Genomic DNA, 72,089 nt, shown 5'->3' with positions numbered 1-72,089 from the left:
TGGAGTATATTATAAAATAATAAATGGCATAGAAGTATATGTAATAACTAGAACTTTAGCAAAGAAAATATTGAAAAATTTACATAACGATTATATGCATATTGGTTCAAGAAAGCTATGGATGCTATTTAGGGACAATTATTTTGCAAAGAATGACATAAGTATAGCAAAAGAAATTACTACCCAATGCCCAATATGTCAACTAAACAAAGAAAAGAATTTCAAAAACCAGAACACATATAAATCTAATGTTGTATATGAAAAACTAAATACAGTTTCCATGGATTTTATTTCAAATTTAGTTCTCAGTCCAACAGGAAAAAAGCATATACTAGTGATAGTTGATTTATATACAAAATTTATTAAACTATATCCCTGCTCCAGAACAAATGTTAAAACATTAAAATTATATATTAATCAATTTTTCGAAGAAATAGGACCATTTAGAAATTGCATAATAGATAATGCTACATATTTTAACAACCAAAAATTTCGGACATTTTGTGAGAAAAAGGGAATCAACATTCATTTTACAAGTATCAGACATCCTCAGGCAAATCCTGCAGAAAGATATATTAAAGAAGTTATAAAATATTTAAGGATACTGTGCCAAAACCAACATGAAACTTGGCAGCAACATATACCACAAGTAGAATATTTTTTGAATAATACACATAATTTGAATACAGAGGAAGTACCAGAATATTTAATGTTTGGCCATATAGGAAACAGAAAGTGGATTAGTGAATATAATCAGGATATGTTAGAACAAGTAATGCAGAAAGTGAATAACCGAATTAGGAGGAAAGCTGAAAAATATATCAGAAGACAAAATCGAAATATAAAAAAACCAATCACATTTCAAAAAGGAGACCTAGTGTTAATTCGTTCACTTAGAAAAAGTAATGTTAAAGAAAACCGTTGTAAGAAATTACAACCAATGTTTGAAGGTCCATATACAATTGAAAATCAGAATGGACTAAATAGTTATGTGTTAATAGATGCAGAGAACAGACTAAGAGGCATATTTCATATCAACGACATTTTTCAATATCATGAAGAGATTGAATAATGATTTCTATACCTTTAACACAAATATAATAACACTAATAACTTACTGATAGATCCATTTCATAGATAGATGGTAGATTTCTTTGTTGTGAATCAATTTGACATCATACTTGTTGAAATTTGTATATATGGAAATTAATTTGTACCCTAAAAATCATAATTTGGGGTTAGACACAAAATTGATACTATAATTGCTATATAAATGTCTTTCTAATATAATAAAGTGGAAAAACTTACCAATTTATATTGATGAAAGTTATTTTGAATGGAAATACTTCCTAGATTTTGTCTATAAATAAACAGAACACAATATAGATTATATTTTTAATTAAGGTTATATTTTATTCTCTGATATCGCATCCATTGCTCCATTTGACATGACAGTTTGACCATAGAATAGACGAACTGTTCTCCGTTATTCTCTGTTTTGACATAGACAGCGAACAGGGATGTATTTAACACATTTTAAATAAATAAAAAAAAAATTGATTTATTAAATTTAATAAGGTATGAGAAAATTAATATTTAAAAAAATAATAAGTAAATTATTTATTTTAAATATTATTTTTGGGGTATTGTGACGATTAGGGTTTATAGAAAATAATTTATAAGTTATATACTACATAATATTAGATATTTGGTTGTTTTAAATAAGTTATATACTAGAGAATTTAATAAAAATATATTTATGTGAGGGCATTTTTAATAAATTAGCATAATAATTGTAAAAAGTTGTATTTTAATATTGTAAATATATATAAGTGAGCCATGTGCTTAGGCAACCAAAAATACTCTCGGAGATTGACAGATATTTATACTCTGAAGTGACGTTTAAAAATATTTACGAATATAAAGTGGGTTATAATAATATATTGTTTGAAATGTGTATTTTATTAAATTAGAATGTTAAGTTACTAATTTAATTATATATTCTGATCTGAAAAGCCTAAATGTAAACAAAATTATTAATAGAAAAGAATGGAATTCTCTGGATCTCCGGAGATGGCCATGTTTGCGAAATGGTTTGTTCCAGAAAATTCATACAAGTATGAAATAGAACAAATTGGAACATGATCTCTTACGAGATGGTTCTAGAATGTCCAAAAGATATAAATACCCGTGATTTGGATTCAAGATGGCAGTTTTTAGCAGTTTTAAGTTTTTATTCAGAAGTCGGGCAGTTTTTGGAAGTTTTTAGTTAGAAGTCAGGCAGTTTTTAAGTTTTTTAGTCAGAAGTCAAGCAGTTTATTATGAAAGTTAGTTAGAGTCAGTGAATCAAGTACAAATAGTCCAATAGTTTAATATAGTGAGTTAAATGAAGATTAAAAATTATGCATATAATTTAATGCACATTTATAATTATACACAAATAATTATTGAAGATAAAAAAAGGTATATTGGAAGAAATTAAATTATATTATGGTTGGAGATTAGTATAAATCAACTTATAATAATTGGATATTGGTATATTGAAAAGAAGAATAAATATAAATGCTGTTTGCTGGTTTGATTGGTGGTATATAAATGCTGGTGAAGAAAAATATATCTTAAATTAGTAGAAGCTGATAATTGGAAAAAGAAATTTCACAAAAACAAGGATAACCGAAGTACGAAGACTTTCAGTGGTGATTAGAATCTATATACTTAGTGGAAAACAGTTCATTTAGGCATTCAGTGAAAGAAAGGTACAAAATTTTGTTAATATAATTTAGTTAGTGTCATAACAATTTCAATTTTGAAGATAGTTTTGTTTAAATTTTAGATTGTCTATAGAATTTAATTAGTTTTATAAGAATATCAATTTAAAGATAGTTTATTTTAAATTTACATTGACTAGGTTAGATATATATGTGTGTTTCATAATAGTTATAATAAAGATAATTTAAAAAAGTACTTACAAGCTAATTCTTTGAGAACCGCGATAAAAACCCTATATATATATTATTAAAAATACTCATTGCTCATCATTCAAACAAAAAACACATCATAACAATATATATATATATATATATATATATATATATATATATATATATATATATATATATGTATACATTAATCAATATCAAGGAAACCGATTGGTTATTAGGATTATAAAACAAAGTTTTAGAATTGTATTTTAACAGTGTTTTTCAAGCCGGTTATATTCAAGTTTTTATTAAAATAAAATAATAATGATTTCCTTTTGTTAACAATTTAGTTTATAAAAAAAAACTCCCTAGTTATTCCAGAAATATATTTAAATAACTCACTGCTTATAAATAATTAATAAACTGCAGACAAAATCATGCCCTTTATAACCATGAATTGTTTAAATATTTCTACTTTATAATTAAGAAAATTTAATACACGTTTTTATACTTTCGCTTTTTGTCATTTCCAGAAACAGAGTAGGTACAATATATAAAGAATGTATAAAAAAACTTTTTGTCGATTTATTATTTTGAAATCATTGTGACAAGGAATAGGTTCATAGAACAGCTAAATATTTTCTTGATTATTTTCGTTTTACATTTACTGGTTTTAGCATTTTCTATATATTTAGACATAATATACTGTTTATAGATAGTTCATAGTTAATGAACTGTGTATAAACAATCGCTATTGATCTAATTATATTATGTTCTTGGTATACTTTGCAGAGCGACTCCTATGGTATTCAATAAGATTGATATCGAAACAACTCTTTATAAGTAAATAAATAAGAGTAAAAACGTGAAATTCTGAAAACGAATTTTATAATGTTTGATTGCTTAAATTATTTTATTTTTTTTTTACTACGTATGTAATTTTTTCTATTATATTAGCTTTATTGGATAAAGAATCTGTAGTTGTTTTATGTGTTGTCTTTATTACTTATAAGAAGATATATGGTAAATAACCTGAAAACTTAAATAGCTAACTTAATATATTAGAGGAAATATTTAAAAACCAAATATTATCTTACAAATACAAAGAATGGAAATAATGATTCGAGTAAAGCCTTAACAAATATATTTCGGACAGAATCGATAGTTCTAAAAACAATTAATATATATATATATATATATATATAAATATATATATATATATATATATATATATATATATATATATATATATATATATATATATATATATATATATATATATATATGTATATATATATATATAATATATGTATATACATGTATATATATATATATATATATATATATATATATATATATATATAAACAAAAAGAGAAATCAAACGATTTCTACTTAGCGAAACCGAATTCAAATCTTAACCACTGTGTTTCCTAAAATTTGCGAAACAAACAGCTGGATGAATTACTCGGCAAGGGAATCTAAAATTGCATTCCACAAGCCGTTCATCCTAGTCAAAATTCGTAGTGAATTCAGTTTCTCGTACTTCCAACGAAGTAAATAACAAAACAGAATGACTAATGCCGTCATTCTGTTGTGATATATATATATATATATATATATACTGATATGATTGGTGTTTAAAGAAAATAATTTATAAGTTATATACTAGATAATTTTAGATATAACAAGTATTTGGTTATTTTAAGAAGTTATATACTAGAGAATTTAATAAAAATATATTTATGTGAGGGCATTTTTAAGAAATTAGCATATAAAAAGTATTTTTTTAGTAATTATGATGTTGTAGATATATTTAAGTGAGCCATGTGACTAGGCAACCAGATATACATACTCTGAAGTGACGTTTAAGAATAATTACGAATATAAAGTGGGGTTATAATGATAATATGTTGTTTAAAATGTGTAATTTATTAAATTAAAATGTTTAATTTATATAAGTTACTGATTTAAATGTATACTCTGATCTGAAAAGTCTAAATGCCAACAAAATTCTCGATAGATAAGTAAGGAATTCTCTAGATCATCGGAGATGGCTTTGTTTGCGAAATGGTTTGTTCCAGAAAATTCAGACATGTATTTAATAGAACAAATGGAACATGATTTCTTACCAGATGGTTCTGGAACATCCAAAAAGATATAAATACCCGGTGATTTGGATTCAAAGCAGTCAGAAAGTTTAAGTCAAGCAGTCAGAAAGTTCAGTAAGAAAGTCGATTCAGTTAGTTATGAGTTTTTTTAGTATGAAAATTAGTTAGAGGCAGTCAATCAGTTACAATTGTTCAATATAGTGAGTTAAATCAATATTAAGAGACAGTATAAAGAAAATAATATTGAAGATTAAAAATTATGTTATGTATAAATGATGATAATGGAAGAAGTATTAATTGAATATTAAAATTAAATGATATTTTGGTGATTGGATATTGATATATTGAAAAGAAGAATAAAAATAAATGCTGTTGCTGGTTTGCTTGGTGGTTTATAAATGCTGTGAAGAAAAATATCTTAAATTGGTGGAAGCTGATAATTGGAAAAAGTAATTTCACAAAAACAGGGATAACCGAAGCTGAGAAGAAGACATTTGAGTGGTGATTATAATCTATATAGTGGAAAACAGTTCATTTAGGCATTCAGTGACAGAAAGGTACAAAATTTTGTTAATATAATTTAGTTAGTGTCATAACAATTTCAATTTTAAAGATATTTTGTTTAAATTTTACATTGTCTATAGAATTTAATTAGTTTCATAAGAATTTCAATTTAAAGATAGTTTATTTTAAATTTACATTGGCTAGGTTAGATATATATATGTGTGTTTCATAATAGATATAATAAAGATAATTTAAAAAAATACTTACAAACTAATTCTTTGAGAACCGCGATAAAAACCCTATATTTTCCAACATCCGGAACGGATAGGCACTTTAAGAAGAAGACCCTAAGGTGTTGGGTGTAAAGTCTCTTTTTAGGTTTCATATACAAACTTCCTCCAATTCTTCTTGTTGCTTGCCAATTTCTTCGCTTGTTCCTTGGTGACTCCACTCCTGTCTAGGATGGCGGCAATTTCATCGTCCCAGGTCTTCATGGGTCTGCCCCTCGGTCTTTTCAAGGTTCTTCTCGCTTCCCACACTTGTTTCACTTGGCTTCTTTTATCCATCCTTACCATGTAGCCGTACCATCTCAGTTGGGCTTCTTCGATTTTCTTCTCTATTGATTGGACTTTAAGGCGTTCTCTTATTTCATCGTTCCGTATCCTGTTAATTCTGGTCATCCCTAGTACTCTTCTTAGATACTTCATTGAAATACTTTGCAGTTTATTTTTTAGTCTGGTGGTGAGCGTCCAGCTTTCACATCCAAATGTTAAGATAGGTACAAAAACTGTATTGTAGATAGCTATCTTTGCTTTTTGGGATACTTCTTTTTTCGATAGGAATGTGCTCTTAATTGCGTGGTATATCTGGGAAGCGTTTGCTATTCGATTGTTTTTCTCTGCTTCTTGTGTACCCCTACTCTCTAGTTGCACTCCCAGGTATTTGAAGGTTTCGACTTGTTCTAAAGTATAGTTATTGATTTTAATGTTTGTATGTTGGTCTGTTTTTCCACATACCATGACCTTGGTTTTACTTTCATTAATTCTCAGGTTACGTTTTTCAAGTTTATCTCTCCATATCTGGAGGTTTCTCTTAAGTGCGTCCTCGTTTTTTCCAAATACGACGAGGTCATCTGCAAATGCGCACTCCGCTATCTGTATCATTTCCAGGTTTCTATGTCCAACAAATATTCTCGATGTTTCTTCTCTAGTTTCCTTCATTACATCATCTAGTACAATATTGAACAGGATGGGGCCTAGTACACCTCCTTGTCGTAAGCCATCATTGACTCTAAACTCTTCTGATTCCATAGTATCTGTTCTTACTCTATTTCTTGTGTTCTTGTATAGGCTCATAATAGCTTTTCTGAGTTTGCTGTCTACTTCTCTATTTCTTAGGCTTTTGTCTATTTCGGTTCGCGGGGTTTTATCAAATGCCTTTTCGAGGTCTATGGAGGCTTGGTCGTGCTTGTATTTTGTGCATTTTGTAATAGACGCTTGAGGGTAAAAACATGGTCATGGATGCTTCTTCCCTTTCTGAAACCGCTCTGTGAGACTGCTCCAGCTTATGGTCTACTTCTTGTAGTAGTCTTTTCTCCAGTACTCGTTCGTAAACTTTGGAAGGGATACTCAGGAGAGTTATACCTCTGTAGTTGCTGCATTGTCGTTTGTCACCTTTTTTGAAAATGGGTAGAATAACGCCTACTTCCTAGTCTTTTGGGATCTTGTTCTCATTCCATGCTTTATTGCAATCTTTTCTAAGCATTTGATTTCCATTTTCTCCCATATTTTTTAGAATTTACGCAGTTATCTTATCATAGCCAGCTGCCTTTCCTCTTTTGAGTCTGAGTATTATTTATCTTATTTCTTCTATTGTTATTTCGTTTTGGTTTGGGTTCTCATATGGGTTTTCTTTATTGTTGTCTATTTCATTATTATAGTCTTTTTGAGTCAGAAGGTCTTCGAAATATTCTCTCCACCTGTTCATAATATTTCGTTCTAGCAGAGAATGTAGCCATCTTTGTTTTTAATTTGTTTTGTTGTCTGTTCTCTGTTCTTAGGCTTCTCAGAGTTTTGTAAAATAGTTTTTGGTTAGTGTGGTAGTCTTTCTCCAGCTTATTTCCAAAATCCTCCCAGATCTTCTTTTTTGCTTTAATCACCATGTCTTTTACTTTTGCCCTCTGTTGCTTATATTTTTGATAGCTTTCTGCATTCTGGTTCCTTAGATATTTCTTCCACGCTAACTTCTTGAATTTGACCTCTTCTATTTCATTACTCCACCAATTCGTACATTGTCTGTTTTTATTGATTTTAGCTATTCCGCAGATTTGCTTGGCTCCATCTAGGAGAGATTCTTTAAGTTTTTGCCAAGTTTCTTCTAAGCCATATTTATGGTTTAAGTGCTTTTGTAGACTATTGTTCACATAGCTTTTATGTCTGTGCTATTTTATTATCTGCTAACTTGTATCTGCACCTAATAACTGCGTTGGTGGGGTTTCTTGGGGTTCTGTCTCTTTTTCTTCTCTGTTTCTTTTTCTTGGTTCCTTCTGCGTGCGTTTTTGTTCCACACCGATATTAGTTCGGGATACTACCAGATAATGGTCGCTATATATTTCTGCTCCCCTTCTGACTCTGACATCTTTAATACATTGTCTTAAGTGTCTGTTTACCAATACATAGTCAATAATGGACTTTTCTCCTCTACACTTGACTTCTCTGGTATATTTGTGCACATCTTTGTGTTGAAAAAATGAATTCATAATTATCAGGTCATTATCTCTACAAAAGTCTATAATTCGTTGACCATTATTGTTTCTTACTTGTTCTCCGTGTTGTCCTAGTACATCCGAGGATTCTTGGTCTTTTACGCCTACTCTACCATTGAGATCGCCAATTATTATTATGTTACCTTCTGAGCTATCTATGATCTCCGTCGCCTTTTCCCAAAAAATGTCCTTGGTATTCGCTCTTTCGGTATCGTTTGGTCCATATATAACAAAGATGTTGACTGGTTTCTTCTCTTCGGTTGTCATTCTAATTTTTAGGATCCTTTCAGTAATACATTCCCAATCTTTAATGCTACTAGTCAAGTTTCTATTGATGAGACAACTAACTTCTTCACGTGCTCTTTCTGACGGGGGTGCTCCACTGAGTATTAAAAAATGGTCATTTTCCAGAAAATGTTTGCTCTTACCTTTTCTTTTGGTCTCTGTGATTCCTAGTATGTCTATTTTAGCCTTATTGAATTCTTCTACAAGTTCGACTTCCTTGCCGTTGAGACCTCTTACGTTCCATGTTCCTATTGTCCATCCTTCAGGTATTCTGGTTTTTTGAGTTGCCGTTGTTTTCAAACTTTTAATCTCAATGATTGCAGTTGCTTTGTGTATTTGCAAGCGTTTCTCATCTTCCTTCTTTTTTATGTTTGCATACTGGTCTTTGTATAGTTCTTTACTACTACTCATGTCCTTGTTCATTGTCTGTTTCGTCATCGTTTTTCCATTGCCGTTTTTTATTAGTTTTTTGGTTTGTCTATTTTATTTTCTTTATTATTCCTTGTCCATTCTTCCTTATTTACCCACAATTTATTTGTGTTAATCTTTACGTCGTTGCCTTTATCTCTTTCGATAAATCGGGTTAATTACAGCCGAAACAACAAACGTATTTATCTAATCGCTACCACGTTGCCAATGTCTAAAAACAATTAATTATAAGACAAAATTAAATATTTGAGATCTTAAAAATCAGATCATAAAATATAATAAAAACTAATATTACCACGTATTGCAATCGGCTCTATGGCTCAGTGAGTTGGCACACACTTTACATAGTACGAAGTTTCCTAGTTTGATGTTTCAAGTCATATGCTAGTTAGACAAATTTCCAAGATAGGAGTATAAAGTCCAATAGGTCTGCGGCTTAAAATTAAAAGCCAAGAGTAAAATTAAGGAGGCCAATGGAAAAAACAGAAAGAGATGAGGAATACAGAATCTACGGCATAGTAAAAAGCAAGCCATACAGTGTCAGCTTAGGTAGTCAAATACTGTCCGTCAGGAGGAGTGTCCTCTCTTATTTAATCTGTCCATAGATGTGTTGATATAGTGTAACGATATAACGTTAACTCAGTAACGATAGACATGATATCCATGATAGACATGATATCATGGACTATACGGATAAGCTGGTCATTTAAGCTTACGGACAATTTACTGATACCCTTAATGATAAAATTCGATGTGCTCTGATTGTATAGAATAAATTCAAACTATAGTATTTTTCGGCCAATTAGGAACTGGGTAGCGCCACATTTTAAAACTACACTTAAGTTCTTTATACCGTTTTCTAACCAAATAATGCTCCTTACACATAGGCAAAGCTGATAAACCTTACTTTACTACAGATATACGAGCCAATTTCAAATAAAGAGGAAATGTCATAAATTCTGCAGAAGTATACCCAAAAGTTGATGATCCAACACATGTGTAACGTCCCATTATAGTTGTGTGGAAAATCGTTAGACTGTTCGAAGTTAAGCGTTGCGACAGAGACTGAAAATGCTATACTAGATATTAAAAGCGCTACAATGTTACTCTTAGGCTACAGGTAGAGAAATCTCCAAATACCAAAATGAGCAGAATTAATTTAGAACAAAAACGAAATAATACAAATACGGAGTAAAATTAAACAAGATAATCAGACAACGTGCACAGCGGTATTAAGAAATGATCGAGTAAAGAAAAAGAAATTCTTGCCCGAAAGGATCTTGGATATGTTGACAATGAAGAAAAAATAAGAACTAATCAAAATATCGAGTAATGCTTAGAAAGGATAAGATCAAGAATAAGAGAAGTTAAAGATATGTGGTTGTCTGAGAAATGTAACGAGAAGAAACATAATAATTATGTTTCTTCTCACATTGTCCAAAAAAATAGTGACAAATAAAAAAATAAAGGGATCGATCGATCAATAGTCTTACCAAAACAATACTTCGGATCGAACTAAATTATTTTATCGATGATTTTTTTTACTTTTGCCGATGTTCCAGTTACAGAGCACACCGATAGTAGTCGTAGGTTTTCGGTGGAAGTGAGGTCATACAGAGAGAGGGACAGCCGGCTGCAAGTGCTTACGGTGCAGTCGTTACACCCCCTTTCCGTTGTGAAAACGTCTTACAGCTATGACCCGATATTGACATGGCTAGCAACCCAGCTACTGTTTAAACTCTCCTATTGTCCTCTCACATAACTACGAGCCTATCCTAAGCACTGTCTGAGACTTCTAGTCGCTTAATCTGACATTAGAGAAATCAAAAAGCTTCCTTATAACTGTTTCTTCACTTAGCTTGTCTAGATGAACGCCGAACTTATATCTTTCCACCTCAGGCAAGCTAGCTTTGTGCGTCTACCTTGAAGTCAACTTCAGCTAGAGCCATCTGTTTACAGTGTTCAGTAAGCATAGTGACCGATGCAGATATCTCCTACGAATTATTGAGAAAAGTCGAGTTATTTCTTGGAGAGCCCGCTTTATGAAGCTTCTCTTGTATCATATCTAAAACACTAGCCTAACAGTCTACTGTTAGGCTGGTGTTTTAGATATGATATGAAATATTTGCGAGAAAAGCTACTGACCCTCACTTAAATCACAAGTTGGGGTCCCAGATATATAAGTAAACGAGCATAGTAAACGAACACGTTTAAACCTTATTATCTTGATACCCATATCAAATTCATCTTGTTGGTCAACGCAGCGGCAGATAGGTCCTTTTTGCATTCCAGAACCCGCTTTTAGCTAATCTTGGATACTTTCAGGGTCTTAAGAGCTACCTGAATGTTAGAGAATATAGATATGGTCTTGCCAAGGCAAGCGCTATCAACTATTTTCTGTGAAGATTTCATCCTGAAAGCTTAATGCATAGGAACTGAGAGACTCATTTAACTTAAATCCGATCTCATGTCCATATTCTTCAGTCCGCTCGGTTGTTCATGATAGACCTATCTGTAAATCAGATGAGCTCACTCCAATAGAGTACTGCTTGTTCCAGTTTTACCTACTTATCATGTTGATAAAAGCTAACACAATTAAGGGTGAGCTCAAAGTGGGAGGCCATGCTGTCCTTAATCATGTAAAGAATAGGTCAGTTCTCTGCCGCCTGTACCAATGTACCAATGACCAATCCGGCGTATCGCGCCCAATTACAGTTGAGCTGGTAGTCGACTGTGATGGCTTTATGATTTATAATAATATTCTAATGCTAGATAGACCCAGAAATACCTCAATAGTAGCTGTTGGGCGGCTCCTATGGCTCCTAAATACCAATACACGCCAGCAGCTTAAGGTCCTTTAACTGGATATTAGCCAAGACGTGTCTAAGCCTTGACTACAACACATTAGTATACATCAATATAAGCGTCACCACAGATAGATAAATCAAATATACGATTTTCGGCTACAGACTTATTTTGGCCGAAAAGCCCTTTTCATAGATAAAAGACTGCAGAAGCTTTTTTCATCCTAGCACCCAGGTGTTCTCCTTACAAGAGTTTAGAATAAAGGTTTACTTCTAGGTACTCTAGTAAAAAGTAAAGGTATATGAAACTTTTTTTAACGAAGACCATTTAAAAAGTAGACAGTGATTTTATGTGGATATGAAAAAGAGTAAAAGTAAAGTAAAAGTAAATAAATAATTTAAAGAGAATAAAATAAAATAAAATTATTTCAAAATTTTTAGTAAAATGTATAAATAAAACATCCAAACGGGCTATAACACAAATACAGAACGTTTTCGGAATGTAAATTCCATCATCAGTGTAACAAAGTGCACATGCTGTGAGCCACTAAAATATATGGGTAAAAACCCTTTAAATGATATAAATTTACAAATATGTTACATTATATACTAATGAAAATTAAGTTACCGTTGGAATTGGTAGCATTGCAACGTATGGCTCTACATCGGTTACTGGGTCCTGAGACAAAGTGTCTTCGAGGACCTGTTGATAACAACTTGATAGTTGATAGTTATATCATACCATAAATTTAATAATTTTTTTGTGATACATGGTATTCAGCCAGCTACAGGAACTTAGTTTCCCAGTGGAGAATAAAATCGTATTTGTAATATTGCGTAAACCAAGAGAAGTCATTAGCATAACATTAGCTAAGCTAATAGATCAGCTGATAGCTAAGAAGTAAACTAGTGGGACAAAAAGAAAAATACAAACAATACAACTACTAAAATTGTTTCCTCGCCTAACAGCAGCCACCAAAAAGAGAAAACTGTTTGGGCCGTGAAGACCTTTAACCAATACATCACATGAACATATGGACAAGGAAATACAATTACATTTTTTAGTGATTTTTTGACAATTATATTAACCATATCACCCATCCATTGCAAAACAATTCGGATACCGTATTATTTATTAATAATTTAAATTTATGCACTTACAAACGACTCTAACATTTTGTTAATATGGACCAAGAGTTTGGGCCGTCGCATTTTTTTATTATTACATAAAATATTTTAACGAGGAATAATTTTACTAAAACAATTTACTGCAAAATCATAAAAATTTAATATATGGTCAAATAATCCAAGAGGCAGCCATTTTTTATGAACTCAAGTAACGTCTATTAAGTGACTAGACGTCTCAGTTAGTAGGATAAGCTCACACTCTGGACTCCTGCAGATCCTAGTGGACAATAGACGGCTTTGAAAATCTAGATATTCCGAAGTATCAACACGGAGTCGGAAGCCCAGTCTAGATTATACGGGGCGTTACAATTGATCCTTCATAAGAGATCCAAGTGTGAAGGTATTAGACATGAACCTGACCTTCAGTCATGTATCTGTGAAGTGGATTTATATTGATATGATCCTAGGAGTATATAATTAGGAAATCTAACCCCGCAAAAAATAAACGTCCAGAGACTTAATTAAAATTAAAAATAAAATTAATTAAAAATATGTAATTCATCATCATCATCATAAGTGGCTCGACAATTCGTTGTAGATCTTGACCTGTTCACAAAGAAGTCGCCACTCCTGTCGATTACTGGCAACTACCCTCCATCTTGTGACCCTTAGAATCTGTAGGTCTTCTTTCACATCATCAATTGATCTTGTGCCCTCTGGTTTTGAAAATATTAATCTCTTCACGTATTCGTGATCTGACATCCTAGCAATGTGTCAATCCCATCTAAGTCTCTGCACTTTAACGAATTTTACAATATCTGGATCGGTGTATAACTGATAGTTCAAAGTTGTATCTTAGACGCTATAGCCCATTTTTATTTACGGCCCTAAAAATCTTTCTAAGAATTTTTCTCTCGAAAATACCAAAAATCATTTCATTATTTTGAGATAAGGTCCACATTTCAGCCCCATATATCAAAACCGGTCTTATTAACGTCTTGTATATATTAATCTTTACTGCACGCTTTATATTTTTATTTTTTAAATGTTTCTTGAGACCGTGAAAAGTTCTATTTGCCATTGCTCTGCGTCTTTTATTTCGTCGTTTGTCGTGTTTGTTGAGGTGTGTTTGTTTACTAGCGGTCCAAGATATGTGAATTCTTTGACTTGCTCAAAGGTATGGCTGTTAATTTGAATTATCTGTTGGATATTTCGGGAGTTGTAAGAAACCAACATATATTTGGTTTTTTCCTTGTTTGATATTGACCAACAATATCCTTTGTAAAATTTTCAAGTCTTTCAAACAATACATTGCCGAAGATTTTATACGCAGATGCTAACAGAGTTAACCTCTATAGTTCTTACACTCCAGTTGATCACTCTTTTTATACAACGGACATATTATTCCCTTTAGCCACTCTTCCGGTACCAATTTATTTTGCCATATAAGTACTATTAGTTTATGGATTGCTGCAAAAGTTGATCATCACCTTATTTATACATTTCCGAACATATTTCATCGATTCCTGGGGTTTTCCTGATTTCTTCTCTTGTTGGGTCTTCACTGTGTAGTTGATGTTGTAGATTTTGTTGATTTTCTATGTTTAAATCTCCTTCAATATCTTTTATATTTAGATGTTCGCTGAAACGTTGTGCCCATCTGTTAAGAACTGAGTTTTTATTATTTGAGAATTTCTCCGCTGGTGTCATTACAAATTTTTAATCGTGGTTTAAATTCTCGACAGCTATTATTTAAGGATTTGTGGTATTTCCGCGTTTCATTTTTATCGAATAAACTTTGTATCTTATTGGGAGTGTTCTGTTCGTATTCTCTCTTCTTGCGTCGATGGATACGTTTTTCCTCTCTTCTGAGACGTCTATACTTTTTTTTCCGTGTCTAACCTGTGTCGATGTTTTTTTTTTATATGCTGCGTTATTTCTATTTGTGGTCATTTCACACTCATGATCAAACCAACGATTTCTTTTTTCTGACTTGGTTTTGCCCATTATTTCAATATATCTCGCCAATAGTTGGTTAATGTCTTCTTCTTCTTCTAAGTTTTTTGTCCTTATTTGATTTTCTATTTGCTGTATGCATATATTTGCAATGTTGGGATCTTTTAGTTTATTAATGTAGATTTTTTCTCCCCTTCTCCCGATCTCTTTTTTTAAATTGGATATTTTGTCTTTAAATCGTGCTTTAACTGTGATCACTATCTATGTTTGATCCTCTAAAAAAATATATGTAATTATCACATCATAATTTAATAATTATTATTTTACACTATATAATCGATAAATTATATTTGTAATTTATATCTAATATGTTTATAGTTATTATGACATCATTTAGATGTTTGATTGTATTTGAATAATAATAGAAGAAGATTCATGATTTTCTATCTTCGGAATTACTTTATCATTTGGATTAAAATTGATTTCTTCAACGTCATTCATTTTAGTATCCTTAGTGATAGTAATATCAGAGTTTAACTTGGTCTGTTTGATTTGGTATTTACCACTGTATTGATGACTTCTGTAGAAAGTATAAGGATCGTAAAAACTTGGTTCAGAAGTTGTTATATTTTTCAAGACCTCATCTGCAACAAAAGAGTAATATCTGAATACAATTTTATTTAAATATTTATTTCATATATTATTATTCTTTTAATTTAATGATATATGAAACGCATGGCAGTGTAGCTGTACGAGCGAAAGACTGTATTTACATATATACAACTATCTAAATCTAAATCTTTCTAATAGCTAAATAACTTAATGACTGCATGACTGTGTGATTGTATATGCATGACAGTGTCCTACGATAATTTGGGATAAATGAACTATTTAACTGAATGTATAATCATTGAACTAAATATTCATAGGTCAATGTTTTTTTTTGATAGACTTGATGAATTTGGTTTTACATTAATGTTTTATACGTAGTCTTAAACTTCCAGTTTATCATCCTATTTGGGATCAGCGAATTATTTGTTTTTATTAATCCCCTCTAATAGCTATATAGATGTTTTGTCCAGTGAATTAAGGTATTCCCGATAATTTTGCTCAGCCCCATATCTGACAATTTTTTTGAGATTTATGTACCTCGATAACCCAAACTTTTATGTTTCCTGCAATGGGTTCGGTGGACTTTTTAAATTAAAAATTTAGAACCAAAATGCACTTTTTAGAACTTTCATCTACCAGTAAAAAGTAAAGCATTTTTAATGAATTTGGTGATAATTATTTGATAAAACACGTTTAAAGGTAATGGCGATTTTTGAATGTTAATTTACTAATTTGTTGCTTAGAAAACTGTAAAAACCCTAAGTGATTTATCAATTAGTTTAAAAGTTATTCAATTTGTTTTTCCCAAACTTTTTTTGCACTAATCTTATTTAGAAAAAAATAAACTTACAATGATTCTACGGATAGTATAAGCACGAGAGAGTTATTCTATTAAAAGAATTTACAAAAAGTTCGAAAAAAATACTTTCAACATTGCAAAACTTAATTGCAAAAATATTGCAATTTTTTGCTTATAATCATTTAAAGTAACTTTGTCGCCATTGACCGGAAAAAAATATTTTTTCATATTTGATTATTTGAAATTCATTTTTTTACATATTAAAACAAAAGTTGTCCTACGATAATTTGGGATGAAGTTGGTCCCTAGTTCATAACTGGATTGTTTATAATATTTAGTTTTTTTTCTTGAAAATTTATTCAAAGAATCGGTCTACATGGACAATAAGTATTTTTAATGACTATCAGTTTACTTAATTTACAAATTATATAAACCATTTAAACTGACTTGTGGGGACTGTTCCAGTAAGTGAACACCTTTCAAAAGTCAAAAATAAGATATGTCTTAGCCAACAAAATATTTTAACAGCCTAATTAAAACTAAAACCTAATTGGTAAGTCAGATGGTGTAAACCTCTTAAGTTTTTTATTTCCTGATGATAAGTTTATTACTTTCTTCTGTTAAGTTTATTAGATCACTTGCTAGTTTGTTTGGATGTGCTTTCACTCATTTCCGACCGATAGAAAACATTAAACCTTTTGATCATTACTTTACATTGAGGAAAATTAAGATCCCTATAAATTATGCTGTTGGATACATAACACAGCGCGTTCACTAGTATGGATAGTATCTTGTTTTGGTACCTGTGGTTGATGACTATGTTGGAGTTGCTGCGGTGAATCATAGGTAGATACCATTGGTGTTCTTAAGTCCAAATCGGTGTTATGATAAATTTGTATAAAAGGTGTTTATTTCCGCGGAAAGTTGTGATTTTCTTTCTATGAGCCAATAATACTGTTTCAGTTTTAGACCTTATTGTTTTATTTTGTCGAAGATGTGCCTCTGCCATGTTGATGTGCGGTCCAGGTGCATCTGTAGGTATTTAGCTTGGTCGGGGTATTAAAGCTGAAGTCCATTAAGTATGGCCGGTGAATAGTTATCTTGTTTTATAATAAACGTTACTTATACAGATTAACTGTACTTGATATTTGCAGCAAATAGTAAGTACAGGATTGTTCCCAGTATGTTTCCTTGATACTCCTGCAGAGTTAGGAAAAATGTCGGAGAGAGTAGCGTTTATTTTAACTTTTTCGCTATTGCCCGGGAAAAAATTATTTTTTCATATTCGAAAATCTGGAACTTTTTTGAAAATAAAAAAAAGTTTTCCTACGACAATTAGGGACAAGGTTAGTCACTTTTTTTTAAATTAAAAGAGGGTACAGTGAGACAGAGGGAACAGTGAGACATTTGCTAATATTTAATAAATTGAATTTCGATTGTTAGCACCACTAAAAAAAAAGTTGGCGGTATGACTATGAAATTGATTTTTTAGAAGCAGTGACAGTTTGAAGCATTTTGCTCTTAGTCGATGTCAAGTGTTGATTGTCAAAGTAATTGTTTTGCTCGCAATTTTAAAGTTTGTATGAAAAAAACTATTAACAATCAAATTGTGGTGTTGATAGTAACCGATAGTTACGCGTTTAAGGTACGTCTAAAGCATGTTATTTTTATATATGTAAAAATCATGAGAGCTACATCTCAATAGAAGGAATTAATTTGTGCAAAGAGAATGGTGTTACAATCCTGACAGTTCCTCCTCATTGTACACACAAATTACAGCCACTTGATGTAGGTCTTCTAAAATCTTTTCATATCTTTTACAATGACGCCTTACGTTCGTGGCATAAAGCTAATCCAGCAACACCAGCAACTATATATCATGTGGCGGATAGACCACCTCCCCCAGAATCGTTGGAAGAATTACCTTCTACTTCTACTAGTGAAATTCAGCTTCATCAACTTGACGAACAAAGAAAAAAACGCCAGAAAAAGATATAAAACTACAATTTGTAAGTCATGTGGAAATACGAGGATATGCAAAAAAGCCAACATACCAGCAATACGCAAGAAGAAAGGAAAAGACAATAATCGCTACAGATACACCACAGAAAGACGAGCTACAAAAACTTAGAATAAAGAAGACGGCGATTGAAACTGTTGGGGTAAATATATTTCCAAAGGTTAATGATTCCAAAGAAAAAAAAATGATAGAATCTGATGACTCTTCTTCTTTAAAAAAATCAGTTCACGATTCAGAAAGTTCAATAGGCCTTGAACATTTAGATGATGACGAAAAAGATTTTGGACGTGGCTAAAACTAAAGTAGAGAGGATATAAGTATCCCGTTTGAGAGATCCATCAACAAAAGAGCAAGTCACACTAAAAATTAAAGAAGAGCTCACCAAAATAGAAATTATTCCTACTGAAGATGCGAACAGGAAATGGCATATGTTAAAAGATGCTCTTATCCGCACATGTGAGACAACACTAATACCTAAGCTGATCAAGAACAAAAATAAATGGATGACCGATGAGATTCTGGATCTCATGGAAGCAAGAAGATCCTATAAAACCAAAGACAAAAACATGTATATTATTATACCCACAGAAATAAGGAAAAATATCAGAGGTGCAAAGGAAAGATGGTATAGTGACAGATGCGAAGAGAGTCAATAGTTGGTAGAGAAACATGATAACTTAAACCTTCATAAAAAAATTAGGGAAATAACAGGCACTAATAATAAAAACAAATCAAACATACTGCTGGATAAACATGGCAAAATAATTATAGACGTCGGTGAAAGGCTTAAAAGATGGCAGGAATATATTCAAGAGCTATTTAAAGACGAACGGACTGAGATAGTACTATAGCAGGAAAAGTTCGACAACAGCCCAGACATAACAGAAGATGAGGTATTAGAGGCGAAAAAGCGAACAAAGAACAACAAGCCAACAGGTCCTGACGAAATACCTGTAGACATAATACGGTTAATAGAAGAACAGCAAATTGGAATATTGGTCGACTTATTCAATACAATAATACAACAATATACAAAACCAAATGCAAAAGAATGCCAAGACCACCAGATAATAAGTTTAATGAGTCATACGCTCAAAATATTTTTAAAAATTATACACCGGAGAGTACACAACAAACTTGAGCAGGATATAAGTGACCCACAATTTGGATTTAGAAATGCACTGGGAACGAGGGAAGCCCTGTTCGTTGTGAATGTACTTGTGCAAAGGTGCATGGATGTTAATCATCCAGTATGTATATATATATATATATATATATATATATATATATATATTAATATATATATATATATATATATATATATATATATATCTATATATATATATATATATCTATATATATATATATATATATATATATATATATATATATATATATATATATATATATATATATGTTTCTTGGATTACAACAAAGCCTTCGATAAGGTCAGACATAACCGTCTTATCGAATTACTTGAAAAGAAAAACTTAGATATGAGAGACATCAGAATCATTAGCGCTATCTATTATTATCAGATCGCTGTGGTAAAAGTCAACAGCGTCTTTTCAAATGAAATACAGATTGAGAGGGGCGTCAGGCAGGGCTGTGTCCTGTCTCCTACTTTGTTTAATTTGTATTCAGAGGAAATAATCCAGAAAGCACTAGAAGAACTAACTATGGGAATAAAAGTAAATGGCCTACCAATTAATAATATACGGTTTGCCGACGACACTATTTTATTAGCGGAATATCTTGAAGATTTACAACAAATGGTTGACAAGGTGGTAGAAGTCAGTGAAGAAAACGGACTGCCCCTTAACACAAAAAAGACACAATTTATGGTAATTACAAAAGCCCAACATCGCCAAGTACACATAACAATACATGGAGAAGAGATTAAAAAAGTTGAAAAATATAAATATCTGGGTACAATAATTAACGAAAATAATGAGTACACAGAAGAGATTAAGGCAAGAATAGGACAGGCAAGAAATTCTTTCAACAAACTGAAAAAAGTACTCTGCAGCAGGGACATTTCAATTTCTTTAAAGATAAGACTTCTGAGATGCTATGTGTTCTCCGTATTATTTTATGGGCTGGAGGCTTGGACTTTAAAGAAAGATGTTTCGGACAAATTGAAAGCCTTCGAGTTATAAGCCTACAGAAGGATATTAAGAATAAGTTGGGTAGATAGAGTCACGAATGTCGAGGTGTTGAGAAGAATGGGAAAAGATAAAGAGGTTTTAAATACAATTAAACTCAGAAAACTGCAATATCTGGGACATGTCATGAGGAGCGAGCGTTATAACTTGTTGCAATTAATAATGCAAGGAAGAATACAGGGTAGAAGGAGTCGCGGAAGAAGAAGTCCTGGTTGAATAATTTGGGAGCTTGGTTTAACTGCACTTCTGCTGACCTCTTTAGAGCAGCGATGTAGAAAGTGCGAATAGAAATGATGGTTGCCAACCTTCTTAGAGGAGATGGCACGTAAAGAAGAAGAAGAAGAAGATTTTACCAACAGTTGACCCAGTCATAGTTTTAAGGCTTTAAGTCAAAGATTTCATATTGATTAGACTTGATTATGATGCCAAAAATAAAACAGTGAAAAAGTATCTTGTGGAGCAAGTTGTAAAACACAATATTATGGCTGTCGAAGTTAACTTTATGAAAAAAAATTCATAAAAAAAACAATAAATATTTAGTATTTCCTAATGTCACGGATATTTGTACTATTTCTGCAGATCAAATTGTTAAAATATTAAAAGAACCGCATGTTATCAGAGGGCGTCATTTTTTAGTTAATTTAGTAACTGATACTATTTCTTAAAGTGTGTATGAGTGATCCAAAATGGATTTTCCTTCTCTTTTTGTAACAAGTCTTAAAAAACAGCAATAAATTTTGATTTAAGAAGACTGTCTATTAGTTTGAACAATAATAAATCAAAAATATACTGTTGTCTTACTATACCCCCAAGGAAGGGTACAGTGAGACAATTGCACCTATTATTTTGTTTGAGTGAAACTTTTTTTATACGATATTTTTAGTACTTTAAATGTTCATTTGTATTGCCAATTAACCTAGTCATGTATTTTTGTCATACTTTAGTAAATAAAAACATTTTGAAAAAAAAATATGAAGACCAAAATTTTTTCGTCTTAGTGTATCCACGTTTCCCCTATTGCTTCTTTACAATAATTAAGAAACCTAATTAGTCGCATTCGCAAAATCAAGTTTAAAAATATAGCTTTTGAACAAAGTCCTCTAGAAAGCTTAAAAATGTGGAGCTCCAATTAGTTCAGCTTATAGTAGTGGTGAAGGTGCTTTTAAATGGGTGCTATAAACTATATGTACATATGGTTATCTTTGATAGATACGTTTATTTTTTAATTTGTATGTAGTCTTTTAGTAAATTGCAAATGTTTTTTTTTTGTTAATAAATTTAATGTTAAATTAATCATGTAAATTATTTAAACAAATTTCGACAAAAAAATTTGAACTATATTGTTAGATTGATTTTTATTGGAAAACATAGGAATAGATCGCTTATATTTGAATTTATTATAAGAAATTTTCGAGAACAATATATATAGATATATATATATATATATATATATATATATATATATATATATATATATATATATATATATATATATATATATATATATATATATATATTGTTCACGAAAATTTCTTATAAATTCAAATATAAGCGATCTATTCCTATGTTTTCCAATAAAAATCAATATAACAATATAGTTCAAATTTTTTTGTCGAAATTTAAAAATATTGCTTTTGAACAAAGTCCTCTAGAAAGCTTAAAAATGTGGAGCTCCAATTAGTTCAGCTTAGAGTAGTGGTGAAGGTACTTTCAAATGGGTGCTATAAACTATATGTACATATGGTTATCTTTGATAGATACGTTTATTTTTTAATTTGTATGTAGTCTTTTAGTAAATTGCAAATGTTTTTTTTGTTAATAAGTTTAATGTTAAATTAATTATGTAAATTATTTAAACAAATTTCGACAAAAAAATTTGAACTATATTGTTAGATTGATTTTTATTGGAAAACATAGGAATAGATCGCTTATATTTGAATTTATAAGAAATTTTCGTGAACAATATATATAGATATATATATATATATACATATATATATATATATATATATATATATATATATATATATATATATATATATATATATATATATATATATATATGCAAAGAAAATCCCAACATACAATATCTGCTGTCGAGATCTTCTTAAATTTGAATTTTACCACAATACCGACGAAACGCAAGATTTCCAAGCAGTTTGAGATAAGTGACAGTGACAAGGGAAAATAAACGTTATGAAAATAAATATTAAATTCATTATGAAAATTATGAACGAGAAATGATCCACCCTTATTTATAGCTTTAATTGTTGTTTCTTTGTTATTTTCATGTATGATACCTTATAATTATAAGTTTGCAAATTTTGTATCAATAAATAAAAGTTTGTTATTTTCAGAGCATCTTAATTTGGTTATTAATTTACTCCCAAATTTTCATAATATTCAATTTGGCAAATCGATTTGGCAAATCAAAATGGACTCCTTCTGAAGAAAAAAGTATTCGATTAGTTTATACATCCTGACATAATGAAGAAAGAGATAATATCGAACATTAAAGTCACTCAAAGGTTAATGGAGCGAGGCATGCTAGGTATAATAAATAGAGATCGAAAAAGAATAGAATAGATCAGACATCAAAAGACCAAGAAGATGTCCAAATTTAAGATGGAACTATAAGATCGGGAAACAAGCCGATACAACATGGCACAGAAAAGCAAATATTAGACAATCGTGAGCAGAAATAAAAAATTACTATGTAAGGGAGGCTACACCATAATCGGTAGAATATGCTGAAAATTATGATAATGAAACGATCTTGGACACAAGTCCAATTGTGAAAGTGTAAAACAAATGTTTGTCTTGTTTTTTTTGTGAACAGTTCTACCTCTTGCACTTCTGATGAAGCCAACAATCAGCTGGCAGACAGACAGAACCTGACATATACCAAAGAACATTATTTTAAATAATATACGGTCGATACCAAAACAATATATATTATATATATATATATATATATATATATATATATATATATATATATATATATATATATATATATATATATTATATATATATATATATATATATATATATATATATATATATATATATATATATATATATATATATATATATATATATATATAATATACTTTATACTATAATATACTAATATATATACTTCATAAGAATCTGATCTCTACTTACGCTATCTTTACAAAATAAATTAAAACTCAATATTTCATGACTCTTTTACTATGTAAAAACAATAAACGTGGCTTCAAAGTACTTTAGGATAGTTGTCATTTAGGAAAAAGATAAACAATAGGAAAATAAATTTATAGACAAAACAATTATAAACGTAAAAACAAAGGTTATTTATTTTTAAAATATATTACTATTAAAGATTACGATAATCATATAAATTTATACCATACACGATAATTCAAAAAAATTTAAATCACTTATCCATCAAATCAAGCATTTACTAATTATCAATAAAACATTAGATATAATTATGCCAAAATCAAAGACCTTTTATTTTAATTTTTATAAATCAAAAACAAAATCAAAATGTATTGGTCACTTGTCTTCTCTAATTAATAAGAAACAATTTTAAAACCCAAATAATTAACACAAATCTTAATATATGGTCGTAGTCAAATGTCTCTGTAAAAAAATAAACAAGTCAAAACTTTTTTTTTTAACAAAAAAAATGCTGACTCCACTTAATGATACTTTGATTGTGACCTGAATAGACCGCAAGTCCTTTCCTGATTCTCCAAATATGCTTGCTCTATGTTTGACCTAAATAGACCGCACGTCCTTTCCTGATTCTCTAAATATGCTTGCTCTATATTCTGTCTACTGTAGTTGATAAACTAAAACAGTTTATGAAAAACTGCCGTAATCTGTGCTCAAACATTTACTCCAAGCTCCTAACTCCTATATACACTCTGCTTCCTCTCATACCAAGAAAATATATCTGTTGCTACTTACAGTAATTACTCTCGTTCTTTTTGGCTACATTTCTGCTTACCACATTTGCATAATATTTTCAACACAAACACCAAAAAACACCACTTTTTACCAAATATTCTCTTTCTTACACTCAACTGCTTTTTCTCGATGTTCAAATCACAATGCCTCTTTTCTTCCTCTTGTATCGCATTAAACCCCCATTCGCCCACTTTTTTTTCTTCCTCACCAATCCGAAACTCAGCCCCTCTCAAACGCATCTCTAACTTATAAAATTACCTGACGTATTAAACACAACAAACAGTTTACTTAAAATGCTTTAGATTTCTATATTTATGAAAAGAAGAGAATAATATGATTCACCAAAAATCCTACTAAATACATCGGACCGTAGACTTCATCGAAATTGTTTACAAAATTACTATTGTCCATTTTTCCCCGAAAGCCTCTAAAATAACTAATATTTACTAAATTTAGAAAACCACATTCTTTTCCCGTGACTGGTATATCATTACAAATAATATATTTCTATTTACAGGATGTTTTCTATTATTTTACTGTTGGTGATTTAGTTTGTTTAAAAAAATTGTTCTAAAAATTTCGTAATTTTCTCTCCAAAAATGGTTTAAACAGCTTACAAGCCTAATGTAGCATTAAATTTATTAATAAATGGGATGTTTGCAATATACACAATAAGTACATGCAAATTATAAAACGAAACGTCAAAATCCATCAACAAGAACTGAAGATATTTTATAGCTCTAATTTGATGTTCATGTTTCATATTTTGTTATCACCAATTTAAAAAAAAAGGAATACCATCGTTCAGAATATAACATAATATTAACTATTTTTTTAAACTTGCCAATTTTTTAAATATAAATTTTTTTTTCCCGGGAAATAGCAAAAAACTTATTTAAATTGTTAATAAGTAAAAAAGTGCAATGCTTTTGCAATCAAGTTTTGCAATGTTGGAAATGGTTTTTTACCTTTTTTTAAATTCATTTGATATTATAACTTTCTCTCTATCTCTTTGAGTACTATTGAGTAAATTGAATAACTTTTAAACTAATTGATGAATAACCCTATTTTAACTAACTTTAACCACATTTTTAAACTATAAGATCCAATTTTCCATGCAATATTAAAGTTATAGGTCCATTTTTACAATAGTTATTAACATTTATTAATAATTAAGAATTCTTATATTTTTTTACAGTTTTCTAAGCAACAAATTAGTAAATCAGCATGTAAACATGCGATGTTAAGGCATTAAACGTGTTTTATAAAATAATTACCTCCAAATTCGTTAAAAATGCTTAAATAGTGCATATTTGGTCTTAAATTGTTAATAATTAGTCCATCGAACTTTTACTTTAGGACAGTAACATAAAGCTTTTGAATATAACTTTTTGAATATAAAAACTTATCAGATACCTGGTCAAATTCCCGCACAGTTTACTTTTTTACATTTCTCTGGACTAGTTGGAAGCACTTAATATATCTACACACTGAAATAAAATTAATTATTGAATTCATAATACTCTTATCATAAGAGAAATAATTTATTAAATGAATTACTTACTGTGTCAAAGTAGTTTTTTAAGCTTCAAATTAGTTTATTATGATCTACAATTCAGTTACTATCACAAAATATTGAAATTATCATTGACTGCAATGAAATGTCTATATTAACACACGTAAACCGCATTCCATCATTACTTTTTTCGTAGGAATTGTTAAAAATCTATTTTTTTTTTTTTAATAAAATAGACAAAGGATTAAAAGTATAGAATTTTATTACCTAAAGCTTAAAAATCACAATAAAATTTCAATAAGTTACACAATTTAAATCTGATATCATCACTCAAAAATACTAATGGATAACTTCCGCTTCTCCATTTAGATCATCAACTTCCGAAAATCCATGATTTCCAGTCTTTGGAATTCCTTTACCAATATGATTAAACTCTATTTCTTCAAAGTCCTTATTTTTCTTAGCCGGACTAGGGGTAACGTCGGAATCGGTATTGGTGTGAATTATTTCGTAATTTCCACTATATTGATAACTTGCGAAGATAATGCGTGGACCAAAAGAATTTGGCTCAGAGCTAGTTACATTTTTTAAGACATCATCTACAACAAAAGAAATAACTACTAAATTGCATTGGGCAAGTCTATAAAACATCAAGTAATATGTTAACTAGTGTTCATCATTTATGTATTTATTTATGTATTTATATAACTACATACTAGTGTTTAAATAAATAATTGTAAGATTTTATGATTGGGACTATTTAGTTTGTAGCATTGTTCACTGTAAATCATAAAAGCCCAAAAAGGTTCATATTCCTTCTGCATTTTAAAAGTAATAATTTAAATAACTTTATAGTCTCTTTATAAATAGCAAAGTGCTCTTTCGAGAAGAAATAATATTTGTCCCACGTTAAATTCGTTTTATCTCAGTTCCGCCTATACGTCACTTTTCTATATGCGGCCGTGAGAGGCAGTCGCCTTCATTTGAGTGTCCGAACCCAAAAGAATAAAGGGGAATTATTTGTAAATTATCACAACTTAATACTTTGCCAGTAAAAAGAAATAAGGAAAATAGTGTATTAGTTAAGTAAACACAGTCTTATTTAAAGAGATGTAATAGAAGCTAAACTCCAGAAAAGGAGTTAAAAGTTGAAAGCGTACAATATAAGTGCAATAGCGGTTAGATAAGAAATAAGCAGATTGGTAAGCTAAGGAAGTATACCTGGTTTCGTTTTAACTTGTATTCCAGACGTATTTAGTGCATTGCAGTGTTACGTTTTTTTGTATACGTTATAAACGTATTCCATTAAATTCGAAAAGTATTTGTTTAAAACCAGATTTGTCTAAATTTACATTTTTGTATTTTTCTATTTGCACTGTTTGATTATTTTGCTATACATTGCGATCCATTGTTTATTTTCGTATTATGTTGACATTCCATATTAACTTTTAAATGGCTAAACTTTTAAGAAATAAAAATTGTTAATTTATAGCTTCTATTTATTTGTTACTCTCTTATAATCTTCCTTTCTTTTGGGAAATAATAAGAATAAGATAATTCTGACAGGAATATATAAATATATATATATATATATATATATATATATATATATATATATATATATATATATATATATATTTATAAATATTTATATATATATATATATACATATATATATATATATATATATATATATATATATATATATATATATATATATATATTTACAGTATCAAGTAATTGGTAATTCTCTCTAGATGCACTGTAGACATAATTCGTTGGTTTCCTAATATTAAGATTATGTTAGTATATTAAGATTATCCATCCAATAAAATAACCTCAATCGCATCAAAAATGGAAATTATAGTGAATATGGAGAAAAATGTTGCGAAAAAACAAAAACGATTTTAGTTAACTTGTAACGTAACTTTGTGTCGTGGGTCTATTTATACAGAATGGGGCATATTTAGATAAAAAATTGGAAATTGAAACATACCAATGAAAATGACAGAATTAGGTACTATAAGAAAGGGGGAAAATAAAAGGAGAAATATGAGAAAATTGGTTATAGAAAGATTCTAAAAGAATGACAAATATGCTAAACCTCTCTAAAAAACCAAAATGCATACATAATCAAAAGGAGAGGGAAACAAACATACTTATATTATATTGTCGCTCTACATTCCTACCAAAAAATTGCTCTAACAATTTTGTTTACTCCTAACTAGAATATAAATACTTCTTTTCTATAGATATGATAGAACCCGAGGTTTAAGTTTATATACAAATACTTACGACACGTTACCAAAATTACATATAGTTGTAACAAAAAGGAGTTTTAAAAAACATAGAGCTAATTTTTTCCACGGTAAAACAATTCGAACTATCCCAACAATTTGATTAAAAAAAAAATAAAAAGTTAAAAATTAACTCAAAATACTAGTGAATAATTGTTTTAAACATCCGAATTTAATTTACTCCAGTCGTCAAAGACGAAAATGTAAATGAACCTCTACAAATCATATGAACAAGCTGAACTTTGCTGAGAATGTAAATTCTGGGACCCTAAAAAAGTTGCAGAAAAATTTGCCACTCTTATCCGCGTTTTTCCTCGTAAAAATTCCATCGTAAGAATGTGGACGAAAAACGTAAATTTACTAAGAATCTGAATGCCGTAGAAAAGATGTTTCCAACAAGAAACGTAGCTAGATACGAAATAAATTTGAACACAAATATTTATTAGATTATTAGACCTTTTTGCGTAAAATGATCCAATTTTGAATGTTAGTTATGAGCGCGAAATCAATTTGTTAAATAAAATTTTTATCAACTCGACGGTAAGAATTTGATATATTTTGATCAGATTATCCTATCGACATAATAAAATTAGTTTTAAAGGTGAAAAGTGTAGTTTTGGTATACAGTTTTTGTATTTTGCCAGTTTCTATAAATCCGTTAAATAAATAAATATTTAATATTTGCCATTTTTTTAGGATTCTGATAAGATCGATAAAATATAATATCACTTTCATTGATGAGTCGCTAACGAGTTTTCAATGCTGAAGTCTAATATTTAAAAATTATAAGACAAAATTTCAATTTTGAGTTTTGGCAACAAATATAAAGCATTTGAAATATCCCTTAAAAACGCTGAATTTAAACTTTTACATTACTCCGACGATTTAATCGCTGGTCACTTCAATCATTTCTGAGAGATCGGTTGCCAACCGGGTGTGCTATTTTGCGAAATTTACATCGAACTAAAAAACTTACTTTACTTTATCGTGTCCGGACATGTCATTCATAAAATTTCGGCCCAGTATCGTGCTACGTCGGTTCCATCTTTGTTCGGTTCCAATCTTCGAGCGTACATCGATGAGGACAGTTTCTGCATGTAAGAAGATGTTCCATATTCTGTGCTTCTCCACAGTCACAGTTCGCATCATCTTGGTCGATTTTTCCCCATTTTGCCATGTTTGATTTTACTGGAGCGACCCCTATTCGTAGTTTTCTTATCCTATTCATAGTTTTCCACGTTTTAAAGTCTAGGGATTGGCCGGTCCATTTAACCTGGGGAAGAGGAAAATACTCAGGCGGTTCATCCTGCACTGTTCCAAGGAAGCTTTTTCTAGATTTTAGCCGCTTTCGTAGTGTTCGAGCTTTGTATAGGGCATGCCGCTCGTCCGCGATCTGTTTAATTTTCTCTATGTGCTCTGCAACGCCTCTGCGTGTTGAGGGTTCTGCAAAATTCGCTGCTTTATATAGATTTGAGAGTGGCGTTGGTTTCATGTACCCCTTACTATCCTACACGACTCATTTAGCGCAGTATCAACTTGTTTGGTGTGGGCGTATCTGCCCCAAAACGAGGCACGCATATTTAGCAGTTGAAAAACACAGTATCTGTGCCGTTGTTCTTAAAACGCGAGGACGTGCACCCCATTTAGTTCCCGTTAGCTTTCTGAGTATGCTGTTACTAGTTGTTACTTTCCTTCTCGTTTTTATGCAATGCTGTCTGTAGGAGAGGGACCGGTTAAGCGTTATTCCAAGATATATAAGTTGGTTTGTGTGTTCTAATGTATTACCATTCCACGCAATTTGGAGTTTTCGCTTGGATTTCTTTGCGCGAGGATGGAAAGCGCAGACTTGGGTTTTAGAGGGATTGGGTCTCAGGGAATTCCGCAGGTAGTACGCTGTCATTGTTTTTAAGGCAGTTTCGAGTTTCTCCTTCACTTCTTCAAAACTATTTCCTTGAGCATATATTGCAAGATCGTCAGCATAGAGGAAGTGCTTGGTTTCGGTTGGCGTAGGTTGGTCGTTTGTGTATATATTAAAGAGCATTGGTGCTAAAACACTTCCCTGTCGGAAGCCATTTTTTTAACTCTCCACCTACTTTCTTTACCCTCCAGCATAACGAAAAAACTGTCTGTTTTGTAATAATGAATATACGACCTTACTCAGATGGTGGTCATTGAGAGTGTCGTATAATTTGCGGAGCAATATTTTGTGCCTTACTGTGTCATAGGCTGCTGTTAAATCTACGACAGCAGCCCCTGCTATAAGTTTTTCTTCAAAGCCCTCTTCAATGTGTTCTGTTAGTGCAAGGACTTGACCGGTGTAAGATTTGCCGGGTCTGAATCCTTCTTGTTGTGGGATGAGGTGCTTGTCGTCATTTTTTCTATTTTGGCGAGTATGAGTCACTCGTATAGTTTGAAAAAGTGACACAAAAGCGAGATAGGTCTGTAGCTACTGGGGTTTTCTGGATCTTTTCCTGGTTTTAACAAGGCTATTACTTTAGATTTCCTCCATGATTTTGGAATTTCGCAGGTTTTGCAGCACGTGTTACAAAATTGCAATATCCAGTTTTTTGCTCCTTGGCCTAGATGCTTTATTTGTTCACAGTATATATCATCCACACCTGCAGCTTTCCCGTTTTTTAACCTGTTCATACCGTCGTTGAGTTTTTTTAGTGTAAAAGGAGTTCCTAGGTGGTTTGTCTCCGAATCCAATCTTGTTCTAGTGTTTGGGTCCTTATATCGGTTCGTAGTTCTTCCATTCATAAGGAGTTCAGCAGTAACTTGGTTTGCTGTAACCTTGAAAGGTGGTTTATGTTCTTTTGGATCACCGCTAAGTTTTTTTACAAGGTTCCATGCTATTTTGCTACTATGTGTCATGTTCATTTTTCTAGGGCCACTTTTCCTGTCTGGCTTGACTTAGTACTGCTCCGCAGTCAAACGTTTCTTGGCTAAAAAGGTCAGTGGAATAGAGGGTTTATATGTTCTCATTAGTTCTTTGGACTCACTAGACATCCCAGGAACATATTGTTGTCTAAATCCTCTGGGGATAGCTTTTCTAGACACATTTTTGAGTACCTCTACGAATTTTTCATAGATCTTTACTTTTGTTTTAAGACGTAGCAGCTCAGAATCTAGCATGTCTGCATATTTTTGCCACTAAAAAACTGTAAAACACTGCTGGAAACCCCCATTTTTAATAAAATAAACCCCCATTTAATAAAAAATGGGTGTTTCCATATCAAAATTATTCCCCGCCCCACTCCTAGAGGATAGGAGTGGAAGTCGTATTGGGTTTCGTTCGATAGATTTTTGAAATATATTAAACACGTGAGTTTTTATTTTTCATTAAGAAGTGTCTTTCTTGAGATATTAGTCCGTTTCCGTCATTTTCATAGGGTATCAGGATAAAAGTTACTTATTTTTGTATCAGGAATCCAAATCTTTAATAAAAACTGCAGGTTCCTATTTACAATTTTAAAGTTGCCCACCTCAAAGCTATCAGATATTAATTTCACGAAATATTTGACTGTGCCACTTCTTTTATGGTCGAGATATGTTTTAAAGAAAATATGTAAAAGCTTTAAAACAGTGATTGTCATTATTTAAACATCTTAAAAATATCTTCTTAAATAATACAAATCGATAATAGTAATACATCAAATTTTAATTATATATTACCTGAATTAAAAAACACTCGTTAGTATAAAAATGAAATTTAGAATATTAAACAAAAAAGTCAAGCAATTATGGACCTCGTCGTGGAATCTACGTTTTTTTAATAAAAAACTTGTAAAAAATCAATATTGGACCTTTAATGAATTATGTATTTCAACTTTGTCAAAAGAAATAAGAACTCGTGGATAACCTGTTATGCACTTTTGAAAAGATCATTCATTAGAGATTCTAGGCTTAGGTGAGACCAATTTAGATCATCTATATTCTTCATTTTTCTTTTGGTTGGTTTACTGCTGTTCTGAATGGTTATTTTATCGTACAGCCAAACCACTCTCTTAAGTTTCTCATCCAGATTATACTTTTACTGCGTGAATTCCTTCGTCCTTTCATCTTTCTTTTTATTATATTTTACAGAAGTGTGTATTTTTATCCTCTCAAAATAGTCCAAATCCTATCCTTCATGCTATCATATAGTGGACGAGCCATACAGTTGGCAACCTATGTTGAGTGATATATCTTTCTTTCCACGGGCGTATGGGTCACCATATTTCCTTTTATTACACACTCCCGTGAGCGAATGACTACCGGTATAAATAATCCCCCACTTGATGGTCAACAGCTACGGATGGAAGAACCGATACGTGTTAGGGCACTTTATTGCCCTGGAGCTAAGAAATTGGCTCCTAAAAAGAAAAGGTAAATTAGCCAATGGGATAAATACTACATTAAAGGTCCGTAAGGTTATCCCCAGAACACCATAATGGCTGAAAATTCAAAAGAACCCTCAGTCCCGGGCACCATTTAAGTGGGGAGAGAGTAGTAAGAGTCGATTCAGACAATAATGTCCTTAAAGTAAAAAGGATCGGTACGTAAAACATTCCAAGAATATACTAAGTAGCAAGGCAGCAAATATTATTCAAAGAAAATGTTTTAGATGTTTTAGGATGCAGTGAAGTTCGACGGCCAAATTCAGGAGTAACAATTTCAGATGAAGACCATATCTATCATCGGGAGATGACACAACAAGAAACAGAAATGGCGTAGTGATAATAGTAAAACAGCTAAAGAAGTGATAGGATTTACGATTTTATAGCACACCTCTCTCTTATCAGACAGAGGTGTGCTATTGAAGATTGACTTTAAGTCCCTCTAACATAAACATCATTCAGGTCTACGCACCGACATCCAAATCCACTGAAGAAGAAATAAAATTTTTTTATCAGATTCCAGAAGACTACTCTTTAAAACTGACAAAAAACATGAGCTAACTATTATTATGGGCAATTTTACCGCCAAAATGATCTTGGCCCAAAAAACGAAAGACGAGAAGGCTGATTTAATTCTGCCAAGGGATGGATAAGGTTGTAACGAATACATTTTCAAAGTTACATCTAAGCAGATTTATATATGTAAAGCACCCGGAGATAAACCAAATTAATTCATCACCTCAATCACCTCAACAAAAAAACATCCAGTCCTAGAGGTTTTCTCACATTATAGTAGCAAATATCAACATACGACACACAATAGTTCATGAGAAAATAACGCCCAAAATAGATAATAAATTACTAAAAGAAAATAACATCTAGGAAAAAGTAAAAACAAGAATAATAAAAACTTTGCGAACGTAGGTGAAGACACTATGAGCGGCATAAAAGAACATTGGAACGAAATGAAGACATCTGTATCACACTTTCGCATGAATATCATATCATCATCATATCAAGTGCATGGTGAAATTTTAAATCTATTAGAAGCACACCAAAACACAGCTCCTATTAAGCTATTCAACAATATATATATATATATATATATATATATATATAAGACTGGTAATATATAAGACTGGTCGCTTACCAAAAGACTGGCTGCTATCAATATTTATTCTACTTCCCAAAAAGCTAACGCTAGCAAATGTGAATAACACAGATTACTTAGTTTAATAAGCCATGTACTTAAAGTACTCCTTATTATCATTCACTTACGCATATATACCAAATTAGAAGAAACAACACCCAAGTGAAAGTTTAATTTGGATTCACAGCAGGACTCGGAACGAGAGAACCACTTTTCCCTCGATGATGTATGAATATCAAATACGATGTGTATGCATGTTTCATTGATTCTGAGAAGGCCTTTGCAGGTCTCGATAGTAGGGATATAAAACTGATCTCAAACTTCTGTCTCCAACAAAAAGCAACACGCAACAAGCAAAGGAGTTAGACAGAGTTGCATAGTATCACCAACATTATTTAATCTTGAAAACATCTTTAGAGAAGTCTTGGACGAATCATAGGATGGCATTGCAGTAAATGGCCAACTTATAAAAAAATATTAGATATGCAGACGATCCAATATTGATAACAGATAGTGCGCAGGAGCTCCAAAGGATGGTGGATGATGTTGTAGAAACATGTAACAAATATAATGATTATTAGTATGGACACCAACATAAACGCCCAAATTACAATAAAGGATACACCGTTAGAAAGAGTGGAAAAAATATGCTATTTGTACTTTAAATATTAAGGATCTCTAGGATCATAGCTACTAAATAGAAAGTGGTATTAAAAAAGCCAAAAGCTTTTTTAACAGTCTGAGGAAGATTGTCTGCAACTTATCTTTAAACATCAATATAAGCATAAGAATTCTTAGACGTTACATCTTTAGTATACCTTTAGTTTAATCAATTTTCTGACCACTTCTTCCAGTTCGTTCTTAATCCTAGATACTGTAATAACAGTATCTGTTTTATAATTTGTTCGTAGTTATTATCATCTTTGACTCAACCATCCTTTGATTGATCCTGTCCTGCTCTAAGATTCATAGCTATTCTGTTCGGTGGTTTCTGGCGATGTGTTGCCATCTTCTAATTTTTAGTGTCCCTAAGTCAGTCTCAACTCCATCTAACCACCTAATTTGCCGTTGGCCTCTACTAACTCTTCCTATAGGTGTTCCTGTTTTTAGTAATCATATTGTTTGTCATTCGTCTTATGGATCCAACTCATCTAGTCACTGTATTTAATGTATCTTTTTCGCCACTGCCTTTGGTCGTTTATAGCTTTAAATATTTTGAGGAGGATTATACACTAGAATATTTCCAAAAGTATTTCATCCTTCTGCGTTAAAGTTAATTAAAACATCATATAGGATATGCAACCAAAGTCTTCAAAAAACCAACCTACATCAGCAGATATTTAAATTACCACTCCAGTTACAACGTAAACATCACATAAAGAATAAGAAAGTATTAACTCCCCACACGATAGAGCCCGAAGTACGTGCTCTAAGAAAATGCATTTCAGGAAGAAAAAACCTGCTGACAAAGGTTTTAACTAAAAATGTCTACCCATTGTCTTTTACAAATAAGGAATTCCGCAAGATTAAAGAAAGAAAACAACAAAACACCACAAGTACTCCAAAAGCACTCACAAGAAGGAACTTATATTCTGTTTAAAACTAAACCCAACAACACAAAAAAAAGATAAAAAAACTGCATCTATAAAATACCCTGTGAATACAACAATTTCTGTATGAGAGAAACCAGAAAATCACTAATTGAGATAAACGAGTATGAAACATAATATATTAAGAACAGAATATTCGGAAAATCCCAGATATGCAAACATGCCTGGGACAACGAACATAAACCACAATGGAAACATGCATCAATAATCATGAAAGAACGAACATGAAAGAAAAAGAGAAAAGTCAAAGAAGCAGTTCTACTCAATCAAGAAAAATGTGTAGCAAACCCATCAGCTGAATTTAGCAGGATGTGCTAGGGTTTTAATCCCTAAGTATGTAAACGCAAAATACTTTTAATGATAATAAATTTAATATAACGATACCTGTTTAATAATTATGCAACATAAAATACACAAAACACAAATCTGCATTTGTGTAATTTACGTTACAAAACCTCAATTACAGTTTATACAAATACAAAACACAAAAAAAAGTCATAATTTGATATTCCTATGCTAAAAGCACCCTCAGACTTTTTCAGCCATTTACGTGCTGCTGTCTACAAAACGAGGCCAAGTATATCAATTTTGTGACATAATATAATAACAAATAACTTTGGTTATACTGGAATTTTTCATATTCTTTTTTGTTAACGATTTTCTGAGTGGAAGTCGAAACGTCAAACACGTCGTTAGTTAAAAATGTGATTATCATTAAAACGAAAACTGTGGCTTAATCCCATATAAACATAATATTGGCATTAGTCATGCCACAAAAAAGCAGTTTTAGAACCAGCCATTTTAACATAAGCAAAACCTAAATATTATTTTCTAAGTTAGAGTATTACTGGACTAATATTGCATCGTGTCTTTGTTAATTGTTGTTTGTAATTGTAAGCTACAATTTTAAATGTAAATAAGCCTATTTGCGAAGAATAGTTATCTTTGAACATGCTTTTATTAGGTAAATTCCAACTTCTTATAGGTCAACTGTAGGTCGTCGTTGATTACGAACTACCATTATTCAATTATACCACTGTCTTTCTTTTTTCGTTGAATTTTAAAACAATAGTATATGTGCATGGATTTTGATAATTTTTATTTGAGAAGAGAAGACGTAAAAAAATTACGGATAAACAATTGCAAATTAGTTTGAGTTCAAAAAAAAATATGAAAAGGACAATGATCGCTGAAAATTTAAATTCTTGGTAAGTTAAAAGTATATATTATATATATTGTTGTGGTATTCAAAATTGAAGAGTAAAAATATTAAATGATGAAATCAATATATAATCCGAACTGCCTGGAATTAACTAAAGGTAATCCTAGTCATAAATAATCTTTTGTATAAATATAACAAGTGGATAGTGCGCGTACAATGAATAGAAGTTAACGATGGTTTTTTCCCATAAGCCATAAAGGGTTCCGTAATCCGGGTTTTGCGCCATGAACAGGACAATAAAAATAGTTAATACGTAAATGGTTTTTCGGAATCTGTAAATACCTAGTAGAAATTAAGTGTCCTTGTAGAAATAATATGAATTAGGAAAGTTTGTAGGTATTTCTGATTTTATGTGGGGAATGGTATGCAAATTTCTGATTGGCTGAGAATTTGGAAAGTGGTGAGATGGGTGTGTATAATGAGAGGTGGGATGGATGGATACATGAGAGAGAAGTTAGTTAGTTCCAGTTTCTTAAAGTGAATGGTTGGTTTTCGAGGTGTCTGCAGGGGTATAAGTTGTGAGTTGGTGAAATAAGTGTGTCCGACGGATAGTTGATCTGGTACAAATTTGTAAGTAAACTTTTCCTACTTGTATTCTACGTATCGCTGTTTATTTCGGAACGAGAAATTAAGTTTGTTGAGAGGAAAAGAGGCTGGCATCATTGAAAAGGTACGTGCATTCGAAGGAGAGCATTGAAGACACTAAATTGCAATATCTTGTTGAATATTGCCAATTACATAGGAGGCTGCTGAGAACTAATAGTTAATTTTGCATAGAATGAGGAATTGGACAACTCAAGGCAGAGGAAGCGTTTCAACGGGAGAAACATTCATAATATATTCAATTTGAGAATTTTGGGTCAAATAATATTATATCATATTAGTAACGTGTGAATAAGTTGTCGATAGTCGAAGGAGATCAAATTTGTTCTGAGAGGGGACACGGAGCTGTGGAGAGAATTGGATAATTCATACAAATTTTTCTTGGTACAATCGATATACCAAAATTGCATAAGGAAGGACACTGAATATTACTTGATTTATTTATGTAGAATAATAAGCTGGATTTTAGATTGTAACTGTATTATATTATCCATGCATTATTGAAGGTTCACGTACGTAGAACGAATTTTGTTTGATAAACATTGTATGCTAATAATTTTTGGAGGTATTTTAATCAGTTTATTTTATTACATTATTTTCATATCATATTATGTTTTTTTATTCCGTTATTCTTTGGACCTAACCCATCAGCTGTAAAATATAGAAATTGAAGCACAAGTAAAACCTGACATAACAAAATTGAAAGGTGTGACATAAATCATAAATCAAAAATTTAAATAATGTTTTATGTATTATATGTTTATATTTTGTAAAGTTTTAAAATTAAAATTCTTGATATCACAGTAATATATATATATATATATATATATATATATATATATATATATATATATATATATATATATATATAACCACTCATTTTAGGTTAGCTATTAGCCATGGGAATGTCCCAGAACATATATATATATATATATATATATATATATATATATATATATATATATATATATATATATATATATATATATATCCACTCATTTTAGGTTAGCTATTAGAGATAGGAATGTCCCAGAACATTGCAGGATATTTTTGGAATCCCTGATGTTTTAATTACCACTCTAGAAATATTTGTACCCATAATTACGTTATATTTTTGTACCTATAAATATTTGTAACGGTAGTTACTTTTAAAAACATTTACCATTTTATACTGATTTACACATTTTTTTTTTATTATAAAAGTAAAAGTTTCGTATAAAATTGTATGAATATATTGTCCTAAATTGTGTGTTCTACTAAGCGATGATGGCATAAGAATGATACCAAAACAGATGGGCTAAAAAATTAGACTATGAAACTGCAATTCAGTATAGTAGATATAAATACTTTATACTTATTCAAAAATTTGGCGATTTTTGTCATGAGAATGTCATGAATATCGGATAATTATTAAAAAGAATAAAATGAAAATAGCCTGCGTTGGTTGTGGGTTGAACAGCGTAGTTTTTTATCTTTCTAAAAAGAGTAGGACCTTTTTAAGAAATCAGGGTTTATCTGGCCCGGATAATAGCATCTTGTAAGAGTTCGTGACTAGGATATACGTCAAAAATGGCAACGGCGGCGACACAACATCAAAAAGTGGAAGAACCAGACAGGCTGATCCCTTGAAGACAATTAGAGGAAGAAAACCTTGATACAAAACTTCGTTAGTCCTTCAGATTGGGAATGAGGGACCTGAACTACATCGAACTGCAAGAAATCGAAAAGAAGACGATTGATACCATTGAAAGAGTGAAATACAACTTATCAGGCCGTTAACAAGATATGAGTACTCTATCAAGAATGATTAGACATAAAGGAGCATGTGTATTAAAGAGATACATAAACAGATCAAAGAATCGATATATGAGACAGCATTAGAACCGTTGTGACAAACTGGAGAAAAAAATATAGAAATAATAACATGGTGGATAAAATAAATTAAATACAACTTCAAAATAAACGAGGAAAAATGTCAAAAATGGCTACAGACAAGCAGATAGAAAAAATTTATTAGACAAAAGAACTTGTTATTTATTATTTTTATTAGAGAAACACAAAGATATAGAAAATATCACAAAAACGATTAAAAGCTATAGAAATAACTGTATGATGGATATCATGCAGAATTAGAAACGAAGCAGAGTTCAAAACGAACAAATAAAAGAAATCATTAGGACCGAAAAGACAATCGTAGAATATTTTGAACAACTAAAACTAAGGTGTCTCAGCGTGGAAACGCTGGGGGAGAAAACGTGGAAGACAAAAATAAGCTATGCATATATGTAGGTAAATCCAAGAGAAGATATAAAGTAATACATGGACTATTAGGCTTTGAAACTAGAAATGATTCTGGAGATGATATGTTGGAATAAGTAACATTATAAAATATGGCGATTGTTAACACATTATTTCAAAAGAGAAAAATTTAACTTATCACTTACACAACCTATCACAAAAAAAACAAAATTACTTTCAAATGGATTATTTTATGAGAAGAAAGAACATACATGTAGATATAAGTTTTACTCACTATACATCCTAGGATATTTTTGCCAAATCTTTTGAGAGGTTGTCGGTTGCATAGCCAACGTACCTACTGATATTTTGACTAAGTTTTCTGAATGAAGTTTTGAAACTTCGTAAATGTTTGATACAGAGCCATTTGTTGGCTCTGAGGTATTTATTTTTTTAAATTTAAGTCTATGTATTTTTTATTATATCATTTAGTAATAAGAAAATTTATTGAAGTTTGAATTTTATTTATGTTTGATTTTTCATTAACACATAGTTTCGTCTTACTTAGCTAACGTCTAATTTAGCTTAACTGCTGTAAAAATTAATAATTTTTATTTTTTCCTAAAAAAATTTGCTGTTTTAAATAATAATTATATTGACTTGTCTTATATGTCTGTTTAGTGAAATTGTGTATTTTTCTGTGTAATTTGTAGAGTTATAAATACTCCTCATACACTTTTTGCTGTCGAATTTCACGAGGGAAAACAGTTCAGCCTCTGACAAGATGTAATGGACTACCTACAAAAAAGATTGCTCTTGTTACCGATATAATAAATGCGTTACTGGGCATAGAATAAATGTATTGAGCGCAGTTATCCTTGTTATGATCAAAGAAAAACTATTTTTCCTACAATTTTAAGGTAAAAAACTCGTCTTTATCAAGGTATTTTATTATATGGACATAATAAGAAAATTAACGTCATGACTACAAACGCATCAAGCAAAGCCAAGTATTATTTTTCCAAAGCAGCTATTTTGAAATTTTTATAAGGATCACATTTACAATATATGTCAAAATATCACCAGCATATGACATATGTCACCAATTAGGTAACGATGGGACCAAACTAAAATAGTGTTTACTGGGGACCAATAAGCCTTTGATTTAACTTATTAAACCAATAGTAATAACAAAAACTCAATTTTTGGTAATTTCGCTTAGTGTCAAAGAGCTTTAAAAAATTTTTAAAATCAGTTTTATTTTGTTTAGGAAAACATCGTTGAAATTCTTTTGTGTTTTTAACTTACCTTTCAGTCCTAGACAATGAATTTCGTGTAAAATATTTTTTCGGTCAAATGAAATTTTAGAAATCTTTTCACATGCGAAGGTGTCCTCTGGGCACGGTTCTTTGTAGCAGCTCTTTATGTCTAAAAGAAAAAAAACGTATACTAAAATGATTTTGATTAACTCCTTTACTAATTTTTATTAATTATTCCGAGATAAGGTTATAATTAACATTTATATGCATTTTGAATTAGAAACTAAAAAATATAGTAGTAAAAAGTACTTGAATCTATGGTAAAACCAAAAACACCAAGTAAAATTTCCTCTTTTATAAGAATAAAAAAGTATTAACGTGGAGAACATATTACAATTAACCAGAAAACATAAGTAAATTTAATTTTCTGTCGAGAGTTATAAATAGATTTTCCAGTGTTGTATACGGTGTCTATGATTTTTTGTTTTTATGTCACAATGTATCTGGCCATCTGGGGCTTGCTTTAAAATGTAAACTTAGGAGTTGTACTGTTTTACAAACACAAGGATTTCATTGGAATCTTTCTGTTATAAAACACACCATTCGCTTCCTTTCACTTTATTTATCCCACCATAATTCTATTGCATGCATCTCCATCTATTTCCTTATTACTCTGAAATATCGATCATAAATAGTTAAAACTATTGCTTTTCAAAATTGTTTTAACATCCAAAGTTATAATTTTATTTGTAGAGGTGACTCCATCTTTAAATAATTCCAACTGCTCTATTTTTGTTCTACTACGTTTTAAACCCTTTTCTAAGGAGCTTGTCTCCACTGTTCCAATTGTTTTTTCTAAATATTTTTTAATATTATCCACCAACACTACTCTATCAGCATAAATTAAGCACGGGAAATGTTACCCTGCAGTTTCCTTGTTACTTGATCCTTGTACTGATCGTACATTATTAAGAATAAATTAATAAGGACTAAGCACTAAGCTCTGATGCAATACTACTTTTACATGAAATTTATTAGTCACTCTCAGCTCTATACTCACACTAGGTGTTACTTCTTTATACATGTATCTAACAATATTCACCTACCCACCAGTAACTTTTTTCTTATGGAGCGCCCAACACAGAATCTCTCGAGGAACTCTATCAGATGCTTTCTCAAGATCAATAAATCCCATTTGAGAGTTTGTTTATGTATTCAGTATTTTTACATCAAATGCATTTTTAAAGAAAATAGCATCTGTTTTTTATCTGCCTTGCATAAAATTGATTTTAGAATATTTCGATTTCTTCAAGTATCCATCTCTCAATTACCCACTCCCATATTTTCATGGAGTGAGTAAGGAGTTTTATGGCCCCCTAATTTGTGCATTGCTCTATTTCTCCTTTATTGGTATAAACAGGTATAATATACTGCTTCTCCATTTGTCTGGCTTTTGCCCTACTACCATAATTTTATTAAACCAAGCCCACTTGTTTTTGTCTTACCTAAAGCTGTCCAGACTTCTTCAGGGATATCATCTATTTCAATTGCTTTACCACTTTTTATTTGTTAAAGTGATTAAGCAAATTTCTAATTTGTTTTTTTGATGACCAGTGCTGTTACTTTTTACATCCCATTTGCGAACCAGTATTTTCTTTTTCCTGAAGTTTCTCCAACTATTTGAATAGCAGTATCTCTAATAATAATAACCATATTCCTCCAATTGTATTAGGATATTTCTGATTATAATTTTTTCATCATTTTTAACATCCATCATTTTATTTTTTGTGGCTCTTTTCAATATTTTGATTCCATTTCAGTTTGTGGACCATGTTGGTGTTAAAAGCCCATGTTTCAGTTCCATATGTCAGTACTGATAACACATACTCATCGAAAGTTTTTGCTTTTAAAGTATTTGGTAAATTTGATTTAAATACCGTTTGTAATTGGCCGAATGTATATAGGAGATAATCCACGAGTATCTTCATGAGCCAAATCAATTAGCTGTATGTCTCTATTAAGTTAATATAGATGTTTCCTCGCAAAGGCTCTGTTAAGTTTGCTGAATAATGCTTCATTAAGTTAAGCCTTAATTTTACTTTTCTTATCTTTATTTATCAGAGTAGTTTTTATTCCTGTTAAAACTTTTGAAAAGATGTTTATTTCTGTCTGCTATCCCACAATAATTTCTTTATTTCTCAAATGGTTTTTTTGCTTTAAAATTTATTTGAAGTACCTTAATCTTGTATCATTCTGGACTTAGGTGTATTTTTTATTTTATTTTAGTTTGCTGAATTTTGGTTTTATTTTCTGATGTTTTATTCAAAAACCAAAACATTTTTAGGTCTGACTTACAGTCAGCTAAATTAAGTTCCGTTTTCATTTACATCAAATATTTTACCATATGAATATTATTTTCTATATGAATATATTTAAATTGTAAAATATTTTTAGAATAATTATTATTTTTACGCCAGTTTATCAATAATTACACAAGTATAATGACAGTATCAAAAACATATTACTCATACTCATGCATTAATACAAATTTAGTTTTAACGGGAAATTAAACATTATATTGACGTTAGCTGATTCTTTTGTATCAGGAATTTAATTTTCTGTGAAATCTCCAAATGTATAAGTGGAATTAACGTTGCTAAGTATTTATTGAATATTGGCAAAACTCATATATTTCTTTTATATTAAAAAAAAAGCAGGCAAATGTAGTAGCAGGGCATTTTACTAGAAAATAATTATTGCAAGAACTTTTTTTTTATTTAGAAAAAACATATAATCCACATCAACCACGAAGGGTTATTAGTGGAGTAACGTACACAAAAGTTCATTTTATTTACATTAAATAGATGTATATAAACGTAAATCTTTTAAATAATTTATTACATGGTCAGTGTTTATGGTTAAAGTGGTTTTGATGTCATCTGAGATTCCATATTTTCTTCTTGTTTCTTCGTGGTACTGGCAGTCAATCAGAATATGCTTCACCGTCAATGGGAGAGAACAGTTTCTGCACGTTGGAGAAGGTTCTTTGTTGATTAAGAATCTATGGGTCAGTGCAGTGTGTCCAATTCTTAGTCAGTTAATTATTACTTGATCCCTTCTATTGGATGGATTATTCAAGATGGTCATCACAAGGGGATAAATCTCATATAGTTTGGTTTCTGAATCTTTCCAGTAGTGTTGCCATATGTTCATACAGTGGTCTTTAATTAGGTTTTTGAGATCGGAATATGGGTAATTTATTGTTTTGGTTGTGTATTGTGAGTTTATTCGACTTGTGTTTGCTAGGTTGTCCACTTTCTCATTTCCAGCTATTCCTACATGCGACGGTACCCAGATAAATGCTACTTCTTTTCGAGTTGATTGAATTACATTTATCTCATTTTTTATAGTCCGGAATATTGAATTTGTAGGGTATATTTGTTTTACACCTAATAGAGCATTTAATGAGTCAGTGATAATGACACATTTATTCTCACTACGCGTTTTGAAGAAAATTAATGCTTCCAAAATGGCTGTGGTCTCGCCTGTGAGGATGCAGCAGTTTGTAGGTATGAATATAGTGTGAGTAGTGTATTTACAGTAGTATGCAGCAGCATATCCGTCATGAGCTTTAGAGGCATCACTGAAAATTTGGAGATGATTAGGATAATGAGATATCACTTCGGAGTACAAGTGTTTAATGAAAATCGGATTTGTAGTTGATTTGGGGTATTTTGTGAGGGTTAAATCAATGGTAAGTGGTTGGATTATCCATGGAGGAAAATTTACATTGACTTGTAGAGATCGATTTAGCTTATCCATATCAAAGTTAGAAGATTTTATTCGTTCTATAAGGGGAGTACTATTTTTAGTTGGTTTTGTAGAACCAATAATCGGATGGCAAATTTGGGAGAATACTGGATGTTGTTTTTGTGCTGATATTTTCCCTATATAGTCTAGGGATAATTGTTGGCGTCTAATATATAGAGGTGGTTCTCTAGCTGAAACTTGTAAGCTACTAATAGGACTAGTTCTGAAGGCAGCCAGTGCTAATCTCAAAGCTGTAGATTGTATGCTATTTACTTTTTTTAAAGCAGTTTTGCTTGCAGCACCGTAAGATATGCAACCGTAATCTAATTTACTTCTAATAAGTGATTTGTAAAGGTTAATTAATGTTTTACAGTCGGCACCCCAAAATTTATTAGATAATATTTTAAGTATGTTTAACCGGTTTTGGCATGCTTGTTGTAATTTATTAATATGCACATTCCAATTTAATTTTTTATCGAAAGTTAGGCCTAAAAAACTTACTTCTGTTGACTGTTTTATAGGTAAATCATTTAATCTTAAATTAATTGTATGGTGAGTGTTATTTTTACTAAAAATTACGTACTGAGTTTTTCTGCAGAAAAATTGAATCCGGTTTGTAATGCCCAATTTTGAAGTCGATTTAACATAAATTGTAATATATTTGTTGCTGAAACTGGGTTATTAGATTTGGTGTAAATAACAATATCATTCGCGTAAATGCTAGCTTTAATAGGAGCTCTGATTACATTTATAATGCTATTAAAAGCCACTAAAAATAGGGTTGGACTTAAAATGGATCCTTGAGGGATTCCATTATCTAGCATTTTTGGAGAACTTATGATTCCATTTATACTAACTTGTATAGAACGATTACTTAAGAAATTTTTTATAAAAGCAAGCATGTTACCTTGAATTCCATAATTATTAAGTGTTGCTAATATAGAGTGATTCCATGTCCTATCAAAAGCCTGGGTTATGTCAAAAAATATTGCAATCAACTTCTGATTGTTTGCAAAGGCTTCATTGATTGAGGTTTGCAGTGAAATATGATTATCTAATGTAGACCGTCCCTTGCGAAAACCACTCTGAAATGGGGTAAGATCTTTTGTTTCTAAATACCATGTTAGACGGAGATTTAGAATTTTTTCCAGTATTTTGCACATGCTGCATGTGAGAGAAATAGGACGGTACGATGAGGGTATATCTTTGGGCTTATTGGGTTTAATAATGGGAATAGTTATTGACTGAGACCAGAGTTTTGGAAATTTATGATTTAGAAAACAGGTATTGAATAAATCTAACAATAATATTTTTGCTCTGAAAGGTAGGTGTTTTATGAATATTGGTGGAATATCATCATGTCCTGGGGATGTATTTTTGGAGTTTACAATAGAGTATTCTAGTTCTTGAAGAGTTATGGTAGCATTTAATGGATCACCAGATTCCTTATCAACGATTTCGAATGATTCTATATTTTGCTTATGAAATAATAATTGCGGCGTTATATTTTGGTCGCTAGAATTTTCTTGGTAAACTTCGGCTAAAGTTTCACCAATAGCTTTTTTACAGGTGATGATCTCATTATTTTAGTGCATTGATATGCCTAAAGGAGTTGGTACCTTTAAGTTTCCGAATTTTAGACCAAATAACCTGTGAAGGTGTTGATGAATTTATAGTTATTATAGATGTAGTCTTTCCAAGTGTATTTTTTGCTTTTTTTTATGAGATATCTTGATTCAGCTCTGAGTTTTTTAAAATTAAGTAAGTTTTCGTCTGTATTATCTTGTAATATCTCGTAAGTTTATTAAAGGCATGTTTACAAGATGAGCGTGCTTTTGCAATATCACTATTCCACCAAGGTACGGGTTGCCTTTTACAGGGTTTTGTCTTTCCTATATTTTCTAAAGCTGCTTCTATAATAATATTATTTAAAGAGGTGATATCATAGTTTATATCATTGCTTAAATGGAAGTTTTCAAGTTTATTATTGATATAGGATTGATAGGATGCCCAATTAGCATTTTTTAATTTCCAGGACTGATATATTGGGAAATCAAGGGGATGAATGTGATCTGATGTTATAGAAATTGAAAAGTGGTCACTATTATATAATGAGTCCAAAGTGTTCCATGACACTGTAGTTGAGAGTGATTGACTGCATAAGGATATATCAATGGCGGAAAATGAACCGTTATAAGAATTAAATCTAGTTGGATTCCCTGTACTAAGTAACAATAAATCAGAATAATCAATTAGGTTTTTTAATAAGTTACCGTATTTATCAGTTTTGTGACTTCCTTATGCCGGGTGGTGGCAGTTTATATCACCTAAAATTAATTTAGGATGTGGAATTTGGTCTATAAGATTATTTAATTCGTGCATATCTAGATTACTAGGGTGTGGTAAATAAATGTTACATATGTTAATCTTTTTATGATAGGTAATAGAGACTGCTACAGCTTCAAGATTAGTACTTAGCGCGATCGGTTTAGCTTCCAAATCAGTTCTGGTGAAAATAGCTACTCCACCACTAGCTTGTTGAGCTATTCGATTTTTTTTAAAACATTGAAAATATTGCAAGAACTTACTAATAGAAAAACTTAGTACTTCAGAAACTGTCTTATTGATATTTTTGAATAATATGATGATGATATATTTGGAATACAGACAGACTGCGATCAGGGTTGCCTCTGTTCTCGTCCCCTTAGTAGTTTCATTTATAGAAATAATGTTTAAGTTCCCTTTTGATCCATTCTATTTCATATTATCTTCATTTATATTTTATTATATAAATATACGAGTTGGGTCGAAATGCTATCAGGCATGGCAGTGCCCCATATTATTCCAAGGCTGTAATCCCCCAGAGTTCGTCAGCTCTCTGGGACATCGTTTAAATAAAATTTTTTTTTCCATTTGTACCATGTACGTCCTGAGCCACTGCAATTCTCACCCTATAATAAGTTAGTTATGATACAGTACTCTGTATTTTATATATATATATATATATATATATATATATATATATATACATATATATATATATATATATATATATATATATATATATATATATATATATATGTAGATATACATTTTAATGACTTTGTACCAGTGATTGATGCCTATCTAGAGCAGAAGAGGCTGGATGAAAGGCTGGCTGTAATTAACGTATTGAAGAAAATCATGGTTAAAGATGTATGCTATTGAAATGCATCTGCATGGGATAACGTTAAAGTGTCCACTATTTAAAAATCATGAAAACAAATATTTCAGACAGAAAACAAAACACTGAACCTTTAAAAAGAAACTGATGACTATGAAGTTGATACTATAGCCAACCTAGCCAGTCAATTACCAGTTGAAAAACCAATCGGAAACCAAGGTTGGTTGAAACCAAATAGAACTGACAGATGACGCAATTGCCCATCTAGTTCTAAATATCAACCATGAGGAAGAAAAAGATACAGATCAGATAATTCAAAAATTTCTAATTCCGATGGATTGAAGACCTATGAGGTAGCTCTCAAAAACATCTAGCAGCATGATTAGTTGAGGCTAGTAGACGTCCTTCATTTTCAACGTTGGCGCAACATCGTCGCCTCAGAAAGTGGAATGAAGCAAATATTTTTATCTTTAATATACAGTTTTAAGGCATTAAAATAACTGCAGTTATCGTTATTTACGTGTTTTTCTATCAGTACAACCAATCTCGGTGTCAATCGAGTTTTTTCCGTATCCGAGGTAGTCACGGTCCCAATTACCTCGGATAATCGCGAGTCTACTGTATATATATATATATATATATATATATATATATATATATATATATATATATATATATATATATATGTATATATATATATTTATATACATATATTTCGCCGGGTGGTGAATTATTGTTAAATGGGCTATAGGAAACTAACCATGACATTTATTGACTTATAAGTACGTATATATTATACAAATAAACTTAATTATAAACTAAAATTGTGGCTTATTCTCAAAAAAAAATAGTAAATTGCATTAATATGTCATAAGAAAATGGTCGGAGTATCTAGCCCAGATACGATGTTTTTCTTATTTTAATAGTGTTCGTAACCTTTCTGTCATTTCCAATTTGCCCTAACACTTTTTCGTTTAAAACTTTTGCAGTCCGATGAATTTTAATAATACGCATATATAACAACATTTCAAATGCCTCCAATTTATCTAGGAATTGGGCTTTCAGATTACTATATGATGTAATTTTACATTCATTAAAATTTAGGTAAAGAAATGCGTAAAACTACAAGGATATACTTAACACGTATATATATATATATATATATATATATATATATATATATATATATATATATATATATATATATATATATATATACTAAGCATCAATTACTGAGCATCAATTACTGAGCAAGAATTAAATAGTTAGATCAATAAACCGTGATAAATACTGCGATAAACAAACTGTGGACCAAAATATAGATTCTAAAGGATAGAACCATAATGGGATATTCGAACTAAAATATACTTATTATTAAAACAAATTCTCAGGATGAAAAGTTGAATAAAGGAACAGAGTACAATGTCCAAATATAATTTTTGTATGCTTTATTAAATATATTAAAAAATGTGACAAATAGAAAACTGACGCTCGAAATTTAATTTACAAATCTATTTTCAAGAGAATCGTAGAAAACAAGTTTTACTCGATTTTTAACCCGTAAATTTAATTTTTAGTAAATTGTAAATTATTTAATTTTATAATAAAACGTAGAATACAGTACCTGATTTAAACTTTGGAGCAGCGTGGATAATAGAAGAAAACACCACGAAGGTAATAAAAACTACACAAACACGCAGCATGGTGGTTTTCTTATCATACACTTTTAGTTACTATTCTAAACATTCAAATGTTTGTTATTTATAAGGTCGTCCTGGTAAACATTAGTCATGAAATATTACGTGTCTTAATTGTTAAAAGCAAGGTCGCACTATAGGGAAAATATAAAGGGGTAAACTATAACACTAAATTCTTTAAATAAGTTAAAAATATTGTAACAATATTTAAATTAACCCTTCACTGCATGATTTTTAATTTCTCGTTACAACAAAAATGAAAATTTTTAGAACAGTTCTTTGTTTTAGTGAAGCAAAGTGTATGTAATACGTAAAAAAAGTGAGTTTTGAGATAAATGACTTTTTGGTTTTTACTGTGCCGTTTGGTCATTTATAAAGTTAGATAAATGAAATTTGGAATATGAAAAAGTATGTTATTATAATCTTTATTACAATAACAAATACGTGCAGTTTTTTTAAATGTGCTTGTAAAGTGACATCTGTTTTACCTTATTTGAATCTGGCATATTATATTTCTTATTCCTAGAGAAAAACAGTATAAATAATTCATAAACAGTTTTACCATGGAAAAAATCAGAAAATATATTTAATAAAACATCATTATAAATTAACATTACAGCTGATACTCATCAGCTAACAACAAAAAACGGTGAAATATATTGTCATCAACTTTCGACACATACAAAATATATTGTCAACAAGTTAAAAAGAACTAAATACCTTCATTAATTAAATCTACAGATGCTTCGTTTTCTGGAAGGTCGACCCAAAACTGCTTCCTATTTGCAAGCATTCTAGAGACAATATCTGCTACAATTTTTGCTGTCTTATTCACAGATATTCACGGTCTGTTCTCATTGCACTAGGCACAATTAATTTTGCTTTTCTTTTTAACATATTTTTCGTAGATAAAAAATCACCTCTTGATGTTTTGTAAGTAAAATCAGTTGACAGACGAACAAATTTTGCACAATGTTCTTAAAAAAAGGAATAGATTCCTCGCTTTGATTCGATCTTTGACAGCGAACTATATTTTCGAATTTATAAAAATCAGAACATTCTAAGACTTTTATATCTGCGCGATTTTGCGCAAACTTGTTTAAACTCATTAAAGTTGAAGGGGTTCTTAGTCTTTCGCATACCTTTCTCAATTCGGCCATGTAAACCGTCAGCGGCCATGAATGTATTACCCTTATCTAAATATTTTAGAAAAATTTCATAAGTTGAACAATATGGAGAATTTAAATATCAAATAATCGATAAATATAAAGCAAAATTTTTGTTCTTATCCATCCAAATAATTATTTTCTTTGCATCTCTATTTAGTTTCAAAATGCAATAAAAGCACTTGCAACATCTTCGGCACGACGACCACCTATCCCCTCATGCCATAAAATTAAATTATGACTGTCCATTTTCTTTTACATAGAAGCGAACGTTTCGTTAAAAGTAATTAGTCTCGATGTAAAAAACGATTATTTTACATCAGGCATCCGTGGTAGCAGCACGACCTTCTTCATATCTGCAGAAAGACAACGTACTTCGGCATATTGAATCTTCTGGTCGTTTAAATATTCTTCTCTTATTTGTTCAACCTAAAAATGAATATAAAATATTATTACATCAGGAATAAATTATAAATTAAAATGTTTTACCCTCAGTTTGTGTTCAGCCTTACGTTGTTGATTTTCTTCTGACTCATTAAAATCCATTTCTAGACAAAATCAGCACTTTTCTGGAAGCGCTTCATAAAAGCCAATATTCTTTTGATCTACCATTTGTCAGTAAACTTTATAGCATACTTAATTATCTGGATGAGAGCTATTATAATCATTATCCATAAATTAATAGTTAGGTCTGGAGGCAGATATTTTCGATTGGGAGCGTGTTCTCCTGCATAGTGCGACTTTAAAAGATTCTATGAGTTTATATGTGCCACAATGAAGTTTCTATATTTGTTATTAGCCGGTAGATGCCTACCACGCTGATCTTGTCGTGGTACTAATCGTTTGTTTTCTTTTGCATCAGTTAAGTATATTCGTAATAATGTTAACACATTAGTATTGCCGTATCCCAATGTACTTAGAAACACAAAATTTATTCATGCCGACTATTTTGACATTCTCACCGTCTTCCAATTCCTAAAGGCAAAATAATTCAAATAGGTAAAAATTTGTTCAATTTCTGAATTAAGTATTTGATTGCCAAGGCTATCATACAGAACCGATTAAATAGAAAAAAGTAATTAAAAATTGGTATTATTGTATTTTATTCGTTTTTTCATATTATCAAAACATTATTCTGACCTCAAATTAAAATAAATAAAAATATAAAATATCTTTGTACTTACGGTGCATTTTGCTTTACTAACATTTGATAATATTTTTAGGGTAATAACACAAAATGTTGTTAACATTCAAAAGAGTATATAAAAGCCTTATCCGTATATACCGTTGGAGGAGATAAAAATTCCTATAGTAAAACAGTATATGAAATGTTATACTATTTCAGTATTGTAATTGCAACGCAGTTTTTATAAAGTATGTTACGGTATAAGAGCATATACCACATATTATATCCTATTTTACCACTAGAGTTTAAAAAAATAGATATAACATATATACCAGGGATAAACAATATAAATGCCTATATATTTTTGTGCCATGGTAATTTATAGCTGTATTTTTAATCAAAGCAGTATAAGACGATTTATACTATTCTGCCTTTGTAGAGTTTGCTGAATATACGGTTTTACTCATCGAGCAAAAAGACACAAGAGGGTACAAGAGGTAGTGGGGGCAAAAATGTTGTTAGACGAGAAGTGCCATTTTGAGAGGCCATATTAAACAAGGAAAGAGGGTCTCTTTCCTTGTTTAAGAAATCAAATTTAGTTGGGTTATGTCATTGTTTGTCCCAACTGTCATATGAAAGCTTATTTATATTGAAGTTTCTTAACAATTGTGTCACATTGTAGACTATTATCGTTATTTAATTAAAACTTTATTATGCTCTAGTGTTAAAAAAAGTATTTTAAATGTTTGGAACATAGTGCTTATAATAATATTGAAATATAGTCTTAAATTTGGAGCCTTTGCATTTTCGGATATGTCCGCCATATTAAGAGGCCACTTTTATGAATTTTGGTCTCCTTTTCATAACGATTAAATTTCCTCTACTGTCTTTTTGCTCGATGGTTTTGCTATAGGAGAGACGCAAATACACGCATATACTGTTTTACCTGTGTCATATTTTAAAAACTAAATAACAGAGAAATAATCTAAAAATTGCATAAGAAAGGGCAGAAAAATAACCCAGTTTCTATTTAAAAATCTATTTTTTTCACATATACTATTTTACCTTTGAAGGCAAGACATGTGTATAACCATTTTACTGTCGAAATTTGCAGCTTATTTGTTTTTCGAAGCATACAGGCCAATGGTGAATTCCGTTTACTGGCATAATCTGTGCTGGGCCTTTTATCTTCTTTATTTGTAGCGTCTCCTCAGTTTCACTTGCTGAAGCTCTTCCATGTTTTACAATGGTGAATCGCTCTCCTGTCCTGTATAATGCTTCTGCCAGTTGTGTTCTAAACTGAGCGTGTTTGACTTTAGGCTTCGCACCATTTCTATGTTCAGCCAAATTTTTGTAAGGAATTTTATTTCGTCCCATATTACTGTCCAACAAAATAACACCGTCCATCTGACGGTTGTATTCTTGTACAAGATATGGAAAGCTTACTTCTTTTGTTCTCTTTTCTTTCTTGTCATATCTCTTGGCAGTACTTTTTGGAACTTCGCCAGCGAAAGTCAATAGAAACGTGACTAATTTGTTACCATTCCACACTAAGTTACTTATTTCCACACCATCGCAAGTACCGACAGACTCAACACTAGTTCCTCTTTCTTAATTTTTCATAGCTTCATCCTGAAGCTTACAATTTGGAATCATATTCCTTCTTACGGTTTCTAAACTGGTAATACCTCGTTTGGAAAGATATACAAGGAGAGGTATAGAAAAGTAATGATTGTCAAAATAAAGCCTGTGACTCATATTCCTAGGAATAATTCTAGCCAATCTCACCACAACATTTAAAGTTGCTCCGAGGTCAGGTTCAAAAGCAGGTCTCGTTTTTTGATGATTCTCTTGTCCTGTATATAATTCTATACGATACGCATATTCAGAGCTACTGCATAAGATAAAAATGTAAAACCACATTTATGTGGCTTGCTTGGTAGGTACTGCTTCATGTAGTGCCTAGCTTTGGTAGAACAAATTTACTCATCGACGACGGACAGATATTGTTCCAATGGAAGTCCGTTTGAAAATGATTTAATAAGGTGGTCAATTATTGGTCTAATTTTATAAACTCTATCGTATTTTGGATTGTCACGGGATAAGGCATTCCCGTTATTATTGATATGTAAAAATTGTCTCATTTTTTTGTATCTGTTGACTGACATAGTTCAGTTTTTATTTTCTCAAAGCCAAGTTCTTCTGACCAATATGCCCTTGTATTGGGCAAATGATTGAGGGACATATATATTGTAATTCCAATAAACTGCTTTATGTCACTTCGTGTGTAATATTCAATGGTTTGTTAGGATTCTGCTGTATGGCATATAAATTTGACTCTTTCACAATTTTGTTTAAAAGGCTATTTGTAAAGAATAAATTAAAATATTCATAAGGACTTTCTAGTTGTAGGAATTGATTTGGAAGACTCTGATTTCCTCTAAATTCCAGTTGCTGTTCGGATAACTTTTAATTTATTTTTTATGCAGGTGCATTTAATTATATATATTTTTTAAATCCCTGTTACTATTGTATAATTTTTTATTAGTGCTTCTAGTATATGTTTCAATATTGCAAAAAAAAAACTTCATAATTGTGACCTGAAGCGATATTCAGGGGTTACTGATTGTTGGTGAGCTTTCTCAGGTTTCAAAAAATAAATATATTTTCGATTGAGGATCGAGCAGTAAGTAACTCAATCAACGTTTTACCAACCAAAATAGTTTACAGTAGTCGTACTTAACAATTTAATCTGTTCTATTGATGTTTTAATTATCAGGCTATCATCATCATTATCAGCTTAGTAGGCAAACATTGAAATAAAGTGAGACTTATAACTATTTACAAGAAAGTTTTGTTAAGTGCTGGGAACTATCATAAATTTGTCAAATAAGATATTAAAAGATAATTGTCAACGTTATTCTGTAGGTTTAACATTTTTCGCCACACTCGTATTATAGTCATCAAATACTACGACAGTAACTATATGGCCATAATGTCGACGTATGCTAAACGTAATATTTTTACTTGTAATATAGTTCCAGTCATGTAATTATGTACGTGCCACACTTATGCATATTGTTAAGAACACAAATTTTTATTAATTATTGTATTTCCGAAACGGTGATCTATAATTTTTGTGTAATGAGTTTTTATCATAAAACTTACCGTTTGGCTGAAAATCGTAAAAACCTATATTTTCGACCTTTAACTTTAAATAACTTTTTTTGTATATGTAATATTGGTGTTACGAATATTCGTACTAATTTTTAGCTCAATGCGAAATTTTGTAACCTCATCCTTATTTTTTGGCTAAGCTGACCTCGTTGTTAACAGTAGGCGGTTGAAGCATAGCACTGACCCTAGTACCTACCTTGTACACCGTAAGCCTATGAAATAGTATATTATCTTGCTCTACTTTTAAATATTATTATGGTCATTAACCATTAGCAACATAAAGGAACACTACTGTTAACTACAATGTATGTAAATATTCAAGATTTCTCTTTCTGAGATTATTAAGAATAATTTATTAATCCTAAACCAACAAATCCAGGCTTTTGACTAAAAATGTATTGGAAATTCATGGTTGGTAAATAAGAGAATATGATTAAAACGCCTATGGTTGCATCCTATTTGTTAGGTAATTAATAATAAAATTTACATTTTCAAAATAAATCAGCTGTTCTGAAAAACTTAGTAGGTTAGAGGTTACAAATATTCTTCGTTTTAATAAATTGCCAAAGTTGCACGAAATCAAAAGGTCATTGATAAACTTGATCTTGAATATAAACTTTAAGCAATTTAGTCAATATTTTGGTTAGATTAATAAGACATAATGCAAACTTTGTTAATTTTCTTGTTATAATAATAACTCTAAGAATAGAAGTCGTGCAAGTTGCACTATCGAATGATAGAAAGATTTTTATTTTCTTTTTTATCATAAAATTTTGTATTTTTTGTGGCCATATAAGATTGTATGCGGATATAGTTGGATGATGTTATGCAAAAAACAATTACACCATAAAATATTAAAAATTGAGACTAATCACATGGTAGATTATATTGTTATTTAAATTATGCAAAAATGATTTAAGCCTCATTAATGCATAGTCAGCTATTTCAAGTTTATCTATCTATATAAAAGGCTAAGACGACAAGTAACACTATTTGTCCGGTATGGTAACAACGACACCTAGGAAAAAAATCTGAACTACTAATACCGGCGATTTCAATCATATTTTTTCTTGAAATGATATGGTTGATTTTTTACTAAGGCATTCTACAAATTGATGATTCAAATATCCTAACTCGGAAATTTTACTACTTCATCTATAATTAATTTTTTCGCAAAATTGCTAAAATTATAGGCTAGCGTAACTGGAAGGTAAGGTAGACATATATTTACATATACATTTATTATAAAAATTAAATGACGTTTAAAAAATGTCAACGTCAACTGTAATAAAATAAAATAAAATGAAATTAAGATTAAAATTAAGTAACATTCAAGATATAGTTTAATCGAATTAAATAAAATTAAATAACAAATAAAATTTAATAAAATAAATACAATTAAAGAAAATTAACTAAAACTAAATAAAATTAAACACAATCAAATAAGTATAATAAAATTAAATGTAATCATAACCAAAATAAAGTTATTAAACATAAAAATAAGATTAGGTACTATTTTATTTTTAACAAGCAACAATTGAAGGTTAAATTGTTTATTGACGATTCAATTTTCACTTCGGAATTCGTTCACAAAATACAAATATTAATAAATTAAAGAAATTTTGTTTTTACTTACCTGGTGAAAAATTCTTTTAATAATTTAATTGTATGTGACTCATTTATATTGATAATTCAGACATAAATTATACATTTTAAAGTAGACGACTTTAAAATAATATTGCCAATATTGCTGAGTTGCGTTCATAGGACGACTTTAGTGTAAGATAGTTCATTCGAATACATGAAATCAACTTTAACTCAAGAATATCCGCCAGAAAAAAAAATATCATTACATACAATTTGTCTTTAAAAAGACAACCACATGCCATGATGACAGTAAAATTCTCCTGTTAGTGATTCCATAGTAAATCATGAGGAAAAATCCAGGAAAAAAACTTTATAATACTATCCCGACATAGTAAGTATTTGTTCTTACATTTAGTTTACTCTCAATAAACACCAAATTCTGATTTTATATATTTGGTATTTAAAAAACATATTAAACATTAATATATGTTCATTATCCCATGCTTGTTTACGTATTTGAGATCTATCAAATTCTCTATTTTTAATATAAGATTGATGTTCACTTATTCTAACATTTAATGGCCATTTAAAATTTTACAACTCTTTAGATATATATATATATATATATATATATATATATATATATATATATATATATATATATATATATATATATATATATATATATATATATATATATATATATATATAATATACATATATATATATATATATATATATATATATATATATATATATATATATGTGTGTGTGTATATATGTATATATATTTATATATTCCGGCCCTTTGGTGTTTTGTTGTCCCTACATTTTTGTAAAGGTTTGATCGGGTTTGTAGTGTGCGCCAGTTTTTCATACAGCATGATTATTCTCAAATAAATAATTTATATTTTGAAAACAATTTCCGTAGTGGAAATGCAATGAAATTTGATGCAAGTATTGAGCAAGCCCAATCAACATCTCGTCTCGAAGAACAATATGGAATTCCAAGATTTAGAGTAGGTGAAATTTTGAAAAGACATCGATACCGTCCCTATAAACTTCGTAAATCCAACGAACAATTCCCTGGGGATCAATATAGACGTTTAGAATTTTGTCAAACTGCAATGGAAATGTCACATCAAGATGAACATTTTTTAGAGAACGTTTAGTTCACCGATGAATGTACGTTTGCATTGCATGGCCGTCACAATTCAATGAATGCTCGGTATTGGTCTCGAGGAAATCCTCGTCAGATTTATGTCGCTCGTACCCAGCGTCTTCGAAAAGTAAATGTTTGGGGAGGCATAATAGGGAATCATGTCATTGGTCCATTTTTTATAGACGGTATGTTGACTGGGCGGAAATACTTGGAACTTCTGCAAAATCAAATTGTCCCAGCCCTTCGTAATTTACCAATACCTTTCGATTCCATATGGTTTCAACACGATGGTTGTCCTGCACATAATTCTCGCATCGTCAGTGAATATCTCTGTTTGTGACTTTTCCTAATCGATTGATTAGTGGCCACGGAGATATTTTTTGGCCTGCAAGATCACCTGATCTTGCACCTTGAGATTTTTTTATGTGGGGATATATCAAGTCCAAACTATATGAGAGATATAACGATGAGAACATCGTGCCTTGAACTCTGATCCATCAGACTTTTATAATTCTTTAGTGACAGTTTGGGTTATTGTTCTGCTGTTAATGAAGGCTTATTTGAACATATTTTAAATACGTTTATTTACAATATTTTTTTATTTTAGTAGAATTTTTACTTATTTAAACATTCTTTAGTTCTTAAGAAGAATTTTTACTTTATTTTCGAAAGTACGACGATACTGTTTTTTCAATAAGATATTTTTGTTTTAACTTTAAACACTTCTAATACTAGTAACGACTGTTATAAATGTTTAGTGATTCAAAGCAAAACGATCTCTGCATAATTTCAAATTATTAAAAAAAAAAAAGAAAACCACATGTGGGTTTCGAACTCTAATCGTCTGCGATGCCTGTGTCACAATTCTTACCACCAATCCACGAAGGATTTATAATTATTTCGTGACAAGAGTGTATGAAACTCTATAATTTAAAACTTTAGATTAAATAATCACTATTAATTAAATTATTTTATTCACATTTTTGCTTTATTGTCGTCAATCAGTTTTTACTTTATGCGAAATTAAAGAATGGAAATACACTTAATAGTTATGACCGAGCTGATTTAGCTCGAAGCTAACATCTAAAGGTGTGAGACTATCGATAGTGGTAATGTAATGTAATATAAATTATAGGTTTCTCCTATTATTTCTCACCTCTACGAGTTTCATCTCTTTTTATTTCACAAGTGTTGGAGAACAATAATCTCCAACCAAATAATTCTATTTCAAAACAAATAAAAATATTTCCGCCGCATCGTTTACCTAAATAAATTCCTTGCCTGCATTGACTTATTTCTTAGAATGTTAATCTCCGTCCATATTGACCTTAAACCGGTAGATCCTTCAAAATGCATAGACAATTATTTCGGAGTGGCTAGGGGAAGCCAGTGAATTAGCAATAGTTGTAGGGTTTAGACCTACTTTTCAAGTTTCGGAGAGTTTTTCTCCACGTTCGCAATCGCAAGTTACGCAATATATCGGGAACCCTTAATGTGAAGTGTTATGGTGTTTTCGTTCGTAAACTGTAATTTTCTAATTAGGTTCCTTACGATTAGTTATTCACTCGCAGTTTGTAAGTTTCTATTTCTTGTCCTTTTTCAATTACAGTTCTAGCTAAACAAGTTATTGTTTTATTTCACTCTATCAATCTATTCAACAGGCCAGACTAAATCACATTTAAGAGTCCATTTAAGTTTCTATTACTGAGCATTCGAAGGCTAGCGGAACAATTGGACTTACAGCAAGTACAAACCGCTGAAAGAGACACTGTTAGCATACAAGACTCTCCCCTGAAGGGATGTTGAAAACCGGCATCCCTCCATTTGTTCACTTCGAGCCGGATTTTGATTTTACTAGCCGACTTTCTGGCCTAAAAACATTCAATTTATATAATTCTGTGCTTTCAAAAAGACAGTAAAAGTTTCGTGTGTTTCGGATATTCTCGTCGACAGACAACAATTCCTAGAGACATAGTGAGTGCGTTGTTTATTCTACGGACAAACAAACATTCGATAAACAAAACAAAACAGTGATAGTTTAAAGAAAACCAGTGATTATTTCCAGAAATGCGCTTCCAGGACTAGCTGATTCCAGAGAGGGATAGGCAGCCCACACTCAAGTACTAAGAACCCAGGGGTGACGTACAATCAAACTTTTTTATATAAATTCAAAAATCTATTTTAGTGCAAATTAGTGTTCTTATAAAGTAACATTGTTAAAGAACTATTTAGGGTTAAATTTTTAGTTTAGCTTATTGCATGCTTGTTAAAATTCAAAATTAATAATTCAGAATTAATTAATTCAAAAATAAATAATAATTTCATTTAAAAAATAAATAAATTAAAGTTATTACAATGAGCAATAAAGGTTTAAATAAATTAACAAAAAAGAAGCATTCTATATTAGATTCTGTTGGTAGAATTCAGGCGTGGCTAGAAATAAACCACGACTCGGAAAAAGATGTTTTCTCATTCAAAACACGAGAAGATAGGTTAAAAGACCTTTTCTCTGACTTCAACAGCGTACAGGATGAAATTGAATTCCTGGACTACTCTCAAGAGTCTGATCGTGCTTTGTTTGAAGAAAATTATTTTGCGACGCTTTCAAAAATTCAAAACTCGATTAAATCATTGGAAATTACCAATACAGGGAGCGCTAATAAACAAATGGCCGTAAAACTCCCAGAAATCAGTATAAGCAAATTTTCTGGACACGTAAGTGATTTTGAAAGTTTCTATGAACTATTCGACACACTGATAATAAAAAATCAGTCCCTTTCTGATATCCAAAGATTTCTTTACTTAAAAAGTTACCTACAAGGTGATTCTCTAAAGTTGGTGGATTCTTTGAAAGTCACCAATGAAAATTTTTCAATTGCTTTGGATATTCTAAAAAACCGCTATCAAAATAAGGTCACAATCATAAATTCTTATTTAACAGAAATTCTAGACATTCCTACACTGAGAAACAGCTCACCGCATATTCTCAGAAACTTTCTAACAACTGTAACAAAAAATATGCAACTGCTAAAAAATTTGCAATTTTCAAGTTCAGAGGTCATTGATATAATTTTAGTTTTTCTGCTACAAAGCAAATTAGACTTTTCAACAAGGAGACTTTTTGAAACTGAGCGAAATCATACAGATATACCAAATTTAGATGCTTTTCTTAAATTTCTAGAAAAAAGGTGCATTGTTCTGGAAAGTCTGGAAAATACAAATCCTAGGCAAACCAAAAACATAAAAGTTTCACATCATGCATACACTAATAACACATCAGAGGATTCTAATAAAAATAATATTTCAAATAATTTAGTTTCTGACTTTTATTGTATTTACTGCAAAAGACAAGGACATAAAATTTATAAATGTCAATTTTTCAAAAACATTCAGCATGATGACAAAATAAAATTCGTAAATTCAAAAGGTCTCTGCGTAAACTGCCTAGGTAGGCATAATTCTAAAAACTGCTCCTCAAAACATGGGTGCACCATATGTAAAAAGCGCCATAACACTGTTCTTCACATTTCGGGTAAAAATTATACTTTTTCTACGACTCATAACAATGAAAGTCCGTCAACTTCTACAAATTCAAACAATTACGAACGCGAGCATTCGTCCAATTCAAATTTTCAAGGTCCTTCGGTTCAAGGGCAAGAACCTCTTACAAATTATTTTTCTGCTTTGTCCGTAAAAAATTCAAACATACTTCTCGCTACGGCCAAAGTCACCATTTTCGACAAAAACGGGAGCCCTTTAACGGCCCGATTGTTACTCGATACAGGAAGTCAGAATAGCTTTTGTACCCGGTGTCTCGCTGATAGGCTGGGTTATAAGCCGTATGACATTTCTCTAAATATCTCCGGCATAGGCCAAAATAATTCGGTTTCAAAAAAGATGGTCAACATAAAATTGCATTCTAACTATAATAAAAAGTCTTTCAAAATTTCATGTGCTATCTTAGAAAATATTACTTGCAATCTTCCACAGTTCCGCATTCTTACAAAAAAGTTACCAATTCCAGGGGACGTTTTTGTCGCTGATGATTCCTTTCACAAACCTAGTCAAATAGACATCTTGGTTGGGGCAGATTTGTACTACGACCTAATTCTTCCGGAAATAATTCCTCTTGGCCCCAGGCTTCCAATCTTGCAGGCTTCGCACCTGGGGTACCTAATTGCCGGTGTGATAGCTCCTCACTTGACGGCACCCACAGTAGCAAACAATGTTTCTGGAGAGGTTGCTCTACTTTCTACGTGTAGCACGGATGAGCTGCTCACAAAATTTTGGAACATGGAAAAACTTTCTCAAAAACCTATTCTGTCGGAAGCTGACGAGCTGGCCGAACAAATATTTCAAACTACAACAAAGATCCTTGAAAATGGACGCTTTGAAGTAGATATTCCATTAAAAAGTGCACAAGAACACCAATTACTGGGTGATTCATTTTCCATAGCCAAACGGCGTTTTCTCTCGCTCGAAAATAAATTCCAAAGAGATAAAAAATTATTTTTCGAGTACAAAAACTTCATTGACACATATATTTCTTCAGGGCATGCTGAATATGTACCGCTTTCGTTCGTGAATGAAAATTCGGACAAAAAATATTTTATTCCACATTTGTGTGTCATCAACGAACAAAATAAAAGTATAACTTTGCGTGTCGTCATGGATGCTAGTTGTAAAAGCTCTACAGGAAAAAGTCTGAACGATATTTCATTAAAAGGGTATCAGGTGCAACCTGATCTATTAATATTCTGGTTGGTTTCAGGCAATACAAATTCATATTTTCCTGTGATATTCAAAAAATGTTTCGACAGACGTGGATCAACAAAGATCAACGCTTTCTACAAAATATTCCGTGGAGGGACGATACCCACGATTCTATAAAATGTATTCAACTTAATACTGTTACATACGGGACGAACAGCGCCCCATTTCTTGCGACGAGAGTCTTGCAAGAGAGTTCAAATAAAAATAAAATTCAATTCCCATTGGCCTCACATTTTCTCGAAACCCAATTCTATGTAGATGATGGTTTATGTGGGTCAAATAATATTGAAGAATTATTGCTCGAAATACTTCAGCAATTAAATTCTGTTCTAAACCGCCATGGTTTTACATTACATAAATTTCATTCAAATTCATCCATATTCCTACAAAAAATCAATCCAAAACATTCAAAAAATACTACTCAGGAATATGACCTAAATTTCGATTCTACTTCCAGCAAAGTTCTAGGCCTAAAATGGAACCCTGCGGAAGACCAAATAACAATTTCCGTCCCCGAAAATAATTTCTGCTCACCAGTAACAAAAAGAAAAATCCTGTCTGCATTAGCACAATGTTTCGACCCTCTGGGACTTATCAATCCATTCATTGTTAAAGGCAAAATGCTTATGCAGAAACTCTATCTGCAAAAAATTCACTGGGACACAGAAATTTTGGACAAAAATATTCTAAACGATTGGAACAAGTTTCTACAGGACTTGTCACAATTAAAAAATTTAAAAATTCCTCGTTTCTACTTTTCTGAAAAAGTAATTCTAAAGGTTGAGCTTCATGGATTTTCTGACAGCAGCTTGGCAGCTTATGGCGCATGCGTATACCTGAGAACTTTCTATGCCGATGAGACCATATCCTGTGCATTAGTTTCTTCCAAATCAAGGATAACTCCGTTAAAGACGGTAACACTTCCTAGGCTTGAGCTGTGCGCAATGGTTCTCCTTTCAAAACTTGTTTCAAAAATAATTTCTATCTTTGAAAATCAACCTGTAAAATTTCATTCAGTCACCCTCTGGTCAGACTCCCAGGTAGCTCTGTCGTGGTGTAAAAGTCACCCAAGTCGGTGGTCGGTTTTCGTGGCTCACCGGATAGCACTTGTCCAGGAGTTGACTCAAAACTTTACATGGCTTCACATAAAGTCTGCACAAAATGCCGCAGACCTTCTTTCTCGAGGAATGTCTGGTTCTGAAATTCTCAATAGCGATTTCTGGTGGCAATGCCCTAAATGCTTACGAGATAAAAATTTCAATGTTTCCAATCTAGCAAATGACAAAGTGCTCGAAAACCTGCCCGAGGAACGAAAAATAAGCCTCGTGGTAAATTCTAACGTAGAAAACTTCTGGATGAGAATTTTTTCACGTTTCTCAAATATTTCACGCTTAAAACGTACAGTAGCGTACGTATTTCGGTTTATTTCTAATTGTAAAAAACAAAAAATTTCTGAACCCCTTTCTGTGGCGGAGTTAAATTATGCTATGGATTTCATCATCAAACAAATTCAAGGTGATGCATTCTCAAAAGCAATTGCGGGGCTTAAAAATAACAAATTTATTTCAATTAAAAACATTGTTTCACTAAAACCATTTGTAGATTCTTCTAATTTTCTCAGAGTTGGAGGCAGACTTACAAACTGTCCCGACATAGACTATTTGCAAAAACATCCGATACTACTTCCATCCAAGAATTATACCGTCAATCTTATTATCAAAAATGAGCATATCAGATTGGGACATGCTGGTGCTCAAACAGTTCTCTCAAACCTTCGGTTGAAATTCTGGCCTCTCAATGGTCTAAAGGAAGCAAAACGAATTATTCGCAACTGCACCACATGTTTCCGATTTTCGTGCACTCCTGCACAACAGCTAATGGGTAACTTACCTGAAGATAGGTTGTCCATTACAACGAGATCTTTTCAAAAAATAGGTGTAGATTATGGTGGACCCTTTCTGTTAAAATCTTCTTCACTCCGAAAAGCGCCAAAAGTCAAGGCATACATAGCCATTTTCGTGTGCATGGTGACCAAAGCTGTGCACATTGAGGTTGTTTCTGATCTAACAACTTCTTCCTTTCTATTAACACTCAAAAGGTTCATATCCCGACGTGGTAACCCAACCGTCATTTACAGTGACAATGCCACATGTTTTTCTGGTGCAAGAAACCAACTCTACGACTTATGCAAATTCTTTAAAAATAAGTCAAATTCTCAAACCATTGTGGAATATCTATCTGAAAATCAAATCTCATGGAAGTTTATTCCCACTAGATCTCCTCATTGGGCTGGGATCTGGGAAGCTTCAGTAAAAAGCGCTAAATATCATATGCGTAGACTAATAGTCTCTTCTTCTTTCACTTTCGAACAGTTTTATACTGTCATGGTTCAAATTGAAGCTGTGATGAATTCAAGGCCTATCTGTGCCATGTCCAGCGACCCTTGTGATTACACTTTTCTCAGTCCTGGGCACTTTATAATAGGCTCCAGCCTGACTAAGCATCCTGAGCAAAACTTAGAAAAAATCCCGGAAAATAAACTATCCGTGTTTCAACAAATTGCGAAAGTACAACAAAGTTTCTGGAAAAAGTGGTCTGTTGACTACTTAAACCGCTTACAAAACTCTCCAAAATGGTCCCGACAAAGGGATAACATAAAAGTCAATGACTTAGTTCTTCTGAGAGAGGACGATGTACCTCCTCTAAAATGGCCTCTAGCACGGGTAGTTGATACAATGCCCGGTCAAGATGGCAAAGTCAGAGTGGTCAAGTTAAAGACCATCAATGGTCAATTTACAAGGGCAATCTCTAAAATTTCGGTTCTCCCTAGGCAAGATAAAGAAGAGTAGGTTAGACCACAAGGCTCTAACGCCGGGGGGGAATGTTGAAGAACAATAATCTCCAACCAAATAATTCTATTTCAAAACAAATAAAAATATTTCCGCCGCATCGTTTACCTAAATAAATTCCTTGCCTGCATTGACTTATTTCTTAGAATGTTAATCTCCGCCCATATTGACCTTAAACCGGTAGATCCTTCAAAATGCATAGACAATTATTTCGGAGTGGCTAGGGGAAGCCAGTGAATTAGCAATAGTTGTAGGGTTTAGACCTACTTTTCAAGTTTCGGAGAGTTTTTCTCCACGTTCGCAATCGTAAGTTACGCAATATATCGGGAACCCTTAATGTGAAGTGTTATGGTGTTTTCGTTCGTAAACTGTAATTTTCTAATTAGGTTCCTTACGATTAGTTATTCACTCGCAGTTTATAAGTTTCTATTTCTTGTCCTTTTTCAATTACAGTTCTAGCTAAACAAGTTATTGTTTTATTTCACTCTATCAATCTATTCAACAGGCCAGACTAAATCACATTTAAGAGTCCATTTAAGTTTCTATTACTGAGCATTCGAAGGCTAGCGGAACAATTGGACTTACAGCAAGTACAAACCGCTGAAAGAGACACTGTTAGCATACAAGACTCTACGTGAAGGGATGTTGAAAACCGGCATCTCTCCAACAAGGTAACTGTGTTTTCTATCTCTTACGTTAAAAAGCCGGGTGGTAAGACACTCATCACTATATATATATATATATATATATATATATATATATATATATATATATATATATATATATATATATATATATATATATATATATATGTTGAGAGAGGAAATAAACGGACGTAGGCTTCTTAACTAGGAATAGTATACGGAAATTGTAATATTGTTTTCGAAATGCATTTTTTCTGCTGATTAAAACATAATTTTGTGAACGTAGTCCTATAAATTTCACAAAGTGGGGTGTCATGCAATAATTGCTTTTTCGGCAGACCTGCTGTATTTAAGTTCTCCTCCAACAACAGATAATTCTGTTAATTTGCCCTGAAATATTTAGGGCTTTTTATTAGGGTGACATCAAATAGTATAGTAGGGTAAGTATAGTAAGTAATTAACAGTACACCAAAGTCACTAATTTTTGACTACTCTTTTGTGCGATCTATTTGTGTCTTCGGTCTATTTTATTTCCACGAGGCTGTATTTTGTGTTTCCATTGTAATACTTACATCGCCCTATGAATACCCTGGTGCACACAAATAAAGACAGTATCGTCTGTTACTCAGTACGGAAGAGATATGGTAGGGTTTCGTAAGAAAAGATATTGATTAAATATCTTCTTCCTCTAGTTCTGACTGCACTAATGAAGGTTGGCTATAATCATTGCAAATTCGTCTTTATCTTCTACTTTTCTTAAATGTGTCTCTGTATCGACGGTTCAGTCACGAAAGTTTTTCATCCATGATATTTGTCATCTACCAAGACCTCTTTCTCGTTTAATTCAGTACGGTGGTGCAGTTAAGTTAAAAAATGAGCATGTTGGGAAAATATCACTACAGGAGCAATGCGATGAATTTGCGGCATTAGAATTAGAAGACCCTGGTGGTTTCCAGGGCAACAACTAACATAACCACAGAGGAAGCTACAGCTACCTAAAAAAAGGAATGCCAAACGTTAAAACGATTTAAACAAATAGAAAAGGTTATCCGAGTGAATAATAAAAGAAAAAGGTAATGGCGTGTCTCGCAAAACAAGAAAATATAATAATATATAATTCTAACCTTTCATACCTTCCAAATAAAATATCACGTAGTTACCTAAATTTTAATAACACAGATTTATTTTATAAAGTTATAAAAATAACAATCACATAACAGATATAATAATTTACATAATAATAAAAAATAAAAAATCATTCCTAAAGGGCATTTGCTTTCTTTCTAAAAAACAGTAATTTTCAAAGCAAAAAAATTACCGTTACAACTTTTTTTGATATTAATAAAAGCTGCAATAAACTTTGTATATTCCTTTGTAAGTCTTTATATTTTTTTAATCAGTAGCCATAACCCATTAGGTCTGCTGCTTCATTAGGTCTGTAATCGTTATTTCCAAAATGAGGTTGTAAGTAAGTGTTGATAGAGCCAATATCTGAATAAGAAGTACTTTCGTACTTCGTGTTTGGATTTAATGTAGTGGGATTTTCAAAATAGAACTCTTTCAAGCTGCCACCTAAAATAAAAAAATAACTTTATCTATGCACAATTTGATAAGAAATATTAGAAACAATGTAATGACGCGTGTACAACAAACTGACGGATAAGATATTCGTTCATATTACTTACTAGAACTCTTCACAAAGGACTAGTAATGAGATCTAATATAGCGAATGAATAAGTAGTGAGATGTAAAAACAATTTAAAAGTAAATATATAGAAAGTTACATGAATAAAAAAATTAAAGTTATATTGACATTTGCTTAAACGTAAATCATTAATGCTTAAATATTTTCACTATAACGCTAAAACGTTATTTCATGAAAAGACTAAAACCAACTTTGTGCTTTTGACAAAAACCTAAATCTCATGAAAGGAATTATTGTTCTTTTAATCTAGAAATATCAGTTTATTCTTTTTTCTAGCTTTATTATACAAAAGCTAATACAGATAAATACCTGGTATGTTCTGATAAATTTACCACGTACTATTTTATCCTAAGTGTTCCTTTTTAACTTATGTTTGTTCCAATATTAATGTAGTTTTTCTACGGTATACGGGGTCATTTCTAACCTTTTTTTCAATTTTTTTAAACGCTTAAGAGTGTTTGTAACATAATTAGTACGTATTTCAATTTTTTTTTTAATTATTTAATGTTAAAAGGCTGTTTTTAACAGAATATTTATTTAGTTCCCCCTATAAATTTGGAAATAAAAGTAATATCTTATGTTAAATATGGGTGGGCACAAAATGTCCACCCTTGGTAAAACTTTTTACTAAAGGTTTCTATATAATTTTTCGTTGGCAAAAATTTGTTTAGAGTTGCCTTCACTTTCAAAAGAATTGGAATCGTCTCCGTTAGAATTGCAGTTGTCGCGCGGATCTTGAGCTTTGCTTCTTTGTTTTGTAGAAACGCATAGATAAGGATCTATGTAGGTGCACGCCAGTAATATCGGCCGGAAAGCTTCGCGCAGCTTGGGCCATTTAGTGTACATTTAGTGTACATATATATATATATATATATATATATATATATATATATATATATATATATATATATATATATATATATATATATATATGTATATATATATATATATATATATATATATATATATATATATATATATATATATACAACAAAAGGTAATATAGGTAATATACAAATCTTATTTTTTTTTGCTATCTACTCATACTTAATTACAAGTCTCTAGACAGAGACAGGCTAAAGTTCACAATAAATCTGTAAAGGTTGCAGTGTGTGCCATAAACCACCCTATTAGCTATCTGTCCTACTTACTTATTATATTGTATAATTTTTAGACAAATTGCAAGACTTAGTTCCTACTAAGAAAAAATTAATTGCAAACAATGTAATGCCACAGAATAAATAACTAATGCTAAGTTTGACACTTTTAAAAAAAGTAATTATGCACCGAAGATCACAACATGAAGTAATTAATAAGAAACTAAAGTGTGTAACAATAAAACACTGAAAACTTTGTTTTCAAAACTTCCACAAAATTTATTTTAAATTCTTATCACTACAGCTGTTTCGGCTAATTACCTTTCTCAAGTGATCTGTTTTTGGCATGGGTTTACACTTTATCAAAAACTCAAGTGATCTGTTTTACCAAAAACAGATCACTTGAGAAAGGCAATTAGCCGAAACAGCTGTAGTGATAAGAATTTAAAATAAATTTTGTGGAAGTTTTGGAAACCAAGTTTTCAGTGTTTTATTGTTACATAAAATGAATTTCCATCAAGTAACGGTCGAATCCATCAATTATATAGAAACTAAAGTGCCCCTTATGTTAATTTCAGAACATTCCTTGACAGTTGCTAGTGAAATACTTGTATTTCAAACATTTAAGGAATTTCAGGAGTGGAAAATAACTACTGAAAAGCAAACTTTTTCCTCATTTGTACATATGCATGGTTTTAAGAAGGGTATCAACTGCAAAAAATAAAATATACATGTCATAGATCAGGCAATATTAGAACAAGAGGAGAAGAAAATATAAGACCACTAAAAACACAAGGAAGTAACAAATTAAATAAATAACGTTTCACTTTTTTCAGGTCGGTCGCAGGATTAATGTGATTTGACTAGTCGTCACACAACTTATTTAAATGCCAAAGAGCGCTTGCGCGAAGCTTTCAGGCAGATATTACTGGGGTGTACCTAGATCCTTGTAATGCATAGGAGCTGTTAGTGCTTGTTTGTATGTAGTGCTAGGAAGTAGTCAACTCAATTGAATCAAAATGAGCAAGTATCTGTCAAAACGCTAGTTAGAATTTATAATAAAGAAGATACAGAACAGTGATAGTAGTTCAAACATTGAGTATGACGATAATGATTCTGATGTAAGCGAAACAAAATATTGTATTTTACCAGATTCATTCAAAGAAGATTTTAAAATTAATGATTCTCGGAAGGACAACTTGGATGTAACTCGTGTGCATCAGTACGTGAGTAAAATAGGTAGAGTATACTTGACCCACCCTTAGCTATATCTAACGATAGACCTTACACTAGAAACACGCGGTGTTCCTTTTGCGCCAAAGAAACTATTTATAAAAATGAAGGTATGAAAAAACTGTCAAAGTCTATAGTGTGTGCGAACTGTAATATATATGTGTGTGGAAAACATAGTGAAAAAACTAATGTCTGTTTTAGTTGCAGAGATGCAGTTAAACATTGGAAGTCAAATTAGCCTTCTTGTTTCAGACTGTTTTTTTTAAGTTCGTTTCTATATAACAATTATATAACTTACGCCTTTCAAAAAAGGTTACACCATCTCAGTGGAATAAACCTGTTATAGCAGTCATGCACAAAAAGGGAGATATAACAGAGCTAAAGAACTATAGACCTATTAGCTTGTTACCTCACGTTTATAAGTTGTTTATGACTTCTATCAACCTTGTGAGCAAGAAGGATTTAGAGCTGGATACGGAACAAATAATCATTTGCAAACCATTAAGTCGATGATTGAAAAAATCATTGAATATAATAGACCCCTGATACTTGTCTTTGTCGACTTTGAAAAAGCATTTAATACGGTCAATCAAAGTGAAATGCTCCAAGCTACAAACACAATGTAGAATAGATCACCGATACATATTACTCATCAGATACATCTATCAGCATGCTACAACATGTGTAAGACTTAATGAAGGTACTGGGACCTTTCGTATTGAAAGAGGCGTTCGGCAAGGAGACAGCATGTCTCCTAAATTATTTACAACTTTGCTAGAATACGCTTGTAAAACAATAGATTGGAACGAAAAGGGCATCAATGTAGATCGAAAATTTTTAAATAACCTTAAATTTGCAGATGTTAGATTTACAGTTCTTATTGCAGACAGCTTTGATCAGGCACGGGTAATGCTCCAAGAACTCCATACTGCTACAAAAAGAGTTGGTCTTAAAATAAATTTTTCAAAAACACAATTTATGACAAATTGCGTCCACAACAAAAACGTCTTAGTAGAAGATAAAGAATAAGTCGAGACAACCAAACAATCGAGCTGAAAAAAAAAAATAAACCTTGCTTGGGCTGCATTTGGAAAGATGAAGGATATTTTTAGGTTTAAGATTCCAATGTATCTCAAAAGAAAAGTATTTAATCAGTGTATTTTGCCAGTGACGACCTACGGCGCAGAAACTATGCTACTAAAGCCAAAGATTATAAGTAGCAGACGTTTTTGAAAGGATAACAACACTTAAGTGGAACTGGGCAGGTCATATAGCAAGATCAGTTGATGACCGGTATACAAAAAGAATTTTGGAATGGAGACCCCGAATACAAGCTAACAGAAATGAAGGTCGACCCCAACGAGATGAACAGATGACATAAAAAGAGTGACTACAAATGTGATTCAGATGGCGCAAAATCGGACTAAGTGGAAAAGCATGCGAGAGGCCTATGTTCAGCAGTGGACGTTAGAGGCTAGTTGATGATGATATACTACTACTACTATCGGTTTACAGTGTTCTTCGACACCTTCCGACTCCTAACCGCCATTCTTCTCTATTTAACCATAGGCCTGGAGAGATTTCTCTTTCCTCTAGTTTTTTTTCAATTCACTCTCTTCAGCTTCTTCTTGGTCTTCCTCTTTTCCTTCTCCCTTGTGGTGTCCACGTCAAAATTTGTTTCGGAATCCTGTCATTTCGCATTCTCTGTACGTGGTCGTACCATATTAACTGTTTTGTTTTATATAAAAATGTGCACTCGTAAGTGAATGGGATATTTTCGGTCAATTTGGAGATAAAAAAAGAAAAGAGTTGTGCTACTTTATCTTTTTATTGAATACGTTTCGCCCAATGTTCAATGGGCATCATCAGTTCATCTAAAAGAATGGTATTAGCGATACATCTAATATAAAAAACAATTAAGTAAACGATCTTACCTTTAAAAGATCTGTAGCATTAAGATAATATTATGGTGAAGACACATCAAAAATTAATTTACTAAATAAATCAGCAAAAACACAGAATGCCGGAAGATTCCCAATTTAAGTAATTTTATATTAATTTGTTTTATAATTAACTTTTGAAAACATTGATGGATTCTAAAATCTATCAAAAAAAATATAATTGTCAATTTTGAAATGTTATATTAACAACGGCAAGGCTAGGGATCTTG

The 72,089-nt window shown here is 31.2% G+C and overlaps 2 protein-coding genes across 3 annotated transcripts in view; both read right to left on the bottom strand.

Annotated features, from left to right (window-relative positions):
* Positions 1–15,278: 15,278 nt before the first annotated feature.
* Positions 15,279–49,484, bottom strand: LOC140440675 (uncharacterized). 2 transcript variants are annotated; one of them, XM_072531034.1, is made up of 3 exons: positions 49,328–49,484; positions 40,780–40,899; positions 15,279–15,544 (listed from the first exon to the last, which is right to left on the bottom strand). In XM_072531034.1, the coding sequence occupies exons 1-3, from the start codon at positions 49,404–49,406 to the stop codon at positions 15,294–15,296; spliced, it is 450 nt and encodes a 149-aa protein (XP_072387135.1). In that variant the 5' UTR covers positions 49,407–49,484; the 3' UTR covers positions 15,279–15,293. The 2 variants fall into 2 exon arrangements, with proteins under 2 accessions (XP_072387135.1, XP_072387134.1); XM_072531033.1 differs by lacking the exon at positions 15,279–15,544 and adding an exon at positions 26,217–26,571.
* Positions 49,485–67,037: 17,553 nt separating this feature from the next.
* Positions 67,038–72,089, bottom strand: part of LOC140440674 (uncharacterized) — a 15,489-nt gene continuing 10,437 nt past the window's right edge. The window contains exon 3 of the mRNA XM_072531032.1: positions 67,038–67,456. Within this exon, the coding sequence (XP_072387133.1) occupies positions 67,281–67,456 (176 nt within the window). The 3' untranslated portion in view covers positions 67,038–67,280. The remainder of the gene's footprint in view (positions 67,457–72,089) is intronic.

Source organism: Diabrotica undecimpunctata, chromosome 5, assembly GCF_040954645.1.
Source record: "Diabrotica undecimpunctata isolate CICGRU chromosome 5, icDiaUnde3, whole genome shotgun sequence".
Lineage (NCBI taxonomy): Eukaryota > Metazoa > Arthropoda > Insecta > Coleoptera > Chrysomelidae > Diabrotica > Diabrotica undecimpunctata.
This window is presented reverse-complemented; position numbering and strand designations above follow the sequence as displayed.

Coding starts and splice junctions, on each gene's coding strand:
- LOC140440675 (XM_072531033.1), bottom strand. CDS start 49,406: ATGCTGCGTGTTTGTGTAGTTTTTATTACCTTCGTGGTGTTTTCTTCT. Junction 40,900..49,327: donor TGCTCCAAAGTTTAAATCAG/GTACTGTATTCT, acceptor TTTTTCTTTTAG/ACATAAAGAGCTGCTACAAA. Junction 26,572..40,779: donor TCATTGTCTAGGACTGAAAG/GTAAGTTAAAAA, acceptor CTTTTGTTGTAG/ATGATGTCTTAAAAAATGTA.